Genomic DNA, 71031 nt, shown 5'->3' with positions numbered 1-71031 from the left:
TTATAGACATCAGCAGTGAGGCAAACTCAGCTATTATGTGCAGTTTTGATAATATATAATTAGCCAGTATTTTAACAATCAGTGAAAAAAATATGCCAGTAATCATGCCGGGGTGAGGTGAGGGGTGAAATGCCACATAAAGCAGCTGAATTAGCCAGTGCCTGGTAATTTTTTGCTCTCATTGAGTAGTTTGTTAGTCTGTAACAATAGATGTAATTTTACGAATAGGAGCAGTTCATAAAGTGACAATAGCATTCGCTGACATATATGATGTCAAGGAATTATGATGTGTTTAGAATAACAGAGACTTGGTGGGATAACTCAAGTACTGTCATAGATGGTTATAAACTGTTCAGGAAGGACAGGCAGGGCAGAAAAGGTGGGGGAGTAGCACTGTATGTAAGGGAGCAATATGACTGCTCAGAGCTCCGGTACGAAATTGCAGAAAAACCTGAGTGTCTCTGGATTAAGTTTAGAAGTGTGAGCAACAAGAGTGATGTAGTGGTGGGAGTCTGCTATAGACCACCGGACCAGGGGGATGAGGTGGATGAGGCTTTCTTCCGGCAACTCGCAGAAGCTACTAGATCGCATGCCCTGGTTCTCATGGGTGACTTTAATTTTCCTGATATCTGCTAGGAGAGCAATACAGCAGTGCATAGACAATCCAGGAAGTTTTTGGAAAATGTAGGGGACAATTTCCTGGTGCAAGTGCTAGACGAGCCAACTGGGGGGGGGGGAAGCTTTTCTTGACCTGCTGCTCACAAACTGGGAAGAATTAGTGGGGGAAGCAAAAGTGGATGGGAATCTGGGAGGCAGTGACCATGAGTTGGTTGAGTTCAGGATCCTGACACAGGGAAGAAAGGTAAGCAGCAGGATACGGACCTTGGACTTCAGGAAAACAGACTTTGACTCGCTCAGGGAACAGATGGGTAGGATCCCCTGGGGGACTAACATGAAGGGGAAAGGTGTCCAGAGAGCTGGCTGTATTTCAAGGAATCCCTGTTGAGGTTACAGGGACAAACCATCCCGATGTGTCGAAAGAATAGTAAATATGGCAGGCGACCAGCTTGGCTTAACGGTGAAATCCTAGCGGATCTTAAACATAAAAAAGAAGCTTACAAGAAGTGGAAGGTTGGACATATGACCAGGGAAGAGTATAAAAATATTACTCGGGCATGTAAGAATGAAATCAGGAGGGCCAAATCGCACCTGGAGCTGGAGCTAGCAAGAGATGTCAAGAGTAACAAGAAGGGTTTCTTCAGGTATGTTGTCAACAAGAAGAAAGCCAAGGAAAGTGTGGGCCCCTTACTGAATGAGGGAGGCAACCTAGTGACAGAGGATGTGGAAAAAGCTAATGTACTCAATGCTTTTTTTGCCTCTGTCTTCACTAACAAGGTCAGCTCCCAGACTGCTGCACTGGGCATCACAGCATGGTGAGTAGATGGCCAGCCCTCTGTGGAGAAAGAGGTGGTTAGGGACTATTTAGAAAAGCTGGACGTGCACAAGTCCATGGGGCTGGACGCGTTGCATCCGAGAGTGCTAAAGGAGTTGGCGGCTGTGATTGCAGAGCCATTGGCCATTATCTTTGAAAACTCGTGGCGAATGGGGGAAGTCCCGGATGACTGGAAAAAGGCTAATGTAGTGCCAATCTTTAATAAAGGGAAGAAGGAGGATCCTGGGAACTACAGGCCAGTCAGCCTCACCTCAGTCCCCAGAAAAATCATGGAGCAGGTCCTCAAGGAATCAATCCTGAAGCACTTACACGAGAGGAAAGTGATCAGGAACAGTCCGCATGGATTCACCAAGGGAAGATCATGCCTGACTAATCTAATCGCCTTCTATGATGAGATTACTGGTTCTGTGGATGAAGGGAAAGCAGTGGACGTATTGTTTCTTGACTTTAGCAAAGCTTTTGACACGGTCTCCCACAGCATTCTTGTCAGCAAGTTAAAGAAGTATGGGCTGGATGAATGCACTATAAGGTGGGTAGATAGTTGGCTAGATTGTCGGGCTCAACGGGTAGTGATCAATGGCTCCATGTCTAGTTGGCAGCCGGTGTCAAGTAGAGTGCCCCAGGGGTCGGTTCTGGGGCCGGTTTTGTTCAATATCTTCATAAATGATCTGGAGGATGGTGTGGATTGCACTCTCAGAAAATTTGCGGATGATACTAAACTAGGAGGAGTGGTAGATACGCTGGAGGGCAGGGATAGGATACAGAGGGACCTAGACAAGTTGGAGGATTGGGCCAAAAGAAATCTGATGAGGTTCAACAAGGACAAGTGCAGGGTCCTGCACTTAGGACAGAAGAACCCAATGCACCGCTACAGACTAGGGACCGAATGGCTAGGCAGCAGTTCTGCGGAAAAGGACCTAGGGGTGACAGTGGACGAGAAGCTGGACATGAGTCAGCAGTGTGCCCTTGTTGCCAAGAAGGCCAATGGCATTTTGGGATGTATAAGTAGGGGCATAGCCAGCAGATCGAAGGACGTGATCATCCCCCTCTATTCGACATTGGTGAGTCCTCATCTGGAGTACTGTGTCCAGTTTTGGGCCCCACACTAGAAGAAGGATGTGGATAAATTGGAGAGAGTCCAGCGAAGGGCAACAAAAATTATTAGGGGTCTGGAACACATGACTTATGAGAAGAGGCTGAGGGAACTGGGATTGTTTAGTCTGCAGAAGAATGAGGGGGGATTTGATAGCTGCTCTCAACTAACTGAGAGGTGGTTCCAGAGAGGATGGTTCTAGACTATTCTCAGTGGTAGAAGAGGACAGGACAAGGAGTAATGGTCTCAAGTTGCAGTGGGGGAGGTTTAGGTTGGATATTAGGAAAAATTTTTTCACTAGGAGGGTGGTGAAACACTGGAATGCGTTGCCTAGGGAGGTGGTAGAATCTCCTTCCTTAGAAGTTTTTAAGGTCAGGCTTAACAAAGCCCTGGCTGGGATGATTTAATTGGGGAATGGTCCTGCTTTGAGCAGGGGGTTGGACTAGATGACCTCCTGAGGTCCCTTCCAACCCTGATATTCTATGATTCTATGACCCAAACAAGAAGATGTTCATGAATTTGGTGTGTAAACTTTTCTTAAAGGGATATTGAGAAAAACTGTTGTGAGAATCTTTTGTCATTCTTTAAAATATGATCAGAAGGATCTGAGAACCATCTATATAGCATGGGATAAAATGAAGTATGAGATGACCAGACTTGCTTCACTTGTAATTCTGGGAAAGATTCAAAACAGTTTGATCAAAGGATGCTTGTCTTGAAATGCTCCTTAAACTGAATGGCGGAAGAAATATCTCAATAGTGAAAATCAAGGGCCCAGTCTTGCTCCTACAGAAGTCAATAGGACTTCTGCCATTCACTTCAATGCATCAGGCACTTGTATTGCAATAAACATCTGCAGAAATCTGGTGATTAAAATTATTGGAATTATTGTTTTGATGGAAAGAAAGCATTCTAAGTAGTCTTCACAGTCATAGGAGGCAGCTGCTATTGTGATTTAGCAGTTATTAAAACAGGTTACATAAATATAATTACAGAAAAAGAGTCTCAAATCAGTAGTAATTAGAAAATGAAAGCCTTACAAGATACCTTTTTGTTGTTGTTAGGTTTCAAAAAATGTTAAAACATATTTCTTTTCAATGTGTTGCCTTTTTTATTAATCAGCAACCCCTTTATGTCACTTTGGGAAAGAGTATTACACTAATAATAACTATACATTTCCCTGAAGGTGGACAGATGATCTGGTTAATTATTATATCTATCTCTCTGTCCATTGTAGGGTTTACACAGTTGCCCATCAGTGTAGTATCTGAGCATCTTCCATGTAAATTGGAAACATAAATAAAATCCTCCTGGAGTGCATGGAATTAGTGGCATGTCTACTTTTTTGAGTAAAAGTCTGCTTAAAGTAGAGAGGTTGGTTGTTAGTTACATCAAAAACAGAAAAGGAAAGTTAAATAAGCAAATACAGGAACATCTCACTTTTACAACTGAATAGTCACATTTATGGAAAAGGAAAGATATGGGTGGATATAGTAAGATGTTGATGTTATATGAACTTTGTCCTGTTTTGTGTGTACATATGATATAATATAGATGCATATAACCAGGGTTGATTCTACGCCACATACTTAACAGGAAAAGTATTTTAGAGAGTTGTTTAAAAAGAGAGGATTATTTTTTGTATCCCCCTGTCTAAAAAGCCAGATTGCTTTTGTATGACAAATCCAACTGTACAGTGATCAGCGGAAGAGCAGAAATGTACCTTAATAAAAAATTGTAATACAATTTCTAATACATTTTAGAAATCTCTGAAAATAACTTAAAGTAGCTATTTTATGCATTTAAATGATATACTTTGTAAGTCCAGGTATGTTCAGAGAAGTGGAAGAAAGTGTTATGTGTTCCTTTGGAAAAGCCATAATATCCTCTGTCTAAGGGCTGAACTCACATTTCTATCCAAGAAGGCATATAAGATATTGGACCTTAATCTATCACTGGAATGGGGCTGTTGTCAGGAATCTAGTCTCAAACCAAAGCCCTTTAGAAGCTCAGAAAACAGCCTTACCCATCACATCACAGCCATGCACCAAGCTATAGGGGACTTTACAGAGTTGAGTGGGTCAACATCCAGGGTTTTGCAGCCTGCTCCCTGATTGGCCACATGATCTTGACCTTGATTGGCTAGTGACCCTATATAAACTTCCTGCTTCCTTCCTGTCCTTGTCTGACCAACAAGCCATTGCCTGCTTGTTGCTACTTGGACCCTTCTGCTGCCTTGCTGAACTGTCCCCTTGGATTGGATCTCCAGGCTATCAGATCCTTACATGAACTCTGACCTCTGCACTGTGCTTTGATCTGCCTCATCCATGGGAATTACAGCTGTGTAAGGCCCATCCTTGATCATGGACCAGTGTAACTCTTGCAGATGAGGGGGTGAAGAATCCACACTTGAGGGAAAGAGTGATGCATTTTTCTGTAAGATCTTTTTTAATCTTTGAAAGTTCCACTGTTTAATCAAACATTGTGTGAAAAAGTATTTCCTTTTATCAGTTTTAAATTTCATGTCCTTTAATTGCAGTGAATGGCTCTGTGTTCCTGAGTAATGAGACTGGGAGAACAGAAGTTCCCAAATGTACCTTCTCTAAACCATTCATTGTATTATACTTTTCTCATATTTCCTTTCTAAATAAACCATCCCAATCTTTTCAATCTGTGGCTCCACAGATGAGGTTTTCCAGGTGCTTTATTATCATTTGTCACTCTTCTCTGAACTGCCTGTAATTCTGCAACAGGAGAAATATAATCAAGAAATGATGAGCTTAAGTCTCAAATTTAACTCCTTCCCCTCACTTATATTTAAGTATTGTCCCTTATAGAATTCTAGTTATTTTAAAATTTAATATGATACACAGCTGAAATTTCTTATACTTGCATACAGTAAATCACTGTGTAGTACTTATTACCTTCAGCCTTGCTTGTTTTTTCAATGATATCTACAAAACAAGCCAAATGTGAAGAAAATCAGTTCAGTACTTTTAAAGTAATGAAGTTTCAAATTGATGGCCTGGATTTTGAGCTGGTCCCAAATTTGAACTGGTCCATAGATTGTAATAATCTCAGAGGTTTTTTTATGTGTTCCAGTTTCAGGCGCTCTCCCACTGGAGAAGTTATTTAAATGATCCAGAATTTGAGGCAATCCTGAATTTGAGATGTGCTAGAGTTTGAAACTGTCCAATGTTCTACCCCACGCTAGTTCTGATTCAATCTTAAATGAAATTAAGCAAGTTGAAATATTTAATGTAAAATGTTCATATAATTAATGTTAGTTATATTATTTCCTTGAAGGTAGGCTTGCCTTTTAGAGGCTTGACCTTAACTGAGGCATTGTCATGTGAAAATGGTAAAGTACATCTTTTTTAACACTGAAAAGGGAACTTTATTAGACTGTTGTTCCCTGAAACTATTCTGTCTTTCTGGCTCACTGTAGAGCTTTTCCTACAAACTTCTACAGGGCCCTTTCCTTCTGGCTTCCTGCTACAGTTTTAAAGAAACATTACACATATCCTCACTAAGATAAATTTATCATCTAATATTTTTGAATTCATTACTTTGAATGTTGTACTTGTATAGCATCTTGAATCAGAGGATTTCAGAGGGATTTGCAAATATTAACAAAGTAAGCTTTAAAGTACGGCTGTGGATAAGTCAATATTGTTGTTGTTGTTATACAGCGAGAGGACACTGAGTCAAATATGCTAAATAACTTGCCCAACGTCAAACAGAAAGCTTGTGGCCAGAAGTATAACTATAAGCATGGTGTGGGTGGGTGTTACGTACTCCCAACGTTAGGTGTGTTGACACCTCAATCCATTGATACACAAAAATCATCCAGTCACAGAATAAAATAAATTTTAAAATTGTGTTGTACACCTTTGATAAAAAATTCCATCTATATTTGAAGTGGTGTGTAGAATTATTATTCTGCAAACAAGAATCAGGATTATTTTTGTTTTTTCCTGGTCCTCTGACAATGACTCTGACACATACAAACTTTCTGATCAAGGGGATAAAAAATAGAGTTCCTGAAACTACAAAATGGAAAAATCACAGGACTGGAATACAGTTGTGAGAAGAATAGCTTCATGGGTATAGTTACCTTAAATTTCATATAAAGGTATTTATGTTTTAGATGGGTTTCATCTTCAGAGGCTTTACAATAACTTTTATCCTTCAAGATGAAGATTGCAGAAGACAAGCTGTTTGACTTATAGCCCAGTTCTAAAATAGAAAGTCCAGTTCATCACTTGCCCAGCCAGTTCCAGACAAGAGAGATTACTGGGGCCACAGCATATATGTGTTTGGAGGAGGGATTTAAGAGAGAATAAGGGAGCAGCTTTACAAATATTGATGGGGCATTTTCTCCATGCACGGAAGGGGAGAAAACACTGAGGTGCTTGAGGGAGAAGCAGACAGGTGGGTGACCCAGCCTGCCAGGAGCAGCCCTTACCATTTTGCCCAAGAGGGCAAAAAATGTTTTCTATGCAATGGGAAGACAGTGTTGACAGCTCAGTAAAGCTGGTGGATTTGACAGACAGGGAAGGGCTGAATGGTGAAGGGACTAATGGCAAAGACTATTAGCTTGTGCTGGTGTGGTGCTGGGTGGGGCAGAGGGTCTTAGTGAAGGGACAATAAGACGGTGGGGGATGTGGTAGCAGAAACAACCCGGAAGGGAAGATGGGGCAGTAGATGGAGAGGTGTGGGGAAGAGAAGCAGGTTTGTGAGTAAAATTATACCTGGGCTTTTGCATGGTCAGGACCCTAGATTGTAAACTCTTTGGAGCAGGGACTGTGTCTTTTTATAGTCTGGAGTGTGTGTGTGTGTACAGAACCAAGTGCAGTGGGGGCCCAGCCCTGAGTGTATGTGTACAGGACCTAGTATGGTGGGCCCCAGCCCTGAGCGTGTGTGTACAGGACCTAGCGCAGTGGGGCCCAGCCCTGAGTGCGACCTCTAGATGCTACTGGAATGTAAATAATAATGTGCAGTGGGAGCAGCAGACCAGCATGGGATGTGGAGATATGGCCTGGGGTGGGGCTTAAAGGCATGTGTGTCTGTGCAGAGGATGGGGGATGAAGAGTGGCAGGTGGGGAGGAGGTTGCAGGGATCAGTGTGGGAGGGACGTGGAACGGTGACTTGGAGCCAGCAAGCCCTGCTCTCTGGTCCAGGTTTATGTGTGCAGTATCTGAGGTGTATAAGATAGTACATGTAACAGCTGGGACAGGACAGCTTGGGTCCCTGTCCCCATAAGAAGCTCTGCTCTGCGCTCTTCTCTGCTTAGCGTCCTATTGACAGATCTTTCAGAACATTCGTATCATCAGTGCGGGAGACGTCACTCTTAGTTCGACTATTGCCCATTAATTTTGGTGACTCAACATTAACTGAAGGTGTCTTTTACCTTCCAGCGGAATATGAGACAGTGAAAGGTACGTGCATTTTTACTAGTTTTGATTAAGCTCAAACTTGGAAAGTGAACACTCAGAGCTGTGTGTGCAAAAGAAATGTTAGTGTAAAAAACTGAAGCATGTTACTGTAACAGTTAATTTACAAGACAAAGGAAAATCCAGAGGAAGGAGTGATAAGAAACAAATATACAGATATTACCCAGAAATAATAAATAGAAAATCTGTGGCATTGAAATATGCATATTATCAGTTTTATTTTTCATATTAACCCTTGAAAATACTTGTAAAAACAAACTTCACTTACTGACCAGAGAGACAGTGTAACAAGAACAAGAATTGTTTTATACAAATAGGGCCCAGCCCTGTGAGCTCTCCGCAGATGTTGGTTTCCTTGGAGGAGGATTGGGCCTGCTGAGTCCTGTGTGGCTTCCATATACCACAGCTGTAGAATCAGGCACATGGGTCTGACCCACTGAAGCCGGCAGGAGTTGCAGGCACTCAGCACCCCTTGGAGTCAGGCCAGCATCATCCAGATTATGGAGACACTTATACAGGAAGAGTTCTTTGAACTGGAGGCCCAGATTCTCTGCGGTGCCAAGATCTGCTCAGGGAGGGGGATGAGGACAGTGAGGGAACTGGTGTTGGCTCCCTGATTATCAAGCTGTCCTAGGGGCTGCTCTAATGTACTCCAGTTGGCTGTGGTCCCTGAGAATTGATGATGTGCTCTGCTCTGGTCCAACACACATCCTCCCACAGGATTAAAAGAATCTCACAGGGAAATACATGGTGAGATGTGGCTCCTCTGTGCTTTATTATTAAGCCATTGAAAGTCCAAGCAATAATCTGGTGGCTGAACATGGTTAATTGCTGAAAAGGGGAATATCAGGGATGGGGCATGGCGCAGCTCCATTAGAGAATCATAGAATCATAGGACTGGAAGGGACCTCGAGAGGTCATCTAGTCCAGTCCCCTGCACTCATGACAGGACCAAGTATTATCTAGACCATCCCTGACAGGTGTTTGTCTAACCTGTTCTTAAAAATCTCCAGTGATGGAGATTCCACAACATCCCTAGGCAATCTATTCCAGTGCTTAACCACTCTGACAGTTAGAAAGTTTTTCCTAATGTCCAATCTAAACCTCCCTTGCTGCAATTTAAGCCCATTGCTTCTTATCCTATCCTCAGAGGTTGAGGAAAAACAATTTTCTCTCTCTTCCTTGTAACAACCTTTTACGTACATGAAAACTGTTATCATGTCCCCTCTCAGTCTTCTCTTTTCCAGACTAAACAAACCCAGTTTTTTCAGTCTTCCCTCATAGGTCATGTTTTCTAGATGTTTAATCATTTTTGCTGCTCTTCTCTGGACTCTCTCCAATTTGTCCAAAACTTTCCTGAAATGTCGCACCCAGAACTGGACACAATAACCCAGTTGAGGCCTAATCAGTACTGAGTAGAGAGAGAGAATTTCTTCTCATGTCTTGCTTACAATACTCCTGCTATACATCCCAGAATGATTGGGTTTTTTTGGCAACAGTTTTACACTGTTGACTCATATTTAGCTTATGGTCTACTATGACCTCCAGATCCCTTTCCACAGTACTCCTTCCTGGGCAGTCATTTCCCATTTTGTATGTGTGCAACTGTTTGTTTCTTCCTAAATGGAGTACTCTGCATTTGCCCTTATTGAATTTCATCCTATTTAGTTCAGAGCATTGCTCCAGTTTGTCCAGATCATTTTGAATTTTTATCCTATCCTCCAAAGCACTTGCTTGCTATCATCTGCAAACCTTATAAGTGTACTCTCAATGTCATTGTATAAATCATTGATAAAGATATTGAACAGAACTGGACCGAGAACTGATTCCTGCAGGACTCCACTTGATATGCCCCTCCAGCTTGACTGTGAACCACTGATAACTACTCTCTGGGAACGGTTTTCCAACCAGTTTTGCACCCACCTTAAAATAGCTCCATCTAGGTTGCATTTCCCCACTTTATTTATGAGCAGCTCAGGTGAGACAGTATCAAGAGCTTTATTACTAAAGTCAAGATATACCACGTTCTACCGCTTCCCCCCATCCACAAGGCTTGTTATCCTGTCAAAGAAAGCTATCAGGTTAGTTTGACATGATTTGTTCTTGACAAATCCATGCTGACTGTTACTTATCACCTTAGTGCTGCTTGGTTCACAGCCGGGTGAACTCCTGGGGGACTTGCAGAGCGGATCCAAAGTCAGACCTGTACTTATTAAGCCCTCTACCCTGCAAATACAGAAGTCAGACTGTGCCTCTGGGTTTACAGAAAGGATGTTGTGGAAAAGGAGGCTTAATTCAATAGATCAAGAGCCCCAGCCAAAGGGTGGGTTCGCACCATTTTATTTCCTTCACTGATTCTTTCAAAGTTAAAAGGGAAAGCAAACTGCTTAGCTTTTTGATAGCAGAAGAAGCTGAAATGTGTCTGATCTCACTACAGCAAAATACCCTGCAGAAAATACAGACACGATGAATTAAAACAACTTTACCAGATCAGTCACTGCAATGCTGGAATTCAGTTCTCAGTCTAGCAACAAACTGCACAGGGAAAATCAACCATTTCATGCCCGCCCTTCCCCTTAGCTTTATTTCTTTGAACTTTTATTTCTTTGAACCTGATTTCAGTAGCAGAGGCAGCCCCTCCATCCAGGCTCAGGAAGCAGCTCTGGGCTCTGGCTGCTGCTGCTGGCAGGTTGGAGCATTACGATAAGGACACAGCTGCTTTGCTCGCATTTACCCCACCCTATCCTCCTCATGATTCCAGTGTACCAGAAACATCTAGTCCCCTCCCCGCCCCCCATGATTCCAGTGCACCGGGAACATCTACCTCACCCCACCCTCCTCATGTTTCCAGTGTACCGGGAACATCTACCCCCTAACCCCTCATGATTCCAGTGCATTGCTGGACCTGGGGACTCCTTGCATCTGTGGATCAGCAAGGTTCTACAGAGCAGCGTGATTTTATTTTCTCTCCGAGACAATCCCCCTCCTGGTACCTTTTCCTTGTAAACCTCCTGGAGTTGAGTCTTATTTTCTTTGTTTTGTTTTTTTAATTTTTTAAAATATATATATATATACAGAGAAAAAACAAACATAATAAACTATATTAAATTCTCATGATATATTAACCATTTGCTACCTAATGTTAGCCATACTTGAAACATTTAATTATATATATATATATAATATGAATGGTCAAAATATACCTCAATTATTTGCATTAAACAATTTACAAACAAAATCTGCTTATGGAAAATCAACTAGTTAAAGAAAAATTATGAAGTTAAGTAAAGAATAGAAGCAAAGTTCAGAGGAGAGGGCTAGAGATGGGGAAGGAAGGAAGTGGGTAGAGAGGAAGGAGAAGGGGGGAAGAGGAATGCATGTAATAGGATCATTCAGATACTTCTATGAAAGCATCCCATGTCTCTGAGCTTTTTTTCTTGGATATTTCTGTTATGGTATACTAGTGAGGCAGAACTAGTAACTAGCAGCTGGAGTTAACCGTGGCAAATCTCCTGCTGATGTGAAGAGAAGTTCTGAATTTATCAAAGGAATAAAAGAAGCTCCAGGACTCTCACTGCAGTTGAATGTATTGTGACTTTTCTGGCTCATTGCCTGTACATTTCTCTGTCTCTGTTTCTCAGGCTCTCTTGCTGGAGCTGTTCCACTCTGTATTAAATTATATGTTCAGCAGTGCTGCAGTGGAGGAGAGAGGGTGGCTTGGTGATGAGAGCCCTCCTCTTGGCTGTAGAAGACTCAGGTTCAAGTTCCTGCTCTAATAAATATTTCATTATTTACTCAAAGTGGAACAGATCCACCAGGAAAGACTGAAAAAACTCCATCTCAGGCTACAGATAAATTGGTTGGTCACTAAGGTGCCACAAGTACTCCTTTTCTTTTTCCATCTCAGGCTAGTCAATAGCCTAGTGATTAGGGCTCTCCCCTGGAGAGGGGAAAATGGAGGGAGAGAGGAATCAGGGAACCAGAGTTGGGGAAAGCAGGCATCTGGAGAGGGGAAAGTGGAATTGAGGAAAAGCAGGAACCTTTGGGCAGGGAGGACCCAGAGGGGAGAAGCAGGATATAGAGGAGTGGGGGAAGCAGCGACCTCGAGGTGGGGAGCAGTGTGGATTGGGTGGGAATGGGACAAACTCGGACTCATAATAGAAACATGTTTTCAACTTTAATGGAATGGTTGCTCTAACTGCATAACACAATAAATTTACTTGGCAATGCATATATCCCATTTTATTTGTGTCCTCTGTGATCTTCTGTCCCTCAAAATCCAATAACCAGCATCTCATAATCACTGTTTTGTTTACTATGATGTTTGTTTGTTTTTCTCCATGTCCATCCTGTTATCTAGACCAAGTTCCCATGAGGATGCAGGTTCTCTCATTCTGCCATAGCACCACAGCCAGATGCTTTCTGCCTGATTTGATTATTTTCTTCATTACTTGTTCTCTTCACAGGTTGGAATCAGGTAGGAATCCCATCTCTTTCTGTAGTTTCTTATATGATTTATCTAGGCTTACAGTGACTTACAAATGGGCTTCACTTGAAGACAATGGAACTACTTACAGTGTGTAAACAGAACCACAAAGCAAGATTGGCAACTTCTTTATTCAATTTTGCTCTGCTTATCCTGTTGCTGGGTTGTTGCATTGTTCTTGGGATAGTTTTTAGATTTGCTTATTCATGCATGTGTTTTTAAAAGTTGTCAGCAATGGATAACACTCTATTATTGAAGGAGGATAAAAATCTAAGTAAATAAATAGCAGGGGTTTGAAAAGATGCCCAGTAAGATGTTTAGTTGTAAACAGAAGGCTAAACAAAAAACAACCCAAATTCCAAACAGAAACAACAGTGTTTTTTTAAAAAGTGTCTTCACTGCCTGTCCAAACCTTCAGGACTAATAACTGTCTAACTCATCTTAATGCACTGACGTCCTCTTCCACTCATTCCCTTCTCAAACACCTAGAGAGAGCGGGGACTATAAGTCAGTAGGTTGAACAAGAGGGTAAATGAGATACACAGCTGACGACCCTTTATTGAAAATGTCCCATTAGAACCCGTGGGGTTGTTAGCTCAGACACTCCATCTGCTCTCAGTCTCTGGGACATCACATTAGGAAAGAGGCACTAATCTGGTCCCAAACCACTTAATGCTTCATATGTCAAAAACCAGTGCTTTGAAGTGCACACAAAATATACTGGAAGTAAGAGCATATCACAGAGGTCAGGTACACAGTGTCCCATGTGCAGAGCACAGCTAACCAAGTAGGATGCTACACTTTGCACTATCTTAAATTGAAACTAGCCCTCTGGAGATTAAAGGCTTCCACAGCCTGTGAACCTGAGCAACAAAAGGAGAGCCCATTAGGGCTGATCCAAATCCCATTGAAGTAAATGAGAACTGTTCCATTGGTTCAATGGGATTGGGATCAGGTTTCCAGCCCTTTAAAATTTCCTCCAAATTTCGTTGCCTAGTTTATCAGATCTAATCCTATTTTATTTGCATAGCACACTACTGCATGAGGCTGACAGGACTGAGGAGGCAAAAGAAAAGTAATTTTTCTCTGAGTTAATTTTCTTTTATGTTGTGGCACATTTCAGAGCACAATGTAGAGTGACTGAACCTTATCACCCTGTCACTGTAACTGGGGTTGGGGACATTTTGTGATCCTCTCACTTGCTCCCCATGACAAGTGCTGGGAATGTATTTCAGTATTTTTTAAAATATAATCTTTCTGCCTGGTGGAGCCAGCAGCAGTCAGGGCCATGTTCAATATCTAGGGGTTCCTTCTGTTGATACAACACAGAACTGGCTCAATCCTCCACCCAGTATCCTAGGAAATCTACACACCACCCCTGGGTGTCTCTGAGAGGCAATACTTCCCCACTCACAAGCATAGAGTCTGAGTATAGAAAAGAAACTTTAATAAAAGGAGGGAAGCAACTGGGTGTTAATTTGGGAAAACACTGCAACTAGGGTCCATAAAAATAAACCATGGGTAAACGACCCAACCCCAAGTAGGTTGGGCAGTGTCCTTTCCCCTCAGGTTCTTAAGTCCAGCAACCCAAAAGCCCCCTTCACATGCCCAACCCTTCTCTGCACCCCACTCACAGTTGCTGTCCTTGGTTAGTGCAGACCCAGAGTTCAGAGGGGCATCTGCAGACTTCACCTCCCACCTTGTGTGGAGAGGGGGTAAAGAGGCTCCTTACTTGTAGCGCTGCTCGGGCACTCGCTCGCTGCCCCTCTCTGCCAGCCACCCTGCCAGATGTCTGCTCACCATGCTCACCGCGCCTCTCCACTGTCAGCCTGCTGGCTGCTTGGTCACCGCTGTTGGCACACCTCTCCACCAGCCGCCCTGTTGGCCACTCACCTTGCTTCTCCACCAGCCGCCCTGCTAGCCACTCATCACGCTTCTTTGCCACTGCCCTGCTGGCTGCTTGTTGCGCCTCTCTGCCTCAACAGCCACTCATTCACCAGCTGTCAGTCACCTTCTGCTGCCATCTGCCTCTCTGCTGTGTCCTCTGCACATCAGTTTCTTAGTAATTTTAGCTCTTAGCAGGCAGGGCAGAAACACAGTCGCACCACAAATGATTTCAGCTCTGATCGAACAATTAAATTAACAAAGAGGGTTCTAATGAAGCCTATTTAATGCTATTATTTGACCTGTGGGGAGGAACAGGTTGAACCAGTCTAGGTAGGACCCTTGGTGAGGGTGTGCTGCCTTCTCACTGGGATACTTGTCCCCACCCCTCTTACTTTCACAGGGCGCTGACATTTGAGCCCCTGGCTTAACAAGGTTCTTTCAACTGAGGATGGTCCCCCTTATTTGGGACAGGTTAAGCACAGTACTGCTTCTCTGTATTCCAACAATAATTACAACATTGGTAACAGCATTTCACTACTCCTGCATTCAGTACTAAAGTGATTTGTACCCAACACCAGTTAAAGTTGATCACTTTGACACCTCTGCATCTGTTGAATATGTAAGCAGAGCAGGAACAAATTGTATTTACATAAACACACGGGGAGTCTCTCCCACTCCCAGCTAGCTGTCAGGGAAGCATTCATTCAGACCCTGCTTACATAAACATAATGTTAACCCTTTAGACATGAGTGGGTAGCCAGTATTCAGGGTCTTATGGGTTCTTTCCATTAGAAAGAGAAATTGCTGATGGAGTCAGGTATTTATTTGATGAAATCCTTTTTATTTACATAGAATGTACACAAAGTCCCGCATCATTGAACACAGTAGGAATCAAACAGCAGGAGGCAATTTCTTTGCTCACAATTCCAAGCCGCTTTCAACCAAAACTTTGCCCAACAAGTTCTCTCTTAGCTTTCACATGCTTCAAGTGCTTTTCTGGCTGTCTCTGGCCCTTCTTTGCAGCCTTTTCTGTCTGCTTCTTTAGTGTTTTTTCTCTGCTTCTGCTCTCACACACAAGCACACAGCTCTACCAAAGCAATACCCATCCCTCTGTATTTGCACTATGCCCACATAGCTCAGCTCTTGACCAGACTTGCACATGGCATGTGATTTGAGTGGTGGCTCTGAAAGTTTCAGCTACTTTACTCCATAAAGGAGCTTCATTGCTTCTATCATTTATTCTGAATGAAGGGTGGCTATTACACCCACCAGATTCAATGAGGTTTCACCCTACATCTGGTATAACAATAATTTAACAGAGTAGCAGCCGTGTTAGTCTGTATTCGCAAAAAGAAAAGGAGTACTTGTGGCACCTTAGAGACTAACCAATTTATTTGAGCATAAGCTTTCGTGAACTACAGCTCACTTCCACTGAATGCATCCGATGAAGTGAGCTGTAGCTCACGAAAGCTTATGCTCAAATAAATGAGTTAGTCTCTAAGGTGCCACAAGTACTCCTTTTCTTTTTGTGAATAATTTACAGTTGTGGAAATGCATTATTTCTTGTAAACTCCATATATAATTTCATGCCCCATGGAATATAAAATACATGAAATAGATCTTGTTGTTTGTGTGTATTGTTAAAGAAATGTATATGAATTTCCCATGCTTTCTCTGAGTTTATCTTCCTTGTATCCTGGTACATTTCTTAGCTCGTTTTAAAGTGGTTGGACCTGACCAGCCTGTCATTGCCACTGTGGGAGAAGAGATTGTGTTACCCTGTCACCTGTCCCCCAAGATGAGCGCTGAGAACATGGAGGTGACGTGGTTCCGGTCCCAACTCTCTCCATTTGTTCATCGCTATAGTGATGGAAAGGACCAGTATGGGCAGCAGATGTCAGAATATCAGCGGAGGACAGAGCTCTTTAAAGATGGTCTCACCGATGGAAATGTTGCCTTGAGAATTTTCAATATCAGACCTTCTGATGAAGGACAGTATAGCTGTTTTGTTCAAGAGGGTATGGATTATGAAGAAGCCCAATTGGAACTAAAGGTGTCAGGTCAGTAGCGTGTGGGGAAGCAATAGATGTGATATATCTTAATTTTTAGTAAGGCTGTTGGCACAATCCCACATGACAATCTCATAAGCAAACCAGGGAAATGTGGTTTGGCTGAAATTGCTAGAAGGTGGGTGCACAACCTGATTAAAAAATTGAACCCAAAGAGTAGTTATCAGTTGTTTGCTGTTAAATTAGGAGGATGTATCAAATGGGATCCCACATGGGTCATTCCTCAGTCCGGTACTATTCAATATTTTCATTAATTACTTAGATGATGCAGTAGAGAGTACACTTATAAAATGTGCAGATGTCACCAAGCTGGGAAAGATGCAGTCCCTTTGGAGGGCAGGATTAGAATTCAAAATGATCTTGATAAACTGGAGTATTGGTCTGAAATCAACAACATGAAATTGAGTAAAAACATGCAAAGAGAAATACACGTAGGAAGGAAAAAATAAATGCACAAATACAATATGGGAATAACTGTCTGTGCAGCAATGCTGCAGAAAAGGATGTGGAGATTTTAGTGGACCACAAAGTGAATATGGAGCCAACAGTATGATGCTGCAGTGAAAAAAAAGGAGATTTAGGCTACATAGCAGGAAAATCTTTCTAACTATGAAGATAGTTAAGCACTGGAACAGGTAACCTAGGCAGGTCATGGAATTCTTGCAATTGTAGGTTTTTTAAGAAGGAGGTTTCTACAGTCCAATTGTGCCACAATCACTGTTTTTCTGCATTTAAAAGCCAGGGCCAGGATTAGGGGATAGCAAGCAGGTCAATTGCCCAGGGCCCCACACCACAGGGGGCCCTGCGAAGCTACCTTGCTCAGGCTTCGGCTTCAACCTCGTGTGACGGGTCTCAGGTTTCAGCCATGCACAGCAGGGCGGGGGCTTTGGCTTTCTGCCCTGGGCCCCAGCAAGTCTAATGCTGACCCTGTTTGGTGGACCCCTTGAAACCTGCTCATAGCCCCCTGTGGGGCCACAGACCCCTGGCTGAGAACCGCTGGACTAGATGACCTTTTGAGTTCCCTTCCAATCCTATAGTTCTATGTGCCTGTATTTCCTTTGGAGAGCGTTCTCAGTGATTCTTATTTGCATTTTACTATTCAAAATTTCCTGTTACCTTCAATTTATTTCCTATCAGTAACTCCAGTGTGTCACTTTTGTAAATCGGATTTAAGTTCCTATGTCATTTGGGTGGTTTTGAAAAATTTCCCCAAGTCCGTTGCGAGGAATGATTCTTCATCCAAACATGAAGTACATTGGATAAGGGGTACACTAGCTACTCCACGTCTGAAAATGAGTGGCTAGTGTTCTGCTGGCTCCTTGTCACTCTGGTGCTATCTCGTTTCATTCTGGTGAAGGCTGCTAAAACTTTAAGGAGGGAGAACAATTCCTCCTGTGAAAGCCCATTCCTCCTCCACTGCTTTTCACCAGTGAAGAGGGGCTTAGGAGCAGCCACACATACTGAGCTCTGGGTTAAACTTGACCAGACATGGACAGACTTTTCTCCTCTGTCTTTGACATGTACCCATAGGGCTAGCTAAAGCAGACTGTATATGATCAAAGAAGAGATATTTCACCTGAAGGTACATTTGAAATATAACTTTTATTTTTCTCAATCTTTTTCTTTATCCGTTAGTGTTAAGATCATTTACCAGCTAACGGATTCATGAAATCATGAAATACAATGTTTTGCCATGTGTAGATCCTGGAATGGAAAACTAGTGAAGGAAAAAGTTTTCCCTTCCCGCTCCATGAAATAATTATAATTTCTTGCTCATATTGTTTCCTGAGTCCATGAGTATAGGGAATAAAAGGAAAGTTTAAATGTTTATCCTCCAGGCTGAACATGTGCATAAATTAATACTGATTTATTAATTTTCTCTAGCTTCAGGCACTGCTCCTCACATCTCTGTTGAGGATTATCAGGATGGAGGGATCCGGGTGGTGTGTCGATTGGTTGGCTGGTACCCACAGCCTGAGGTGCTGTGGAGAGATGCCAGTGGACAGCATTTACCATCGCTCTCTGAAACAAATTCCAAAGAAGCCAATGAGCTGTTTGACATTGAAAATTCCATCGTTATTACAGAGAATTCACACCAGAACTTGTCTTGCGTAGTCAAGAGCACCCACACCAACCGAAAAAAGGAATCAACATTATTTTATATATCAGGTCAGTTACCACCAAAGCAACACACTGTGATCAGCAACAGAAAAAATACAACAGCAGATTGGTTAACTACATTAAAATGTATCAATAGCAATGAAGGCTAGAGTATGATATTTAGACAAAAAACCCTACAAAAGAAACAAACCAATGGTGGAATTTTCAAAAAGTATCCTGAAAGTCAACAAGACTCATGCTCCTAAATAATTCAGACACTTTTGAAGATCCCACCTATACTGTATAGCAGAGGTGGCCAAATTTACTGACTCTCCAAGCCACATATGACAATCTTCAGAAGTTTGAGAGCTGGGGCATGACTGCAGGAGTTTGGGGCTTCAAATCTGTGGGGAGGGGGGTCTCAGGGCTTCAGCCCCATGGGAAGCACCTGCTGGGGCTTGGGGCTTCAGGAGTGGGGCTGAAACCCGAGACCTTCCTCCCTGCAGTGGTGACACGGCGGGACACATGGGGTCACATGCTCCCCCAGACTTTTGCCAGGATTTGCTGGCCCTGCTTGGTCACATGGTGTCGCCCTGTGTGACAGCTGCCGGAGCCGGCAAGCTGGGAGCTGTGACTATGAGGAGAGGCAGCTGGGAACTGCAGGGGGAGCTTCTGCTTTTGCTTCTGCCTGAGAGCTCTTTTGGGACCATGGAGAGGAGGGGCTCAGAGCATAGCCCCAGCTGGGGCTGAGCTCTCACCCATGGCCGGGACTGCAGCAGAGCAATTGGCCCTGGCCAGAGCGCCAAGCCCAGAGCCCATCCCCCGTTCCACCATTCCTCCCAAGGCCCTACCCGTGGCCCCACCCCATTCCACCCCTTCCCCTGTGAGCCTGCCCCTGTTCCAACCACGAACCTGCCCCCATTCCACCCCCACTCCACCTCTTCTCCCGAGGCCCACACCCCGCTTGTTCCTTTCCACCCTGTCTGCTGCCACCCCGAGTCCAGAAAGGCTCTGTGTCCCCACTGTGGCCCTGGAGTAAGAGCTCCTCCACCCCCAAGGCTGTAGCAGTGGGGATTTTTCCGGGGGCCCCAAATTGGCCAGGACCCCTGGGCATAGGCCCTGTGGGTCTGTGCGGTAATCCGCCACTGCACTCCCGCTTCTGGCCTCTCCCCAAGCCTCCATTACGCACCGCCCATGATTGCAGCCCCAGTGTGCTGAGCACTGTACAAATAAACTATGATAGTTCTAAACTAAATGAACAAGACAAGCAAAAGACTGGACAGGAAATAGAGCAACAGAGGGGAAATGACATAGTAAAGCTCATACAGCAGGGCACCAGAAGTGTGGGGAACATAATTCAGTCTCCTGAGTCTGAAGCCAGTGCTTTAGGCATTGGACAAGGTTGTCTCTTTGTGCAACAACAGCAGTGAATTAAACCAGGCTGATTCATACGCTGATCTGTGAATTGATGCCTGTGTTGGTTGGAGTCCTTGTAATATAGGTTTCTGGTGCTCTGTGCACTGCAGACAGGGCTGTATTTCCACCTTTGTTTTAGACTACTCCTGCTGGAGGTAGCTTTATATGATGTGGAATCCTTTGATTTTTGCCCTTACTTACAGAGTGATGTGAGTCCCTCTGGGGTTTTCTTTTACAGCTGCCTTTTTCCCAAAGGCGAATCCATGGATGGTGGCTCTGTCGGTGATCCTGATGATTTTCGCATGTTTCATTGGTATCACTATTTATTTATTTAAAATAAAAGGTAAACATTATAAAGGAAAATATAATGCAAGATTTTCTTCTAATAAAAGCAGTAAGGCTACATCTGAAAAACTAAAAAGTAACATGAAAAATGTAGAAGCAACAAAAAATAATGGTTTTGTATGGAAATGTCCTTGCAAAGGAACTTCACTGAGTTACACCAGCTGAGCCTTCACATTTATATATAACGGGACACATAAAATTAGAGAAAAGTGAAAAGAGAAGACATCCCAGGCTGTGAGATGAGTTAGGGCAGTGGCTCTCAACCTTTCCAGACCACTGCACCCCTTTCAGGAGTCTGATTTGTCTTGCATACCACAAGTTTCTCCTGACTTAAAAATCACTTGCTTAGGGTATGTCTACACTACAAAATTAGGTCGAATTTATAGAAGTCGTTTTTTTAGAAATCGTTTTTATATATTCGAGTGTGTGTGTCCCCACAGAAAATGCTCTAAGTGCATTAACTCGGTGGAGTGCTTCCACAGTACCAAGGCAAACGTCGACTTCCGGAGTGTTGCACTGTGGGTAGTTATCCCACAGTTCCCGCAGTCTCTGCTGCCCATTGGAATTCTGGGTTGAGATCCCAATGCCTGATGGGGCTAAAACATTGTCGCGGGTGGTTCTGGGTACATATCATCAGGCCTCCGTTCCCTCCCTCCCTCCATGAAAGCAAGGGCAGACAATCATTTTGTGCCTTTTTTCTTGAGTTACCTGTGCAGACGCCATACCACGGCAAGCATGGAGCCCGCTCAGGTAACCGTCACCGTATGTCTACTGGGTGCTGGCAGACGTGGTACTGCATTGCTACTCAGCAGCAGCAACCCCTTGCCTTGTGGCAGCAGACTGTACAATAGGACTGGTAGCCGTCATCGTCATGTCCGAGGTGCTCCTGGCCATGTCGGCCAGGAGCACCTGGGCAGACATGGGTGCAGGGACTACATTAGAAGTGACTTGACCAGGTCATTCTCTTTAGTCCTGCAGTCAGTCCTATTGAACCATCTTATGGTGAGCAGGAGGCGATATGGATAGCTAGCAGTCCTATTGTACCATCTCCTGCCGAGCAGCCATGAGATGTGGATGGCTTGCAGTCCTTCTGCACCGTCTGCTGCCAGCCAAAGATGTAAAAGATAGATGGAGTGGATCAAAACAAGAAAAAGACTAGATTTGTTTTGTACTCATTCACTTCCCCCCCTCCCGCCCCGTCTAGGGGACTCATTCCTCTAGGTCACACTGCAGTCACTCACAGAGAAGGTGCAGCAAGGTAAATCTAGCTATGTATCAATCAGAGGCCAGACCAACCTGCTTGTTCCAATAAGAACAATTACTTAGGTGCACCATTTCTTATTGGAACCCTCCGTGAAGTCCTGCCTGAAATACTCCTTGATGTAAAGCCACCCCCTTTGTTGATTTTAATTCCCTGTAAGCCAACCCTGTAAGCCATGTCGTCAGTCGCCCCTCCCTCCGTCAGAGCAACGACAGACAATCGTTCCGTGACTTTTTTCTGTGTGGATGCCATACCAAGGCAAGCATGGAGGCCGCTCAGCTCACTTTGGCAATTAGGAGCACATTAAACACCACACACATTATCCAGCAGTATATGCAGCACCAGAACCTGGCAGAGCGATACTGGGCGAGGAGGCGATGTCAGTGTGGTCACGTGAGTGATCAGGACATGGACACAGATTTCTCTGAAAGCATGGGCCCTGCCAGTGCATGCATCATGGTGCTAATGGGGCAGGTTCATGCGGTGGAACACCGATTCTGGGCTTGGGAAACAAGCACAGACTGGTGGGACCGCATCGTGTTGCAGGTCTGGGACGATTCCCAGTGGCTGCGAAACTTTCGCATGCGTAAGGGCACTTTCATGGAACTTTGTGACTTGCTTTCCCCTGCCCTGAAACGCATGAATACCAAGATGAGAGCAGCCCTCACAGTTGAGAAGCAAGTGGCGATAGCCCTGTGGAAGCTTGCAACACCAGACAGCTACCAGTCAGTTGGGAATCAATTTGGATTGGGCAAATCTACTGTGGGGGCTGCTGTGATGCAAGTAGCCCACGCAATCAAAGATCTGCTGATATCAAGGGCAGTGACCCTGGGAAATGTGCAGGTCATAGTGGATGGCTTTGCTGCAATGGGATTCCCTAACTGTGGTGGGCCATAGATGGAACCCATATCCCTATCTTGGCACCGGAGCACCAAGCCAGCGACTACATAAACTGCAAGGGGTACTTTTAAATAGTGCTGCAAGCTCTGGTGGATCACAAGGGACGTTTCACCAACATCAGTGTGGGATGGCCGGGAAAGGTACATGACGCTCGCATCTTCAGGAACTCTGGTCTGTTTCAAAAGCTGCAGGAAGGGACTTTATTCCCAGACCAGAAGATAACTGTTGGGGATGTTGAAATGCCTATATGTATCCTTGGGGACCCAGCCTACCCCTTAATGCCATGGCTCATGAAGCCATACACAGGCAGCCTGGACAGTAGTCAAGAGCTGTTCAACTACAGGCTGAGCAAGTGCAGAATGGTGGTAGAATGTGCATTTGGACGTTTAAAGGCGCGCTGGCGCAGTTTACTGACTCGCTTAGACCTCAGCGAAACCAATATTCCCACTGTTATTACTGCTTGCTGTGCACTCCATAATATCTGTGAGAGTAAGAGGGAGACATTTATGGAGGGGTGGGAGGTTGAGGCAAATCGTCTGGCTGCTGGTTACGTGCAGCCAGACACCAGGGTGGTTAGAAGAGCACAGGAGGGCGCGGTGCGCATCAGAGAAGCTTTGAAAACCAGTTTCATGACTGGCCAGGCTACGGTGTGAAAGTTCTGTTTGTTTCTCCTCAATGAAACCCCCCGCCCCTTGGTTCACTCTACTTCCCTGTAAGCTAACCACCCTCCCCTCCTCCCTTCGATCACTGCTTGCAGAGTCAATAAAATCATTGTTGCTTCACATTCATGCATTCTTTATTTATTCATCACACAAATAGGGGGATGACTACCAAGGTAGCCCAGGAGGGGTGGTGGAGGAGGGAATGAAAATGCCACCCAGCACTTTAAAAGTTTACAACTTTAAAATTTATTGAATGCCAGCCTTCTGTTTTTTGGGCAATCCTCTGTGGTGGAGTGGCTGGTTGGCCGGAGACCCCCCCACCGCGTTCTTGGGCGTCTGGGTGTGGAGGCTATGGAACTTGGGGAGGAGGGTGGTTAGTTACACAGGGGCTGTAGTGGCAGTCTGTGCTCCAGCTGCCTTTGCTGCAGCTCAACCATACTCTGGAGCATATTAGTTTGATCCTCCAGCAGCCTCAGCATTGAATCCTGCCTCCTCTCATCACGCTGCCATCACCTTTCAGCTTCAGCCCTCTCTTCAGCCCACCACTTACTCTCTTCAGCCCGCCACCTCTCCTCCCGGTCATTTTGTGCTTTCCTGCACTCTGACATTATTTGCCTCCATGCATTCCTCTGTGCTCTGTCAGTGTGGGAGGACAACGTGAGCTCAGAGAACATTTCATCATAAGTGCGTTTTTTTTTTCTTTCTAATCTTCACTAGCCTCTGGGAAGGAGAAGATCCTGTGATCATTGAAACACATGCAGCTGGCAGAGAAAAAAAAGGGACAGCAGTATTTAAAAAGACACATTTTATAAAACAGTGGCTACAGTCTTTCAGGGTAAACCTTGCTGTTAACATTACATACATAGCACATGTGCTTTCGTTACAAGGTCGCATTTTGCCTCCCCCCACCGCGTGGCTACCCCCTCAACCCTCCCTCCTCCCCGTGGCTCACAGTGGGGAACATTTCTGTTCAGCCACAGGCAAACAACCCAGCAGGAACGGGCACCTCTGAGTGTCCCCTGAAGAAAAGCATCCTATTTCAACCAGGTGACCATGAATGATATCACTCTCCTGAGGATAACACAGAGAGATAAAGAACGGATGTTGTTTGAATGCCAGCAAACATACACTGCAATGCTTTGTTGTACAATGATTCCCGAGTACATGCTACTGGCCTGGAGTGGTAAAGTGTCCTACCATGGAGGACGCAATAAGGCTGCCCTCCCCAGAAACCTTTTGCAAAGGTTTTGGGAGTACATCCAGGAGAGCCGTGAATGCCTGGGCAAATTAATCCTTTCACATGCTTGCTTTTAAACCATGTATAGTATTTTAAAAGGTACACTCACTGGAGGTCCCTTCTCCTCCTGCCGGGTCCAGGAGGCAGCCTTGGGTGGGTCCGGGGGGTACTGGCTCCAGGTCCAGGGTGAGAAACCGTTCCTGGCTGTTGGGAAAACTGGTTTGTCCGCTTGCTTGCTGTGAGCTATCTACAACCTCCTCCTCCTCATCATCTTCTTCGTCCCCAAAACCTGCTTCCGTATTGCCTCCATCTCCATTGAAGGAGTCAAACAACACGGCTGGGGTAGTGGTGGCTGAACCCCCTAAACTGGCATGCAGCTCATCATAGAAGCGGCATGTTTGGGGCTCTGATCCGGAGCGGCCATTCGCCTCTCTGGTTTTCTGGTAGGCTTGCCTCAGCGCCTTAAGTTTCACGCGGCACTGCTTTGGGTCCCTATTATGGACTCTGTCCTTCATGCCCTGGGAGATTTTGACAAAGGTTTTGGCATTTCGAAAACTGGAACGGAGTTCTGATAGCACGGATTCCTCTCCCCATACAGCGATCAGATCCCGTACCTCCCGTTCAGTCCATGCTGGAGCTCTTTTGCCATTCTGGGACTCCATCATGGTCACCTCTGCTGATGAGCTCTGCATGGTCACCTGCAGCTTGCCACGCTGGCCAAACAGGAAATGAGATTCAAAAGTTTGCGATTCTTTTCCTGTCTACCTGGCCAGTGCATCTGAGTTGAGAGTGCTGTCCAGAGCAGTCACAATGGAGCACTCTGGGATAGCTCCTGGAGGCCAATACCGTCGAATTGTGTTCACAGTACCCCAAATTCGAGCTGGCAAGGTCGATTTAAGCGCTAATCCACTTGTCAGGGATGGAGTAAGGAAATCGATTTTAAGAGCCCTTTAAGTCAAAATAAAGGGCTTCATCGTGTGGACGGGTGCAGGTTTACATCGATTTAATGCTGCTAAATTCGACCTAAAGTCCTAGTGTAGACCAGGGCTTGGAGTCATTATGGATAGTTTTCTGAAAACATCCACTTAATGTGAAGCATCAGTCAAAAAAGCAAACAGAATGTTGTGAATCATTAAGAAAGGGATAGATACCTCTGTGTAAATCCATGGTACACCCACATCTTGAATACTGCATGCAGATGTAGTCACCCCATCTCAAAAAATATATGTTGGGATTGGAAAAGGTTCAGAAAAGGGCAACAAAATTTATTAGGGATATGGAACAGCTTCCGTATGAGGAGACATTAATAAAACTGGGACTTTTCAGCTTGGAAAAGAAACAACTGAGGGGAGGTATGATTGAGGTCTATAAAATCATCACTGGTGTGGAGAAAATAAATAAGGAAGTGTTATTTACTCCTTCTCATAACACAAGAACTAGGGGGTCATAAAATGAAATTAATAGGCAGCAGGTTTAAAAGAAACAAAAGGAAGTATTTCTTCACACAACGCAGAGTCAACCTGTGGAATTCTTTGCCAGAGGATGTTGTGAAGGCCAAGCCTATAACAAGGTTCAAAAAAGAACTAGATAAGTTCATGGATGATAGGTCCATCAATGGCTATTAGCCAGGATGGGCAGGGATGGTGTCCCTAGCCTCTGTTTGCCAGAAGATGGGAATGGGCTATGGGATGATCACTTGATGATTACCTGTTTTGTTCATTCCCTCTGGGGGCACCTGGCATTGGCCACTGTCGGAAGACAGGATACTGGGCTAGATGGACCTTTGGTCTGACCCAGTATGGCCATTCATATTTTCTAGTAATAATTTTTATTTATCGCTGTTTATTTTATTTATTTATTTGTTTGGGAAATGTGATACCGACATTGGTGTCATTATCTTTCCTCCAACAAGTAAAATTTTCCACAAATTTGTCTCCTCATTATTATTATTATTTATTATTTATTATTTATTATGGGAGAGATTTTAGAACCAGAAACACCACTATCCTCAATAAGAGCTTTGTCATTGACTTCAGGGAGTGAAGGATCAAGCACTAAATGCACAAGTCCTAGAACAATACAGTTGATAATATTAGGGCCTGAAATTACACTCCTTGCACCCCTAAAGCTCCCAACAAAGTTGCTGGATATGTAGGATATGCCAGGAAGCAGGACTGGGCTCTAATTCTGCTGGGAATTCAGAACTTTCACAACTTGGAAATACTCACTCTTTGATATTGAACTCCAATGTAGTCACATGATTAGTAAAACAAAAATTTAATGTTTATCGAGGTGCTAAGGATTCATATAATGTAAACATTTCTTTCAATCTACATTAACTGTAAATATTCTTAAACAACTTGCTTTTCAAATGTTTTCTCCTAATAGAAACTGTTCTATGAAGTTGTTTGCTGTTAATTTTTGTTGTTGTGATTATTGGTAATAAAGGAACACCAACTTGAAACTCACATGAAATATCACAATAATGTATTGATGATAATTCAATAGGTAGGAGATGAGAACATAGAGAACATGATTTAAGATGTATCTTCACTGAGGGTGAAATTCCCCTCCTGCGGGAGGTGACATTAAGTGGGAGACAAGGGGGACTCTGTGCCCTCCTGCACAGCGGGGAAGGTCTTCATGCCAGCTTGGTATCAGTTTTTCCCCTTTGTGCAGAGTTGTTTCTGATAGATACAAGTTAGGTCTATTCTTGGTGTCATCTTGTTATTTACAGAATATGTAGAGGAAAGTCTTTTATCCTAGAACACAGTAGAAACCAACAACAGCAGACAGTTTCCTTGCTCAGAAAATCCCCAATCTTCCACTGTAGTGAGCTCTGTGCCCAAGGAGCCCTATCTGCTTCCGTTCACACCCATAACTCCTTTGCCAGGTTTCTTTTGGTTTTCTACCTCCAACAAACACACATGCACGCACGTGCGCGCACACACACACACACACACACACACACACACGGTCTTTTAGCCCCTGAGTTCACTATCAGTGATAGCCCTGTTAATCTACCTGGGTTGGCTTTGTGCCCAGTGCACTGGGCAGTAGTTTTCATTATTTCTAGCTGGATCACAACACAAAAGGCCATAATGATTCTTTCTACTGAACCTGAAGGCAGATGCTTGGCTGCTTGGGTTTAACAAAGTCTGTGATCCTCTTTGGATCAAAATCCTATTAACACCTGCCAAAATAACGTCAACAACTGCTGAGAAAGAGGTGTGTGTGTGTGTGGCTATATGTACTATAAATCTATGCAGGAAGCCAGAAGCTGGGGCTGGACAGTGAAGTACAGGGAGAAATGAAGATAGAGACTGAGGAGTTTTAGGGATAGCTCTGTTTCCTTATTATAACAACATGATCTGGTCAGTGATATAGAAAATGACTCTGTTGAGCTTTACCATTGTCACATGACAAGTATCAGGTCGGCAGAGAAATGGGAGTGAAGCCACCAGGCCAGGATTTTGTAGATTCCAGATAGGGGATGTGCAGGAGCTGCAGCTGAGATCAAAGTGAGTACACTGGCCATTGCGAGGCTTCAGAGGTGCTCTGTGTCCTGCCTGTGGTATCTTTACTGAAATCTCTTTTTGCTAACAAAGTGCAGTGCACCTGAGCTCTATAGTGCTGGGCCCTACAGAAACACCCCATGCCAGGGAAGTAAATAAATGCATCTATTCCAGGGAGGAAAAAGTTCCTAGCAACTTTCAGGTTTAAAACCAAGCCCTTTTTGAATCATCACAGCTAAGTATTGTCAATTGTAACATCTCTCTGCCCAACACTCCCATAACTCAGACACTGCCCTCTTTAGCGATAGTGTGAATTTCATACATAGAGAATACAGCCTTTCAACTGTGTATCCAGGGGGATAGAAGCTCTGGATGATAAAACTGGATATAATAATGAATATTTATTTCTCTACATTTTTAGGGAAACTTACTGCAGAGCTTGGTAAGTCTTCTTTTGCTTCTTTCTATTTTTTGCACGCAGTTGTATACTGATCAGAGAGTTTTGTTGTCATTGTGGTGTTGACGTTTATTTAGTTTTTTTGTTAGGTTGATTGATTTTGGGGGGGCAGGGTTGTTTTTCTGATTATTTATTTCTTGGGGGAGGTTGTTTTTCTTTTTTCAATTTCGATTTTAAAAAATGTGGAATAGAGGTAAGGCTGATCAATGTCACACAGAATAAACAAAATAAGATAAGGGATTTGAAAAGAAAGGAGCTGTCAGATTTAACTTTGATCCTGACAGTACTGAGAAATAGTGCAGAAAAGAAGTGGAAAATGGATCTTTGTCATAAAATTGAAATTAAATTGGCAATGTTTTGAAGAAAAATGTTTGTTTCTGAAAAAGGCAATTTGTCAAGAAAAACACTTTTAATTCAAAAATTAGGATTAGCTTTCAGATTTGACTTGCTGTATCTGAGTAGAACTCATGGGACTCAGCGGAGTGACTCCGATCTGTAAAGTTAAGCACGTGCAGCCATCTTTTCACGATTGCTGCACATATATGTTCTATTCTGCTCCCTCTGAAATAGATGGGAGATTTTTCACTGACCTCGGTGGGACCAGGTTCAGGCTTTTCTGACCAGGTATTTTGCATCCTAATTCTAATGTGTCCGTTGAAAAATCAGATCGTAAGTTTTTTGACAGTTGCATAGTTAATGGAACCTGACATAATACAAAAGAGTGTGTTAAAGGTGTAGCCTCTGTGAGAGAAGCACTTACACAATCTAGGTGTGTTTCTGATTCTTTATTTTATCATAAACATCTGATAGACATTATAAATCTATTTTTCCCTCAGTGTACCATTCTGTACCCTATTGAATCCTAGAGAATTTGTTCTGGGGAATTCTCATCTCTGATTATGTGGTTGGTTTCAGGCTGGAGAAAGCTTGCTGCCCCTCTGGAGAAAGGTAATTGAAGATCATACTGTATCAATGTCCATCACCTTTCATAAGAAAATGTTGCACCTTCTCCTTGATTGCAGCAGTGAGTAGTTCAGGGCAGACCTCACAAGCATCCTGTATGTTGGTGCGCATCAGGATGTGAGGCAGGTTTTATGCCTATGTCCTGCCACAGCACAATGCATCCAGATCATACACAGCTCCTCCCACTCCTCTGTCTGCATGTGCCCTGCCCCCTGAAGGGCTTTCTGAGAGCACCTCCCAGTCATTGTACAATGGAACATGACCCTGCCCAGCTGCTACCCCAGGGCCAAGGCCTGCCCTGTCTTCCCATCAATTGCCTTCCTGCTCCTGCTCATGTCTCCTCCTCACTCTTCTTCAGCCCTCACTGCCTGGGAGAGGGACAGAGCTATGCTCTGCAGACAAGGAGCAACTGAATTCTGTGTCTGGTGTTTAGATACCATGATGATGGAGATGGGGAAAGTGTTGACTAGAATTACAGCTAGAGGGGCTGGGGTAAGTGAGGAAATAAAATGTAGGGGAGGAAGATCCTGCTTCCTGCACATGAGCCAGAGCGAGCAGTGGAGGAGAGATGGGTGGGGGAGTGAAGGTGGTGGTGGGAAGGAGAGGAAGGGAAGGGAAGGGAAGGGAAGGGAAGGGAAGGGAAGGGAAGGGAAGGGAAGGGAAGGGAAGGGAAGGGAAGGGTGGGATGATGAGCAGTTTTGAAGATGATAGCAATTAACAGGAGGGTGAGTGCAGTTCCCCAGAGCAGCCGCCCTTGGGAGAAACGGGACCTGCTGCTGAGCAGTGAAATCTGAGGCATGTCAAGTCCTTGCCCCATGTGGCCTGTTGCTGTCTGAGGAAGGAGCATGTCAGAGATCCAGCATTTGGAGAGGGGAGGAGAGTGAGGAGGCCCATATCACATTGAAAGGAGGAAGCAGCTGGGAAACAAAAGGACTCATGCTGGAAATAAAGCACTTTGGGGGGGGGGAAGCTGTGTCAATATTCTTGACTTCATATAATCTGCTGTGTCCCCCCAGGGATACTAGTCCCCTCCATGGGGAGAGGTGGGGCCAGGAGGGGATAGACCCTGATTCTGAGGCCTGGCCCAGCTGATCCCTTCACTCTGTTACTGACACATCTCTGTCAGGGGAGTGACTCTCCCCTGCACTGTGCTGAGATCTCAGAGCTGCTCCCCATTCCAACCTGGTAAATTCTGGAGGAAGGCGATTCCCTAAGTCACACTCCATCTGGGGCAGATTCTGTCACTGACATGATCAAACTCTCCCGCAGGGCTGAGCTCTGCCCTTAATGCTCTGATTTTTTCTTTCCCAGAGAATGTGACTTGGATCCAGACACAGTTCATCCCCATCTTCTCCTGTCTGTGGATTGCAAAAGTGTTAAACGGCTATTCACACGGCTGGATTGCCTCGACAATCCTAAGAGATTTGAATATGAACGTTGTGTGCTGGGCTACGAGGGGTTCAACTCAGGGAGACATTACTGGGAGGTGGAGGTGGGACATGGGGGATACTGGGCTGTGGGGATCGCTAGAGAGTCTGTGAGGAGGAAAGGAGAGATCATATTTAGCACTGAGGAGGGGATCTGGGCTGTGGGCCATTGGGGGAATCAGTACCTCGCTGTCACTTCTCCTCGCTCCCCATTGGCCCTGAAGCAGGTGCCCAAGAGGATCCGGGTTTCTCTGGACAATGAAGTGGGGAAGGTGGCATTTTTTGATGCTGATAAAGGGGTACTGATATTCACTTTCCCACCGGCTTCCTTTGCTGGGGAGAAAATCCACCCTTGGCTCTGGGTCTGGGATTTGCAATCACAGCTCAGACTGTGTCCCTGAGACACAGGAAGAAATACCCCTCTGGGACACTTGTCATCAGCCAGTCTAGCCTCACACATCCTCATCCTAAGATGCTGGAGGTCTCCAATGTTTCTGCAGAGCCTGTAATGCACAGTTTCTATAAACCTGGGAGAGGGGTGGTGTCCCTGGATTTAAGAGCCATTGAGAGCAGAGATGGAGGAAGACAAGCCAATTTCCTTGGTCCTAAGATTGTGCAGCCTGTCTGTCACTAGCCTCTGCAATCCAAGAGAACTCTAGCCACTGGTCAGGTTAGTAGCTAAGGGTGTGTCTACACTGCAGCGTGTGCTCCATCCTGCCTTGCAGGCATGTGCACACATTAGTCAAGTCCACTTGTAAAAGTCCACACTGCCGAGCTGCACATGATCCGTACTCCATACACGTGTGTTGACATGAATGCTGTAGTTTCGTGTTTGGCACTAGGATTTCTAGGGACATGGAGTGCACATTTGGCAGGCTGAAGGCAATATGGTGCCACCTACAGACCATTTGGACACCAACATAGCCAGTGCCATCCATATGGCTGTGGTCTGCTGTGCTCTGCCTAGCATCTGCAAGGAGAAAGACACTGCTGGTTGCAGTCCCATACAGACATCCAGAATGTGCACCTGTCATCCAGGGGTGCTGGAATGGGGAGTCAGGGGTCCATGGCCCCATCACTTTTAAAAATGGGGGACTATGCCCTCCAACTTTTAACAAGCCGTAAGAGCAAGCGATGCGGGGGCAGAGAGGAGTGAGCAGGGGTAGGGCCTTACGGGGCAGAGGTGGTGTGAGGGTGGGGGCTCAGGAGGAAGGGGTGATGTGGGAGCAGGGCATTGGGAAAAGGGGTAGTGGGGGAGGGCAGGGCCAGAGTTTAGGTGCCGGTGGCTCCCCACACTTTTATGGAGCTTCCATCGCTCCTGCTGTCATCACAGAGGTTGGGTCCAGGTGAACAAGGGAAACAAGGGATGGCTTACACACCTACATCCTTGCAGCACTGGGTGATGTGGAGATGTGATGAGGGACTGTAATGCTGTACATTGGCATTGTGTCTATTTCCTATGTGCTGATTTGCTCTTGGTTATTTGCTGTTGCTTTTAAAAGAATCTGATATTTTATTTAAAATCTTTGGATACAACTTCCTGACTCTTCCTTTATTTCCTGACACTCATATGCCAATGTATTGTCCAAGCCAGCCAATTCATTAACAAAACAAAATGCTGAAATAACCCAAAGACCATTGCAGGCACCATAACTTCCTGTCCACAAATAATTCTTCAGAAGTGTGCAGTGTGAAATAAAGTGCAACCCTGTGCAAAAGGACAGGTTTCAGAGTAGCAGCCGTGTTAGTCTGTATTTGCAAAAAGAAAAGGAGGACTTGTGGCACCTTAGAGACTAACCAATTTATTGGAGCATGAGCATCTGATGAAGTGAGCTGTAGCTCACGAAAGCTTATGCTCAAGTAAATTGGTTAGTCTCTAAGGTGCCACAAGTCCTCCTTTTCTTCCTGTGCAAAAGGGGACCAATAGCTAAAGTCCAAGCTCCATGGGCTCACGAATAGTGGAACTGGAAGTCAGAAGGGCACCTCCAGTTCTCCTTCCCCCTAGTCAAAATGTTGATCTTATTGAATGCTGTTTTATGGGGGTGGAATGCACATGGTACATCTGCCCATTTCACTCCATGCATTGCTCAGAGCCCATCCAACCCCAGAGTTTTCCAGTGGCTGCTGGACGTGGTAGCATGGAAGTCGGTCTGCAGGCAGTGGGGATGGTGCTGAAGGTGGTGCTGGAGCTGGTATTGAGGGCTGCAGCTATCAGGGGGTAGCCTTTAATTTTATTTAAAGTGAATTTTGCAATGTGGTATTACACCACCGTGGGTTCGGCTCTGGCAGCTACAGTTTTAAGCTTAACACAGTGAAAGTTACCTTTGCTACTTGCTTTAGATTTAGAGTTTTTAGGAACACAAAGACCAAAGGTAGTGACCACACATACATTTACCAATGCAAGGTTTATTTTATTTTATAAGTTTTATTAAAGTTATAATTACCCAAGCATACAGAAACTTTATACAGACCTCTGCACAAGTTACAAATATAGTTATACTTTCTTAAGAGTGTTAGGGATTGAATGGGTCTTTTATGGCTTGATTATTAGTAGAGGGATGGTTTCTGCTGGAGTCTTCCATAGGGAGCTCAATTTTTACATGTTGGGCATTTTTTTAAATAATGTGATTTTGTTGATACCTACATTTTGTGCATGTTTATGAAAGTGTTAACCTTTTTTTATGGGTTTGCGTTTCCTGGAAACTAAAGGGATCCCAATTTTTTTATATGTGTAAGTTTTTTTAATTTTTATGAGCATTGACACACAACCTGTATTTTGTGGTTAAGAAACATGTTGGAGACAGATGTGCCTTTACAGTATTTTTATAATTTACTATTAATTTTTTGTGTGGAGGGGGTAATTTTGTGCAATATTACCACTTGGTACCTTTTTTCATAATTTTATGGCATTGCCATAAACATTTAAACATTGCCCCCCATGCAGGGAAGAAATAATCACCCCATATTACATTCTGTGTCAAGACAAGGCCAACATGTTTGAACTTTGTCATCAATCTGGTATGTTTTTATTCCATCTTCATATTACTGAGAAGCTCCTTCTAGCAACAAACCCAGACCAAAGATACAGCATGGTGAGAATTTCAGGGTTAATTCATTAAAAAATAAGTAAGTAGGCAGGTAGGTAGGTTCTGGTTGGGGGTTTTGGGTAATCAGATCAGGGGCCTGTTACCTGATCAAGTTTCAAGTTTCAAGAAGGAAACCTTGAAGCCCTGAGGAAGCCTTGTAGGACATTACACAATGGCATAGAAAGCAATGGAGAGAGCTAGTAAGCTACCAGGGTGGGCATTGGAAATGTGCTCATCATAGGACTCTCACTCCCTGCCTGGAGTTTCTCTGTATGAAACATTGTCAAGAATCAAATGCTCGATTTGGGGGAAATTCAGGTGAACATTAACTAGATACAGAGCTAGGATAGTCTTTGTTTCCCTCAAACAGGGTTTGGCTTCTGCCCCTGCCTTAGGGCTGCCTGACTATTCTAAGCCTTTTACCCTTTTCTGCCACGTACAATCTAGGTGTGCACTTGGAGTTCTCACTCAGATGCACGGAGAAAAGAAACGCCCAGTGGCTTATTTCTCTGCCACTTTTGACCCTGTTGCCCAAGGCTTACCCCCCTGCCAGCATCCTAGTGGACTATCCTAGTGGCAGGGCTGGACCCTGGAACGGGGGAGGGGCAGGGCTGGGAGCGTCCCGGGCAGGGGCTCCTATCGTGTGCCAGGAACTAGCTGCAAGTTCGGGCTGGGCTGGGGAGGAACAGGACCTCGTCCCCTGCATGGGCTGCTCCCAGGGCCAGATCAGAGCCACCTCCAGGAACCTCCCCCAGCAGCAGAAAGCTCCGTGGCCGCCGGCCGGGAGCCCAGCTCTGAAGGTAGCACCACTGCCAGGAGCAGTGCCGAAGTCAGGGTCGCAATACCGTGACACCCCTCCCCCAATAGCCTTGAGACCCCCCATGACTCTCTTCTGGGATGGGATCCACACAGTTACAACAGGGTGACATTTCAGATTGAAATAGCTAAAACTGTGAAATTTAAAAGACTTTTAAAAATCTCATGATCGTGAAATTTACCAAACTGGATGGGTGAATTTGGTAGGGCCCTACCCAGGAGTCTTCACAGGGAGGTAATTCACATTACAGATACACAAATGTGGATCCTCAGTTGCGCTGTTTATATCATGGCCGCTTCTTTCTGGTAGATCCATTTGAGCTCCGCGGCACACGTCTCAGACAGAACCTGGCTGCCTTTTATCCACCCGTAGCTGTTCCCATCTGCAGAGCCTGAGAAGCTGCAGAGTGAGAGAGAGTCCGTGTCACTGTGGGTCCCTGTAACAAGGAAAGGCTGGGGTGAGTTTTTCCTCCCCCTCCCTGTACTGGGAAGCTGGGCTCTGGTGTTGTCTTTCATCTCTAGCTTTCCTGCGGAGCGTCAGTCGAGAAGACGTCCCAGGCTGTGAGATGAGTTAGGGCAGTGGCTCTCAACCTTTCCAGACCACTGCACCCCTTTCAGGAGTCTGATTTCTCTTGCGTACCCCAAGTTTTACGTGGCTTAAAAATGACTTGCTTTGAAAATCCGACATGAAAATACAAATGTTGCCACAGCCACTATTGCTGAAAAATGGCTGACTCTCATTTTTACCATTCAATTATAAAATAAATCCATTGGAAATAAGTATTGTACTTACATGTCAGTGTATTGCATATAGAACAGTGTAAACAAGTCAGTGTCTGTCTGAAATTTTAGTTTGCACTGACTTCGCTAGTGCTTTTTATGTAGCCCGTTGTAAAACTAGGCCAATATCTAGATGAGTTGTCCTACTCCTCGGAAGAGCTCTGTGTACCCCAGGGATACGTGTACCCCTGCTTGAGACCCACAGAGTTGGGGGTCTGGAGCAAGGACCATACGAGGCTGAATCCCATGGGGAGGGTGACCTGGTACTTGTTCATTGGAAGCGCCACCTTGATCTCCTGCATCTCAGCTTTCCTTTAAAAACGAAGTCTGATGGGTGAGAGGAAACCTGCACCGTGCGACCTGGGTAACGGGACAGCTTCAGGGAGCTGAGGACTTGTCCCAATGAACGGTAGGGCTGGATTCACAAGGGGACTTAAGAGGCTAATTCACCACTCCTGGCAGCGCAAGCCCGACCTTCCAGCCCCCTGCAGGCCTCGCTCTCTGTGTACAGGTTAGCGATAGACACCCCCAAAGCTACTGAGTGTCCCTCTGGAGTGTTCAGCCCGTTCCACGGAGCACATGCAGAACTGTGACTCTAACCCCAGAGGCGCGGTCCACAGCAGCTTGTAAGATTCAATTCAGGCCAACCACTCTATTGAGAACACAGCACTTAGATATACAGAAAACAGGAATGAGTTTATTATCAAAGAACAGAGATGCAAGCGAGAGTGAATAAATACTGGAAAGTAATGGTTACATAGAAAACAAAATCCTCACACTTTCTAGAGCCGGGGTTCTCACAAATTTTTGGCAGCCGCAGCATGCGGCTCTGACAATACTTAACTAACTGTAGGAAAAACAAACCAATAAATTACATGTGCATATTTACGTAGGGATTTTTTGCAGACTCAATAATAAATATAAGGTACAGTTGTGTCTTATCTTTACTGGACCTAAACACAGAACAAACCAGTGCTTTGCGCAGTCTTGTCTTTTTTGTTGTTCTTTTGCTTTTTTGGTCAAAGGTGGACTGCATTACAACAATTCTGAACTAAATTTAAAAATCCTTTACATAATAGAAGTCCAAATAATAATGAAAGAAGGTATCTGCCAATATGTCCAAAATTTCTTTCACAGACAAAAAAACCCAATCAACCTAGCCCAGTAATAATAATGATAACAGTAACAACAAAATCTGAGCCGTTACTGTTGTCTTTTCAGCTTGGTTTTTGCATCATTTAACAGCTTGCGCCTCTGAAACTCACCGTGATAATTTTGTTCAACTTCCCTTGCACAAGTGCAGTATGGATGTTGCACGACATACATTTCAATTTGATGAATTTCTCTCTCACACTGCAACTTGCTCAGAAATGGAATCAGATGGCTTCAGAAACACAGTAAACTGCCTTTCCCCCTGGTGCTGAAGTGTTCATTTTTCTTTCTCTGTTTTGCTTTTCTTAGCAGAAGGTCCCAGAGGAGCCACCTGCTGTCACATTCAAGGTCATTTTCTGGCACTAGATTATTTGAAATACTTTCTGATACCCAGTCACATTTATAACTCTTTCACCTCTCCCCCCCACCCCCATGAACAATCGCAACCTACCCAAACACCACGCAGTGAGATGGCCCATAGCCACTTACAGAGCTACAATAACATGAGATGTAAACACAGTGGTTAGAGGTCTATAAAATCATGAGTGGTGCGGAGAAAGTGACTAAGGAAAAGCTATTTACTTGTTCCCATAACACAAGAACTAGGGGCCACCAAATGAAATTAATGGGCACCAGGTTTAAAACAAATAAAAGGAAGTTCTTCTTCACACAGCGCACAGTCAACCTCTGGAACTCCTTGCCTGGGGAGGTTGTGAAGGCGAGGTTGTGAAGGCTAGGGTTTAAAAGAGAACTGGATAAATTCATGGAAGTTAAGTCCATTAATGGCTATTAGCCAGAATGGGTAAGGAATGGTGTGCCTAGCCTCTGTTTGTCAGAGGGTGGAGATGGATGGCGGGAGAGAGATCACTTGATCATTGCCTGTTAGGTTCACTCCCTCTGGGGCGCCTGGCATTGGCCGCTGTCGGCAGACAGGATACTGGGCTGGATGGACCTTTGCTCTGACCCAGTAAGGCCGTTCTTACGTTCTTAGCGAAAGAATACACTTTGCGACTTCAAAGAAAACCACACCGATGTAGCTCAGCTCTGCCGGCATGGTACTATTTAAAAGGAACAGGCACTCTAAGTCGGGAAGACTTAGGAAACGTGGCAGCGGTGATCAGAAAATGAGCATGTGTTCACTCACGCACAAGGCATGTCTGACCCTGTAGATTTAACTGTCCAGTGCACGGTAGCCCACACCCCTGCCCTACTGAACTGAGCAGAGAAGTCAGTGACTAACAGTTGATGGCACAGGCTGTCTCCACCATCCATCTCCAGCTCAGATGCCACATGTTCTGCAGAGCTCCCTGCACCTGCAGGTGTGTAACCAACCCTAAGCTCACAGATTCCCACCTTACACAGTGAGAGCCAATGCTGCCCATTTCAACAGCCTGCCATTACAGCAGGGAGCTGGGATTCAGGGCCCATCTATATCAGAGCAATCTGCACCAGTATAATCACAGTGTTGCAGTGACATCCGGGCAAGCACCTCCTGGAGATGCGCTGGAGCAGTGCGGCTCGCTCTGGTAACTTCCTGCAGCAAACTGCACCAAGGCAAGCTCCTTTGTGCACCAGTGCAGTGCGTCTGCTTTAGCGGTTTGCACCAATTCAACTGCACGGATGTCATGACATCGGCACAGAGGATTCCTAATGCAGACAGACCTGGATTCAATCCCCTCTGCCAGCTGCTAAACCCTCCTGGGGCCCAGTGATCAGATCCCAGGGCAGTAGAGAAATCCCATCCCCGACAGTCTCCAGCACGCCCTGCGCCAGACGACGGGGGGATACAGCAGGGTTCATGTTCACCGCAAACAGACGCCCTCTGCACAAGCACACGCTGTCTGTGCAGCCCCGGGGAGTGAATGGTGCTAAGGGACCCTTCATGGCCAAGCTCAGCGATTGGGGGGTTTCCACACTGCGCTGGTGGAGGGGTCTCGACTGACTTCTACGGCTCATTTCAATAACACGGCAGCACCTGCCGCCCGGCCACAGGCGTGACCTGAAGATCCAGGAAGGCCAAGCTGGTAACCTCAGAGCAACACAGGGAAGGCAAGGGGCTCAGGGATGCGCTGCACCCTGTCCCATTGGACACCCCGGTCAGGGACTGTTTCATGGCGCATGGCAAAGGCGACTTGGGTCCAAAGTGCTCAGAGATGGGCTGGGGGGGCTAATGTCAGTCAAATCGTCCCGACACAGAGAGTGCCCAGGTGCAGGAGTCTGGGAGGGAGCAGGAGGAGGGTCGGGGAGGAACATCCCCCAGGAATCGTCTGTCCAAGGGGCAGAAGCCGGACAGGCCGGGAGGAGAGAGGGACCGTGGTAGGTCACGGGGGAATGGGATGCACGGAGATCGTAGATGGAGGGGAAGGGAGCGGGGCGGAAGCCGGGAACTCACCTGCCAGAGCAATGATGGCAGCGATCAAAGGAGAAGATACAACTGTCAGTGCAACCACAACTCTAGGGGTTGGACTTTTCTGGCAGTTACAAGGAGGGTCTGAAACAGACAGACCCGTCAGGCAGGGCTGGGAGGACACGTCTCACTGACAGCACCGGGGCTGGAGCTGCCCTGGAACATGCACCGTTCTGTCGATTTCTCCTTCCGTCAGACACTCTGGGAGGGGAGCCCAGAGGGTCAGGCAGACCCCCCCACCAAGGGCAGATGGAGGGTCCATGGCTCCCTAGAGCTACCCTGGGGCTGTTACCAAGATCCGGCTCTGGCTGGGTAGCAGGGCCTCAGAGCAGCAGCAGGGCCATGGTAAGAGCAGCAGCTGTGGGGAAGTACAGACACTCCCCCTGCTCTGGGCAGGGAGCCTGCGGGGAGGGATACGGACCAGGGCTGCTCTCGGCCCCCCACCCCAGGCAAGTGGAGGGTCATCCACAGCTCCCTGCAACTGTCTGCACTGCAGCTGCCAGCCAGAGGTGGGGTGGGGGGACCTCAGGGGGAAGAGGAGGGGGAGGGGCGGGGCCAGTGACAAAAAGTGGGAGGGCCACGCCCCCTTCCAGCACTCCAGGCAGTCTCAGTGTCTCTCTCCAGCCTGCCCCCAGGCAGAGATGCCCCATTACCTGGGTTCCCTCCAGGCTCCAGGTGTCCATTGCCATTAACACACAACTCCTACAGCGGCTCTTCGCTCTCAGCAACCCAGCTGCTGGCCCCATTGTCCCTCTCAGCGACACTCAGGCCACAGACGCTGCTGCAGGTGCTGGGCTGGGGTCAGCTCCTCTCGGTCTGAGTGGGTCCGATTTGGCAGCAGCAAAGCCGAGGCAGAGGTCCTGGCCCTGGCTCCCCGTCCCTGCTCCAGACTCTCCAGCCGATCTGAACCCGAGACAGACCAAGCAGGACAGGTCAGGGGTGGGGGAGGCCATTTGTGGTTTCTCGTTGCCTGCCCAGTATGCAGTATGCCAGAGGTGGTGCCATGATGATTAAAACCCCTTAACTCCTATCGGCCCCTCCGCCCCCAGGGCCGCAGAGACCTGATCTCCTACAGGCCCCTCCCACCCGTGACAGGCACCCAGCTGCGGGGTGGGGGAGAAGACCCTCCTCACACACACAATCCTCCTAGAAGTAAGTGTGAGTAGGGATATCATAAGGGGACGGGGCTGGGGCTCGAAACAGCCCTGTCCCTGGCCCAGCCCCCTCCTGGCAGGGCGGGACTTGAACCAGTGTCCTGCGCTCCTCTGCCCGACCCTTCCTTTCCCTTCCCGGGGGGGCTCTCAAACCCCCCCCGCCCTTCGGCCCGGGGCCCGCCCTCCGAATCGCCCCCTTTTGGCCCAGAATCCACCTCCCTTCGGCCAAGAACTGACCCTGCCACAGCGCTGCCCTCCCCATGCGGTCCCCAGCCACCGCCCGAACCCCCCATTTGGAGCCCCACCCCCATGCGGTTCCTAGACACCCGCCCGAGCTCCGCCCCCATTCCAGCCTCACTCTCCCTATTTGGAGCCCCGACCCCCATTCAGTCCCCAGCCCCGAGCCCTTCCCCTCCCGGCCACCGCCCCATTCGGGCCCACTGTGCCCCCTCGCCCCAGCCCGGCTGTGACTGTAACCAGCCCGCAAACCCCGCCGCGCAGAGAGCGAGCCACCGCGGAGCAGCCAGCAGCACCCACCCTCCCTCCCAAGCCCTGGGTGGCTCTTTCAGGGACCCCTGGGACCGGGAGCGTCTCACCCACAGGAATAGCGCCCAGCGGCGCAGCCGTGGGGAAGGAGGTGAGGTCCCGCGCACCAGCCAGGCCGGCTTGCAGCCGCATCCCACCGGGTGAGTTCACAGCCACAGCACGACCTCAGCCACAGCTGAAACGCCAGTGCCCGATTTCCTCACGACAGCGGCCGATGCACATGCCCCCTGCCCTCAGCCCCGCCTCCATTTAACCCGGCTCCCCCTTCTCTATTGCATCAAACAAGGTGCACAAGTACTCCTTTTCTTTTTGCAAATACAGACTAACACGGCTGCTACTCTGAAACCTGTCATGGTGCAAGGCACTGAATTTAGCCGTATGGAGTGGAAATCTATCAACTTCATGAAAAAACTCATACAGATACAGACAGACATCATCTTCCTTTCCAAATGCAAACAGATGGACATCATACCAAAAGGACTGAAGGTAAAAACTCCATTACAATCTACATACCACACAGACTATGCTGACAGCCTGTGCCACACGCTCTCAAAGAAACTGCGGAACCACCTGATCAACATCCTCTACAGCAAACAGGGAAAGATTAAGAATGAGCTCTCAAAGCTGGATACTCTCATAAAAAACCAACCTTCCACACAAACTTCCTCATGGCTGGACTTTACAAAAACTAGACAAGCCATTTACAACACACACTTTGCTTCTCTACAAAAGAAAAAGGACACTAAACTCTCTAAACTACTACATGCCACAAGGGGCCACAACAGTGGTTCCCTTTACTCCACCCAGCAATATTGTTAATCTATCCAACTATAGTCTTAGCCCAGCAGAAGAATCTGTCCTATCTCGGGGCCTCTCCTTCTGCCCCTCCACCCCCACGAACATGATACAATTCTGTGGTGACCTAGAATCCTATTTTCAACGTCTCCCACTCAAGGAATATTTCCAAAACACCTCTGAACAACATACTAACCCACAGAGACCTTGCTACCAACACTACAAAAAGAAGGATTCTAGGTGAACTCCTCCTGAAGGTTGAAACAACAGACTGGACTTCTACAGACGTGCATGGGCTGAAATAGTGGAAAAGCAGCATCCCTTGCCCCATAACCTCATCCGTGCAGAACACAACGCCATCCACAGCCTCAGAAACAGCTCAGACATCATAATCAAAAAGGCTGACAAAGGAGGTGCTGTTGTCATCATGAATAGGTCGGAATATGAACAAGAGGCTGCTTGGCAGCTCTCCAACACCACTTTCTACAAGCCATTACCCTCTGATCCCACTGAGGGTTACCAAAAGAAACTACAGCATTTGCTCAAGAAGCTCCCTGAAAAAGCACAAGAACAAATCAGCACAGACACACCCCTGGAACCCCGACCTGGGGTATTCTATCTGCTACCCAAGATCCTTAAACCTGGAAATCCTGGGCGCCCCATCATCTCAAGCATTGGCACCCTGACAGCGAGATTGTCTGGCTATGTAGACTCCCTCCTCAGGCCCTATGCTACCAGCACTCCCAGCTATCTTCCAGACACCACTGACTTCCTGAGGAAACTACAATCCATCGGTGATCTTCCTGAAAACACCATCCTGGCCACTATGGATGTAGAAGCTCTCAACACCAACATTCCACACAAAGATGGACTACAAGCCATCAGGAACAGTATCCCCGATAATATCACGGCAAACATGCTGGCTGAACTTTGTGACTTTGTCCTCACCCATAACTCTTTCACATTTGGGACAATGTATACCTTCAAATCAGCAGCACTGCTATGGGTACCCGCATGGCCCCACAGTATGCCAACATTTTTATGGCTGACTTAGAACAACGCTTCCTCAGCTCTCATCCCCTAATGCCCCTACTCTACTTACGCTATATTGTTGACATCTTCATCATCTGGACCCATGGAAAAGAAGCTCCCTGGTGGCAGACAGCTGGGTGCGTTTCCCTTCCGTGTTGCTGACCTGCCCAGCTGAGCGGGGCTGCAGCCGCGGGACCCTCTCCCCGAGCCTGGCGGCTCCCAGCGGGGCAGCCCGTCCCCTCGCTGCTCCCTCTGCCTGCCCACCGGGGTCACTCTGAGCCCGCTCCCCGGGTGGGGGGGGGGGCCTCTGGCTCCAGGGGACATTGGCCTGGGCGAGCTGCGAGCCGGGCTCCAGGCGCCGGCTGCCCACGGAGCGATTGGGGGCTGGGGGTCTCCTCCAGCAGGTGAGGAGGGGCTGGTGTTGTGCACGGATCGGGGAGAGGGCGAGCAGGGAGGTGCCGGGTTCGGGGGGGAGAAGAGTTGGGTGGGTGCATCGATCACACTGGGGAACGCGGGGTCTATTGGGGAGGGGGCTGTGTGCTGACCAGATGGGGGAGGAGGTTTGGGTGGGGTTATTGGGGAGTGGGCTGTGCACTGACCAGATGGGAGCGGGGGCAGGTGGGGTCTATTGGGGAGGGCGCTGTGCGCTGATCAGGTGGGGGTATTGGGGAGGGGATGGGGCGGGGTCTATTGGGGTGGGGGCTGTCTGCTGACCAGATGGGGGAGGGAGTCGCGCGGGGTCTATTGGGGAGGGGGCTGTGCGCGGACCAGATGGAAGGAGGGTTAAGGGGGGCAAAATAGGCGGGTAACCTGCAGGAGCTGAAGTTGCCTCCCGAGACAAGAGCTCTGCTGCTGGGCAGCAAATCACGAGCGCGGATCGTTTTGGGGTGGAAGGGGAAGTGATTTTTCTCTGCAGTGAGAGAAGACGTCTCCGTTGGTCCCCAGGGCAGACTTCGTTTCTTTGTCTTTTAACTGATGGGCCAAAGTGTCCTAACGCCCCCTCTGAACTGCCGTCCCAGCAGCGCCGTGTGTCTCAGCCCGCCGTGTGGGGGGGGTCTGGGGCTGACCCTCACTTGGGGTCCCAAGCAAGCACTGGGGACGAGGCGCTGAAGGACGGGATCTTACTGGAGGGCAGCTGAAGAGATTTTATTCTAGCAAAGCGCCAGCTCTCTGCCTAAAGCACCGATCTCCTGCCTGCTCTGAAATCCACCCGCTGACTTGGAGCCTTGACAGTTTGTGTGCCTCGGGGGGGGGGGGGGGGGGCACAGGGCCATTTGGACAAGGGATTTCTGAGATCCCCTCCTCCCCCTAACAAAACCCCCAACCAGCTAAAGTTGATCTGCTTTCCATACAGCCAAGGCTGCTCAGATCACTGCAGCAGGGTTTTAAATGCATCCGATGAAGTGAGCTGTAGCTCAGGAAAGCTTATGCTCAGATAAATTTATTAGTCTCTGAGGTGCCACAAGTCCTCCTGTTCTTTTTTTAGATGGCTGAGAGTTCTCCAGCAGAGTGCAGGGCGACCCCCAGCCCTTTGGGGGAGATCAAATGACCACGTTATGAACCACTTTGATTCTAGGTTTGCCTGCTGCTCAGCCGGTGTGAGACTCAGACGCCAAGCAGATCACACTGTGCCCGTGCAGGGAGAGAGGGGAAGGAGCTTGAAAGCTAGTTATGGGTGCCTGTCACGGGTAGGCGGGGCATGTAGCAGATCAGGTCTCTGAGGCCCTGTTTGTCAACCATTCAGTTTTCTTCAAGTTGCAAGGAGAGAGGCTTGTAGACGGCCTGGAGAAGAAATCGCTTTGCATGAGGATTCTGTCGATGTTGAAGCCGAGGGGTGTTTTCTGCAAAGGGAGGAGGTGGGAAGGAACCTGCTTTACGGCTCAGGCTCTGTCTGCACTTAAAACACGATAGAATCATAGAATCATAGAATATCAGGGTTGGAAGGGACCCCGAAGGTCATCTAGTCCAACCCCCTGCTCAAAGCAGGACCAATTTCCAGTTAAATCATCCCAGCCAGGGCTTTGTCAAGCCTGACCTTAAAAACCTCTAAGGAAGGAGATTCTACCACCTCCCTAGGTAACGCATTCCAGTGTTTCACCACCCTCTTAGTGAAAAAGTTTTTCCTAATATCCAATCTAAACCTCCCCCACTGCAACTTGAGACCATTACTCCTCGTTCTGTCATCTGCTACCATTGAGAACAGTCTAGAGCCATCCTCTTTGGAACCCCCTTTCAGGTAGTTGAAAGCAGCTATCAAATCCCCCCTCATTCTTCTCTTCTGCAGGCTAAACAATCCCAGCTCCCTCAGCCTCTCCTCATAACTCATGTGTTCCAGTCCCCTAATCATTTTTGTTGCCCTTCGCTGGACTCTCTCCAATTTATCCATATCCTTCTTGAAGTGTGGGGCCCAAAACTGGACACAGTACTCCAGATGAGGCCTCACCAATGTCGAATAGAGGGGAACGATCACGTCCCTCGATCTGCTGGCTATGCCCCTACTTATACATCCCAAAATGCCATTGGCCTTCTTGGCAACAAGGGCACACTGCTGACTCATATCCAGCTTCTCGTCCACTGTCACCCCTAGGTCCTTTTCCGCAGAACTGCTGCCTAGCCATTCGGTCCCTAGTCTGTAGCTGTGCATTGGGTTCTTCCGTCCTAAGTGCAGGACCCTGCACTTATCCTTATTGAACCTCATCAGATTTCTTTTGGCCCAATCCTCCAATTTGTCTAGATAGCTGCTGCAGCCCTTTAGTACAGACACTTCCCACAGCAACGGGACTCCGAGTCCAGCGCTCTAGGCCTCGCTGCCTCCATTAGTACAGAAAAGGGTGAGAAAAATGATGAGGGACGTGGAGCAGCTTCTGTGTGAGGAGAGATTAATAAGACTGGGACTTTTCACCTTGGAAAAGAGATGACTAATGGGGGATAAGATAGAGGTGTAAAAAATCATGACTGATGTGGAGAAAGTAAATCAGGAAGTGTTGTTTACTCTTTCTCATAACACAAGAACCAGGGGTCACCCAATGAAATTAAGAGGCAGCGGGTTTAAAAGAAACAAAAGGAAGTATTTCTTCACACAATGGAGAGTCAACCTGTGGAACTCCTTGCCAGAGGATGTTGTGAAGGCCAAGACTATAACAGGGTTCAAAAAAGAACTAGATAATTTCATGGAGGACAGGTCCCTCAACTGCTATTAGCTAGCATGGGCAGGGATGGTTTCCCTAGTCTATATTTTCAAGAAGCTGGGAATGGGTGACAGGGGATGGATCACTTGATTACCAGAGCTCCTGTGATTCTGGGTTGTTTTTTTTTTAAATCTCTCCACAATTTTGGTTGCAATTGAAACTTCTAGTTAAAGCGATCAGTGTGGGGGGAGGGCGGGGGCTGGACTCTCTGTTGCCTTGCACTTTGTTTGTGTCACCTTTACACTGATGCAAAGTGAGCATGAAATACCAAAAGAACTGCAGACACTAGTGTAAATGACACACACCAGGATCAGGGTATGGCTGAATTGGGGCCCAGAACTCTTCCCTCACCCACCCATCACGGCACAAGGAGTTTGATCCTGGGCCTCATGCCAACTGCCCATAAGGGGCAGCTTAGAAATTCTTCGGTTGCACAAAGCTGGTGTGTCTCCCTATGTCACCTGCCTCCTCCCAATCTTTAGTCTGGGGACTTGGTGTGGTAGCAAAGAGAGTGTGGTGCATAATGCTGGCTCAGAACTGCTGCCACGACAGCCAGTGTAACTTAGAGCAGCCTCAACGGTGCTCTACGTTTTATGTCAGGTGCTATTTCAGGCACCAGCCAGCCAAATCTTGGGGGAACAAAAGGGTGACTTCAAGCCCCCTTTTCTCATCCCTCTCTGCTGAGCCAAGTGAAAACTTGGCACTGCTGAGAATTCAGACCCAGGCATAAGGCAATGGAGAACGCCAATCTTTCTTCTGCTGTGAAGAGTTGGTAAAACTCAAAGCCCAGATGGCACCGTTATTAAGCCCATTATTTTTTTCTCTTTGCTATTTAAAAATAATGAGATGCAAAACCAATATGAGTGCAGCAGTAATGTTGTGCGGTTCGGACACACAAGTTAAGTTTCCTATGACAACACGAACTTGATCAACTTGCATGTCTGGAGCATATTTTTCCTCTTCCTGTTGTTCTTGTTGTATTTCAAAATTTACCACCCAGGGTTCTTTGTGGCATGTAATGCGGCTTGTATTAAAAACGCCACAAACGCAAACTTACAGGAATGGGCCAGAACTTGACAGCTTACAGGAGTGGCCGCTACAGGGATCGGGGCTGAGTTTAGAGGGCACAATTTTCAAAAGCACCAAAGTGACTTAAGTGGACTTGGGAATTTTACCTCTAGTCTTCCTTATGAATTAATTTTTTATTTTTATTTTTTTTTAAAGGGAGCTGTAGCCTGTTTTCCACAGGGTCAGTCTGAGTTCAAGCCAATGCCGTAGGGCATTTCAGGCTGCTGTCCTGTCTGGTCCAGCCCAGGGGACAATATCTGATGCTTCCAGGAAAAGCAAGAACCGCTGTAACATACATGGCTAGTTTTACCATGCTGTAAATGCAGGTGGGGAATTCATTACTGACCTCCGTGGCATTCAGACTATGTCCTGAAGCATGGGATTGGGCCAGAGGGACAGCTAGCGCTGGACACAGTGTCTAGGGTCTCAGAGTGGGAAGTTCCTTGGAGAATTCCACTGGGTGGGAGACTCAGCTGTGAAGGGAGGGGGCGAGCAGGAGCATCTCATAAACCCAAGATTGGAATAACTGAAGTAATGTTCCTTTTACATGGAGCCTCAGCTCTCTGGAACCTCTGCAAATGCTTTAGCCACGTGTTTAACTCCATCCATAGGAGTAGCCTTGGATCGCAGTGGGAGGGCTCAGGTGCGTAAGTGTTTGCAGGATGGGCGCTCAGGGCAGTCCCTGATGCCAGGGCAAAGTGGATGTGAAGTGCCACTGTCTGGATTTGGGAGCCTGCCTGCACACCAAATTCACTAGGTGGTGGGTGCATGACTGCAAGGCGCTGGGCTGGGGAAAATCAGCCCCGGGTGGTTATTTTGAGTAGAAAACCAGAGCCATTTCTGGGGTCTTTCAGCTTCTAATGCCCTTTCCCTTCTGCAACTGGATTTAAGCCTATGATAAAATCCTTCTCAATGCCAAGTCAGTGTCATAAATCACTGGAGTGGGTGCAGGAATCAGTAGGCGACATTCTCTGGCCTGGGTTATGCCAGGGCTCAGACTAAATTATTCTTCCCAAAACTTTTAAAAGCTGAGACCCCTCCTCAAGGCAAAGAAACCAATCGTGCCCCTCACCTGTCAGCAATGTGCTAGCGACCCCACCCCCCATTTTCATGGATACATCTTCAAACCCCACCCTTCCCACCACGGCTAGCCTTTCCCCAGGCTTCAGAAGACGCTGGAGGAGATGATCCTAACCGTTCCCTCTAACCTTAAGAGCTGAGGGACCCCATCCTGGAGCATCTTAAAAATCACGGTTCCCAGACTCTGTAACGGGGCTGCTTTGCCGGGCTCACCTTTCTCCCTCCGTCAGGTTGGCCGATGGGGATAATGAGCCTGGAGATCTCATTCCCGCTGTTCTGAGTGGTGCCCATGTGCACACGACCCAACTCAGCTCTTCCTGTATCCCAGGAATGTCTTCATCTTCTGGGATCCTCATGGCAGCAGTGGGATGATTTAACGAAGTCCCTTAGTCATGGGGCCTTTCTCTCTCTTTTGTTTCAGAGCCAGTGTCCTGGAATCGTCTCCTGGTGCATGGAGTGGTGGCAGCGGTGGGGGTGCTAGTCTTACTGTACCGATGTGGGTTTTGGAAAGGTAGAGGGAAAGTGTTTGCCTACTCGCGACTCGTCTTCAGGAAGCTGCTGACTCATCCCTCCCCGCAGCCTGGAAGTCGGCAGGATTCCCAGGAATCTGAGCTCCCCGCAGTGTGTGACAGGGACGGGGACCAGGCCCAGGGAACCAGAAACAGGAATCGAAACTCAGTCCTGGATAATGGGGAAGGAGACCTGTTTGCGAATTCGTATCCGGTCTGCTGAATTGTTCACGTCCAGACCCTCCCCACAGTTCTTAAAAAGTCGAAGCATTTCGTTTAGACGCTTTCCAAACAAACCATTTAGATTTTTCAGTTTGAAACATTTTTTTGTTTAAAAATGTCCTTCAATTTTATTTTAAAGATTCAAAAAGTTACAACCCTTGAAATGTTCCTGGGTCTTTTTGTTTTGTTTTGTTTTTTTTTAAAGCTTTTTGGTTCATCAAAAATTTGGAAAAATGTTAGTTTTGTTCAACCTGAAACCGGTTTTTTTCCAACTCTTTTTTGGAATTGCCAGCTACCAAAAAATTCTGTTTGCCCAGCTCGAGGGGCAGGTGAGGATTTTGGCAGTTATATTGTGCGTCTCTAAGTCTCCTTGTTGCTCAAAGTTTTCTTACTGCAACAAATTAATTTGGGATGAGGGCAGGATGGGCAAAAGCTTCCTAAAAGTGTGTGTGGGGGGGCTGCTGGCACCCAAACTGTGGCCCAGCCCCTGTGCCACCCCTTCTCCTCGAGGTCCTGCCCCCTCAAACCGCTCCTTTCCCTGAGGCCCCCCCTCACACCGCCTTTTTCCCTGAGCTCCCACTTCATGCCGCCCCTTTGCCCCCAAAACACTGCCCCCGCTCACTCCCTTCTCTCCCCCATCATCCAGTCACTCACACTTATGGCCAGTAAAAAGTGGTGGGCCCTGGTCTCCCCTGTTCCGGGACCCCTAGATGAGAGTGGGAGAGGATGAAGAACTCATTTCAAATATAACTCCCCCCGCACCTTAAAACAGCACAATTTGCCAGCAACAGCAAAACATGCACGGAACCAACCCGGGCCAGTCACACTGTGTTGTGTGTGACATTCCCGTCTTGGGGCGGTTTATGTCTTGGAGAATGTGAACCCTGCAGGCCTGGGTGTTTCTCTGCGTAATGTGACCTCAGTGCTCCTGATGAGAGCCGTTGTTTGTAAAAGTTTCAGTAGCGGACATATTTATCATTCATGTACATACAGACAGACATAGCGAGGGTGGAGAGGTTCATGAAAGTTGAAGAAGAAACCACTCTCCCCCCCCATATTCTTCAAACTTATTTGGAAATGTTTTTAATGATCAAATTTTTGTTTCATTTTGGTGGGAAAAACTCCACATTCTCTCTCAAGTGGGCAGAGAAATCCAAAATGTTTTTTTTAAAGAGGTAACTTTTTTCAAATGATCAATGTAATCCAAAGTGGCATTTTTAGTTCAAAGGTTGCATTGTCAGTGTAAAACCTTTTTGAACCAGCTCTGTTACTGTATAAAAAGATGAGTTTATTTTTCATGATGCATTGTTTGGGCCAGGTTCCAAGTGGCATTTCAGTTTTTGCACAGCTCTTCTCTTCTTGCATCTGCACCTCTCATAACCTGTGGCCTTAATCTTGGGCCTGGAAACACTTACGTTCATGTTTAACTTTAATTACTGCTGTGAATAATTCCATTTCAATGGGACAACTCTGAGGTCGGGTTTACGCTACAGCCCTATATCGGTGTAAGTATGTCGTTTATTTAATTTTCTTTCTTTTATATGTGAAAGTTCTTGAGAGGTTAAAGCAGGTAAAATACATGAACAGGTTCGGACAGTCCGAGTTTGTCAGTGCAAAGTGACAGCAGAGATGTGGTATCTGCTAGTTTTCCATAAGTCTCTCAGGGTTACCCAGGATAACTTTGGGGATCTCAGTCTTGCATCGGGAATGTTCCCTGAAAGTGTCCAAACAGTTTAGAGCTACAGAACCATTTCCTGGATCCATTCTTATAGCTGTCTTCCCCGGAAAGCAGTCTGGCAAGAGTTCCTGTCAGCTCATTGCTAAGTTATCTGTCAAAACAGTAGAGTTTTCACGTGCCTAAGTAGCCCCTGGAATCAGGGTGAAATTATCCTCCCTGCCACCACCAAAATTGGAAATCGTGCCCCGGAGTGCACGGTACCCTACCGTGCTTCCCCCATAGGAACTGCATGAACAGGCAACTCTGCAAGTTCTCTGCATGCCTCTGCAAGTGACCCCCATGCCTCTCCATTGCCTTGGCCACATGTATCCTGTCCCCATGCCGGCGGTAAAACCAGAAAAAGAGGGAAAGAGCTCACCACTGCGACCACCTGAGGGAGCTGTTGGGTTGAGATCAGCTGGTCAAAGCAGGCAGTAGGGACAGAATCTGAGACTTGAAGCTCCTTGAGTGACCTCTGCCCTTTCTAGACCTGCCCTTCAATCAGACACAGTGATTGTAAAGTTGAATGTGATAGTAACTAGACCCATTTGAAACCCTTCACCACACAAGACAAAGCCCGTAGGATTCATCATGAACTATTTATTTCTCCTCCCCTGGCTCCCTGCAGCCACCAGCCACCTTGGAGCTTTCTCTATCTCTCCCAGGCTGGGCTCACTTGATTGCAGGAGATCAGCGGAGGGTCCAGCTTTGCTCTTTCGCTTCCATTCTTCACGTCTTTGGGTGGCTGCATTGGCAACTGAGCAGCCTAATGGAAACACTGAGTCCTCTGTCTCGGCAGGCAGGCCCAGCCGCCAAAGCCAAAGACTCCCTGAGAACAGGGGGATGTTCGCCTGAACTCTCAGGAGTGGAGGCTGGGCCCATAGGGTAGGGTTACCATATTTGAACTTTCAAAAAAGAGGACACTCTGAGGGTGGGGGGGGAGTGGTAGCCCTGCCACCTATCTACTCCCTCCCACTTCCTGCCCCCTGACTGCCCCCCACAGAACCGCCAACCCATCCAACCCCCCCTGCTCCTTGTCCCCTGATCGCCCCCTCCCAGGACCCTGCCCTCTATCTAAGCCTTCCTTCTCCCTGTCTCCAACTGCCCCCTCCTTAGACCCCTCCACCCTAACTGCCCCCCTAGAACTCCAGCCCCTACCTGTCCCCTGAGTGCCCTTCCCCCTATCCGCACTCCCACCCCCTGACAGACCCCTGGCTCTCCCACACCCATCCAACCACTCCCTGTCCCCTTACTGCCCCCGCAGAACCCCCAACCCATCCAATCCCCCTGCTCCCTGACCCTGACTCCCCCCCGAACCTCTGCCCCGTCCAACCCCTCCCGCTCCCTGTCCCTTGACTCCCCCGACACCCTTTTCATATGCCCACCCCCTGACAGGCTCCCCCCAGAACCCCTCATCCATCCAACCCCTCCTGCTCCCTGTCTCCTGACTGTCCCTTGGGACCCCATGCCCCTTCTCCAGCCCCCCCGGCCCCCGTACCCTGCTGCTCAGAGCAGTGTGTCTGGGGTGCGGAGCCAGACACAGTGCCGTGCTCCCCCACAGAGCGCGCAGCTCCCCCTCCGCCCCCAGAGTGCTGCATTGGGAGGGAAATCCCGGCCCTTTGGAGAGTTTTACCAATTCCTCCCTGAGGGCAATTTAAAACACAAAAAGCCGGACATGTCCGGGAAACTCCGGACGCATGGTAACCCGACCACAGGGACTTCAGGATCTGCAGCTGCTGCCACCTGTATGGTGAATCCTCGGACTCGTCACCAAACAGCTCTTCCCCATTCTGCAACCTGGCCCCATGGTCTGACCGTGCAGGAGAACAGAAACCCTTTGGGACAGCAGGAGAGTCTCCTCAATGCCGCACTCTTCGCATGGCTTCCCGCGGTCATCGTGAAACACGACTACCCTGCCCCCAGGAGTCTCTCAAGGAGCTGCCGGCACAGTCACTGGGCACCCACTCGTAATGGTCTCGGGCAGTGGCATTGCAGAGAGAGCTGAGCAGACCATCCTTCTGTGACTTCCTGAATTGCTGCCAGGACGGATTCTCCTCTGCGCTAGGGAGAGTCCCCGAGGACAAGCAGCTGTGGTGGGGGAGGGGGCAAGACAAACACTCCCCATGAGCCCTTGACTAGCAGGTAAGCAGGACTCTGGGAGCCAAGGCATCGGTGTGTCTTGCTGGGAGAGCAGAGCTGGAGAGCAGAAAAGGGCATTGGAGGAATTGTAGAAAAGTCATTGTCATGGCCGGGTCATGGGCAGCCAGACCTAGTGGTCAGAGGCAGAGTCCACACTCACAAGACAGGAGTCGAGAGTCAGCTGGGTCAGGACACTGGAAGAGCAGAAGCAAAAGAACAAATTGTGTTCAGAACCTCAAGTCAGGTGAGTCACCCTGAGTCCAGATACCAGGAAATCAAGCCTGGGGAGTGGGAGCAGGAACAGCCAACACACGGTCCAGAGCCGGGGAGGTTCTCGGCTGTTCAGACAGCTTCTTGTTCCTGCTGCTGGTTTAAGGAGGTCCCGGGGGCCGATTAGCTGCTCTGGGACTCTGCCAATAGGAGCTTCAAACTGGGTCTGGACTTCGTCAGTCCTAGGTAAGCAGTTTTTCGTAGGCTTCCAGGTGGCGTGCTGGAGGGTGGCTGCTCCCAGGAACCCTGCAGACCCGGGTTAATGACCCAGGGGTCAGGACAGTGAGTGATCTCTCCCTGCTCAAACCTCCTGCACGAAACAGTCTCCAGGGTCCCGGGCGCATCCTCTGAGAAGAAAAAAACACAGTCATGAGGACAAATAGGCTATGGAACAGGAGCCCCCTCTTTGTTGCAACAGCCCCAAGTGCCCAGAAGAGTGGACGGTTCTTACCTCCAGGAGATGCCTGGGATCTTCCATCTAAGCCTCAATGGGACCCCTGTTGCTTGGTCTGACAGGAGGAGATCATCTGTCCCCACTGCTCCCTGCGCTGGGCTGGCTGCAGCACACATCTTTTTAAGAGGCTGGGCCAGAGAGATGTTACAATCAGGGTCCAGGCACCCCAGAAGGATAACAGAGGGTCTGAAACCAGAAGACGAAGCAATCAAATCAGCGGATTCGACAGAGAAGTTTTCTACCCTACAGGGACATCAAAGAAGGTCTGTTAGGAAAGCTGAGATGTTAGTCTGGAAACTGCTAAGGCAAAGAGTGTGACTTGTTAAGATTCAGTTTTAGTCACTACAAAGTGTGTTGTGTTTTGTTTCTCTCTTTGAAATTTGTCTCTTTCTCTTGCTTAGTATCACTTAAATCTCTTCTTTGTTACTATACTTCCCAAACCACCTCAGTGTTGTGTGTTCGAGTGAAGTGTGATTCTCCAGCCTACCCAACAGGCTGAGCTGTGCCCTGTCTCTCTGAAGGTAGCGAATAATTTCTGAGCGGTGCTGGGCCCAGAGTCCAAGGGCAGTTCACCAGACATCTTGTGGGAAGCACAAGAAACCAAAGGAGCAGGAGAGATTCCGGCCCCACTGACCCATGGGAAATTCCCACAGAAGAGCCTACCCAGGGCTCTAAACACGGCCACTTTGGGTGTGTACCAGAGTTCACTCACTGCTAGATGCTGGCCAGGCCTTGTGTCATTGCTTTCTCGCTGGGCTAGCAACCCCGCTCATACTCACTCTTGCAGTTTGTTGGCTGGGAACTCAGCCCTCCAACCAGGTGACTGTCCTTTACTCCACTCCTTCCTGGGTCGTGCTCTTTGCAAACAAAGTCCCAAAATGTCTTGAACAGAAACAAGGCCTTCCACCCTCGTGGGGAGTTCTTCCTCAGCCTGATTTCGGTTCGGCCTGCCCTTCTTGGGTTTCTATGGTCTTCTATGTCCCCTTCCTTAGGGACAGTGAGAGAAGCCAGTCCTACCCTGGACTCCAGGGTTTGGCCCAAGGCCATCTCCTGAACAGCTCGCTCTGCTTCTGGACTTTTGCTGCTGTTTTCCCTTGTTTCCCCTCAGGTGGGGCTCACTTGGTCATCAATTTGGCCTAGCCCCAGGCTAGGCAGCCATAGGCCAAGCCACCCTGTTAGATACCCTCCTCCTTTAAATCCGGTCCAGCCCGGCTGACAGGTTTGCTGAGGGGATGGTGAAACCCCATTGCTGATCAGAAGGAGGTCAGAGTCTGTTCCCTACGAGCTGAAGGTCCGTTTGTCCTGCTGCGGCAAGTGGAGCTGGAGAGCGGAGATGTTAGGTGAAAGAGACTGCATGATGGAGTTGGAGACTGAGGGACGGGAGCCTCCTCCCAGAAACGCTCCCAGGAGAACAGGTTTGAGGAGGAGTTCTCTGGGGAGCCTCCTGCTTGGAAAAAAAAAGGGTGGCACACTGATGAAGATGTCTCTGTCCCAGGGATGGGGGAAGCTCCCACCCAGGCTATGCAGCAGGGATCCCATTTCTCCCCCAAGAAACCCATTTTGCCCAAAGAAGTCAATGGCTCTTACCTCCAAGAGGGAGTGGGCTCTTCCCTCTAGGCCTCTTTGAGAACTACTACTGCTTGCACCCATCTGGGAGGCTGTCACACACCCCAGGACCTAGAAGACACGGGGGGAGGAGGCTCCTCTTCATGTCAGACTCTGAGAGCCCAGAGAAGGGCCAAAGGAAGAATAAAGGGCAGGAGATGAAGCTAGCCCGGAGCCTCTGTCCCATCCTCACCTCCTCAAAGGTGGAGCTTCCTGAGCTTCAGTTGGGCAGACAGTCTGTAGCCCTGACGCAAAGGTCCTTCTGCGCCATATGGGGCAGGAAGATCTCTGCCTGGGAGCATGGGAAATGGGATGGGGGTGAGATCAAGGAAAGAGGGGAGGGATATGGGTGTGAGGGAAAGAGCTCCTGCCCCAGATGAAGGTATCTGGGGGGCCGTGGGAAGGACACAGCTCCACAGAGAGGGGAGAGAGTTCCTGTGAGTGCCAGGGGCCTCCATTTCTGCTTCCACTAGTCCCCCATTTATAGTGAGACACAGCAGTACCTGCAGCAGGGAGCGGGACTTGCTGAACAGGGAGGGGAACCTTGAAGAGCATCAGATGAGCCACAGCCCTTGCAGCGCCTCGGGCATCTGGTGCAAGTGCCGAATCATGTGAAGCTGGCCCATGACCTTGGCTGTGACATCCTCATGCTGCAGGGGAACGAGAACATGTCAGAGACTGAGACACTCCCCAGGAATCAGGGAGGATGAAGGGCACCTGGAACCAGCACCATCATTTCCACGCAGCAGCTGCTCATGTCTGAGTGGTAGATTCACCCTCCTGACCCCCAGGATGGAGGCTTGCTGTCCTCTCTAGTGACCTTCAGTGCCAAACCCCCTCCTTGTAGGGTGAGCTCCTGCCACTTCCCCATCAGTGCCCCTGACAGCTGTTCCACCTCCAACCCACCTGGGGACACCGCTCAAGTTCGGAGGACCCTCTCTTCCACCCCTACCTCCATCCCCACCCAGGTAGGGCAGGGAGGGGGCTCTAGAAGGGTGGCGGGGGGTGGGAGGGATTCTGGCAGCAGTGAAGTGGAATGGGGAGAGCTTGAGACCTTTCCCCAAGACACCCCAGTGACAAAACCTGAAACCACAGGATGGCAGCCCTGGTGAATGGAGCAGGTCAGCAGCCCCTGACGACTGAATCCTCCCAATCTCTCGAGAGCGGGTCCAGCCCTACCAGCAGCAAGACCAGCTTTCCACGCCCATGTGCCTCAGTCAGTCACCATCACCAGTCAGTCCTTGGCCTCCCAGGATGCCAGGGATGGGAGCAACTCTCGATGGTGGCTGGGGTGACATGGACACTAGGCCATGGGGAAATGGGTGCAGCTCTGTGGGGCAGGAAAGTTTCCCAGAGGGCACTTAGGGGACTCTCCTGTCCTTCCCAGGAGTGATAGCAGAGCACCACATCCTAAGAACAGAAGTCCATGAAGTCCAGAAGTCCCCACTAGGCTCCTTGCTACCAGGCCAGCAAATGGCGAGAGGATGGGAATCATAGAATCATAGAATCATAGAATATCAGGGTTGGAAGGGACCCCAGAAGGTCATCTAGTCCAACCCCCTGCTCAAAGCAGGACCAATTCCCAGTTAAATCATCCCAGCCAGGGCTTTGTCAAGCCTGACCTTAAAAACCTCTAAGGAAGGAGATTCTACCACCTCCCTAGGTAACGCATTCCAGTGTTTCACCACCCTCTTAGTGAAAAAGTTTTTCCTAATATCCAATCTAAACCTCCCCCACTGCAACTTGAGACCATTACTCCTCGTTCTGTCATCTGCTACCATTGAGAACAGTCTAGAGCCATCCTCTTTGGAACCCCCTTTCAGGTAGTTGAAAGCAGCTATCAAATCCCCCCTCATTCTTCTCTTCTGCAGGCTAAACAATCCCAGCTCCCTCAGCCTCTCCTCATAACTCAATGAGGAATGAGGCCCTGGGTCCCACCCCAAGCTTCTGAGTCGATTGCAGCTGCTTACCGTGTCCCCCATCAGTTGCTGGGCTTCCCCCAGGAGGGAGTAGACCAGCACCAGCCCAGCCTGGCTGACACGCAGCAGGGGGTCGTGGATGGCCAGCAATGCTGTCTGTACGAAGGATCTTCTCTGCCCGACAGAGAAGAATTTTTCAAAGACCTAAAACCAAGAGGACATGAGGCTCGAGTAGATTGCCCAGAGCCAGCCTCCAAGTCCTGGTGGTACAATGGCGTCTAGTGCCCCAAAGGGCGGGGAAGAGAGCTGCTGTGGCCAAGGCAGTTCATTCCCCAGGAGGCTTTCATAGAATCATAGAATCGAATCATAGAATCATAGAATATCAGGGTTGGAAGGGACCCCAGAAGGTCATCTAGTCCAACCCCCTGCTCAAAGCAGGACCAATTCCCAGTTAAATCATCCCAGCCAGGGCTTTGTCAAGCCTGACCTTAAAAACCTCTAAGGAAGGAGATTCTACCACCTCCCTAGGTAACGCATTCCAGTGTTTCACCACCCTCTTAGTGAAAAAGTTTTTCCTAATATCCAAATTTCAGGGTCCCAGGGTTCAGGGAAGCCCCTTTATTAAAAGGTCGCAGATGCTGAGGGACCAAAGCCTCCAGTGGCTCTTTCGGGAAGGCAATTTATGGCAGGGGCCAGGATGGGCTGGAAATGGATCTCTAATGTGTGTGAGCAGGCCCACTCTGCTGTTCAGGGCACAGAGACGACAGGGGACTCTGTCTTGCTTCCAGCAGAGAGATCTCCTGCACCTCAGCGGCTAGAGGAGTGTGCGTGTGTTGTTGAGGGGAGGAGGGGGTTGGAGCTGACAGACCAAAGGTCTCTTCCCCGCAGCTTAGTGATTTCTCTCCTCGCTGGGAATGGCCTCTGCAGCTCCTTGGTTTCTTCAAGGGGAATCCAACCTGCAGCCTGACAAGAACAAGGAGACTCCTGGCCCAGTCCGAGTGTGGGACCTTTGGCACCAGCGTGTCCCACTGGTTGCTGGATGAGGAACTGTGAGCTGGAAATAAGGAGCAGGCTCTTTTCCTGTCTTCAGGAGGCCTCCACTGCAGGGAACCCAGCCAGCTACACTCCCTGAGCTGTGTCATGCCCTGGCACAGTGCCCTTACCTCCCCTACTCTGGCTGTATTCTTGTAGCCTAAGAGCCTTCTGTCCTGGTGCCAGTCATAGCACCAGAGATCCTCCACGTCATGTATGGTCAGACCTGGAAGAGAGAGAGAGAGAGAGAGCGACTTTTCTCCTCATTCTGGTTGCAGTTTCTGTGTCCTTCCAATCCCATTGGTGGCTCCACAGTGGAGTGGAGAAGAACAGAGGCAGAGAGAGACTTGTCCTCCGGCTGGGGTCAGTCTGAGAGAAATGGTCTAGGGTCCCATTATCAACATATGGTCACTCTCAGTCCCCTATTGGGTTCCGTGTCCCAGCTGGGTTCCTTACCCTTCTGTTGGAGCAGCAGTTGGTAGAGCCGGTAAGTCCCCTCCCTGGCCTGCCGGCTGATGTCCTTGTCTGGATCGCTGACAAATAGAGCCAGCTGGGCCACATGGCGACCCATCTGAGGGAACTCGGCTGAGATCTAATGGAAGGGAGAGCAGAGGGGACTCCATCAGCATTTTCCTCTCAGCTCCCTGTCTGCCCTGGGCCAGAGGGCTCCTTCCCCTTAGCCCCTCTACAGGAGATGCTGGGGGAGAGGAGCTTGAGATCGAACCTTCATTTGCTCTGCTGCCAAGGGAGCCCGGGATGCCAAGCAGGGGCTGGAGCATGGTCCCCTTAAAGGCCCAGGGTCAACACTGAACCAGGACAAGAAGAACTTGACTCAAGCTAGCTCAGTCCTGCTCTGACTCTGCCTCCCCATGAAGAACCCTCCGAAGCCACAGCCCCGGCAGCAGCAGCAGATCCTGCAGCCCGCTGGAGCCAGCCCGCCTCCGCCTGGAGCCAGCAAGCTGGGCTCGGAGCTCACTTACGTCAAACTCAGGGAGAGTGACTGTGTATCTCAGCAGGGCTGTGCTGCTCCTGATGGCCCTGGCTCGCTCCTGCGACACCCTGGACACGACCCAGAGGTTGACATGCTGTGGGGAAAGGAGGCAGGTCAGACTCAGTGGCCAGCTGCTCCTGCTTTACAAATGAGCCCCCCACGCCTCCAGCCCCAGGGGCCTGAGACATTCTGCGCAGGGGGAAATAGCTGAGTCCTTGATGGCAGAGCTTTAGAAGGGGATTCTTTCCCCCAGGATGCAGCTTGTACCCTTCAGGTCACAACTTCTCCGCATCTCTCTAGATTGGGACAATCTAGGGGCTGGTCCCATCCTCCCAGAATTCCTGATTCCTGAACAGTTCACCAGAAAGAAGACTGAACCCTCGGCCCTTCCCTGCTATGCAAATCCTTGGGGGGAAGTAGGGAGTGACTGAGAGCACAATCCCCCCAGGAATTTCAGAGCAGATCAGAGGGAAGGGCTGATTCCCTGGGGCCCTCCTGTTTCTCTAGGAAGGAGCATGTGCCTCTTCTCTGAGAAGTAGCTCCCTAATCTCATGGGCTCTGTGTGTTGGAGGGGAGGGGGAAGGGTGGATTTTCAGACTCTCTCTCCCCAAGACAGCCAGGAGCCCTGTGCTTAGTGCTCAGCAGAACCAGGCAGAGCTCTGGCTTGGAGTCCCAGCTCCTTCCTCTGTTCCTCAAGAAGGAAGGACCTGACACTACATTGCACTCACCCACCAACCAAGGACGGCCCACTGGGGACCCAGCTAGGAGGACAGAGTAGAAAATGGATCTTCCAGTCTCTCCTTACCAGTCCCCCAAAGAGTTACGGTGAAATGGGGCTCACCTCCAAGATGAAGTGGAGCCTGTCTGTGTCTGGGGACTCTGCCAGCAGGTTCCCCAGCATGGCATCCAGGACCTCTGGGATGACTTTGTGCAGAGTCTGCAAAGCATGGGTCAGAGTTAGGGAACCTGGGCCTACACCTGCCACAGGATGGGAAGAGGGGTCTCTGGGAAGCACTGGGGAGACTCCCAAACACATCTCCTGGCCTCTCTCCTTCACATCCCACTGCAGGCAATTTGCAAGAATTGATGACCCCTGGACCTTTAATCCATGAGCTTAGCAGGTCTCTGCAGAGGGCCTTGTAGGCAGAAGAGTAGGAAACAGCCAAGTTGCTATGGATGGAACCTGGGCTTCTGGGCCAAACACGGCTTAGGAAAGAAAGAAAGAAAGAAAGAAAGAAAGAAAGAAAGAAAGAAAGAAAGAAAGAAAGAAAGAAAGAAAGAAAAATCCCCCAGGGAGGGGTAATCTCTTCCCTGCTGGAGGGAAGGATCCAAGCCTGCAGCTTGTTCCATCTCCACTACCCCACCCTTAAATCTGGAGCTCCAGCGAATCAAGGGAGTAGGGACCAAGGACTACTCTGGAAGAGGAGGAGGATGGAGGAGGAGGTACCTGGATGGCGGTGGAGTCCTTCTCCGTGCCCAGGGTGAAGACGGAGTGAAGGGCAGCTCGCAAGAGGTGGGTCTCTAGGGCTGGCTCCAGGGCAGGTTTCATGGTGCTGGCAAGAGAGAGGAGCTGTATTAGACTGTGCAGTACTGGGTGGGACTGTCGCCAACACAGACACCAAGCCACAGGGATAGAGGCACAGGCTGGCGAGAATGGAAACCGAGGCACTTCGCTAGGGAATGACAAGGCCAAGGTGTCCCAGACAGACAGTGGCAGGACAGGAATAGCTGCTGTTCCCTGGAGCCTGCTGCCCCTCCTGTATCGGAGCCCGGGAGTGAGCCCCTTCCCAAGGCCCCTGTCATGTTATGGGAGTGAAAAGAAGAGCCCCGCCAGGAGAGAGTGACCCTCCCCACCCCACCATCTCTGCCAGAGGCGCCACTCTTGGGAGGTGACTTGGGAGGGACAGTGACGGTGACTCCCAGCCTTGGGCCTGAGCAGCACTGGGGTGAGGGGAGCCGGCAGGGTGGGGGGGTGGGGCTGTCTCAGTACCAGAGGTAGCCCACTGCAGCCAGGGAGTGGGCGAGGACGGCGCTGGGTGACGAGTCATCGGGAAGCTCCTCGATGAGCTCCTGTGAGACGTGAAAGAGACAAAGGAGCGTGTGAGATTCAGGCCCGACTGACGCCTCCCAGTGAGGAGATGACACAGCCAGTGCCCCACATGGCCAGCAGGATCCCCCACCACCTCCCGCTCCTCCAATTCCTTCCTGCCCATCCGACTTGTCCCCCTTCTCGGATTCCTGCCCAGCTCACTCCCAATCCCCTTCTCTCCTCCTCCCTGTCAAAACTGCCCCCATTCAGCCCCATCCCGACGACTGAGCTGGGACCATGAGATTCCTTGTCCCCCACTCTCAGCTGCCCCCCAGCCCCACAATTCTCCCCCTCCCTCCAGCTGCCGTATGGCGTGTCTCACTCACCACGATCCTCTTCACCACAGCCGCCTTGCAGCAGCGCGGCTCCAGCGTGTCCTCCCCTCTCTCCCGTGCAGCCAGACATGCGGGGTAGATGGCCTGAAGGAACAGGAGCTGCTGCCCCTCATCCTGTACCCACCGGGAGTGGGGTATAGCGAGAGACAACCTGTTAATGAGGGACCTTCCTGCCCCACCCACACCAGCTCCAGGGCTCAGGCCTCAATGGGGGATTGTGGGGACCCGCCTATTGTCCAAATCCCCCACCACTCCTACACAAGCAGGATCAGGAACTGGGACAGTGCCTGTGGGGGGAGATGACTTTGGCTGTTGTGGGACACCCCCATCTTGGGGGTCCCACATCATGGATGTAAAAGGGTCCCATTGGGGGTGGTGGATCAGGAGGCACAAGACCCTCGGCAGGGGGTGGGGATGCTGGGAAGGGGCAGGGCAATCTTGGTTCCAGCCCAGTGGGGAACATTTGTACCTTATCTCTGCACTGGAGCTGCTCTCGGATGACCTTGAGAGCAGCTTCATCTTTGGCCACGTCCACCCCTTCCTCCTGCTCCGAATCCAGGGGGGTCCCTGCACCAGGGAGGGAAGGACAGGGGCGTGGTGGGCAGAGCAGGATTCAAGACCCCCCTTCCCACCTCAGGCACCCAGGGCAGATGGGGCCCCAAACCTCCCTCTCAGGGATGCCTTCAGCCCCCAACAGCTGCAGAAGCCCAGAGAAGAAACCCCCCTCCACTGGCCAGGACTCCAGGGGAGGTGCCGATTCCCCCGGCCCTGGAGCAGCAAGGACCAAAGTGGCAGCAGCTCTTCATGCCCCCACCCCCAGGTCCCCGTGCGGAAGGGGCAGCTGTGTGATGGCTGCTGCTGTCCGTGGGGTTCGCGGGGCTCAGGCCAGACACCTGGGCTGAGACCCGCCCCCCGTATCCCTGGGAGAGCATCTGGGCCCAGGGTGTTCACATCCCGTCCTCAGCCCTCCCGGAGCCCAGCCCGGCTCCTCACCTGGAACAAAGCAGTGGCCTCCATCGGCCTGGCTGCTGCCAGATGCCCAGGTGCTGCCACTGTCCCATGCTGAGCTGCCGGTGCTGGGACAGGGACCTTCCCCCTCCTGGCCTGCAGGGGCTGGAAGGTCCTCAGAGACCGGGCAGGGCGATGCCTCCTGATGGGAACGAGGTCTGGGCTCCTGGGGCCGCTGCTGCCCACACAACAAGCCCCAGAGCCACCCTGCCCGGCGCCCCTCCTGGGCTGGGTCCTGTCTGCCAAACCGCAGCCTGGGCCAGCTCCATTGGGGCCTGGTCGGGGCCTCTCCCAGCTCGGCGCCTGCGCCGGGAGCCGGGGTCCTTTTCCAGAAGGCCGGGCACTTCCGCCGTCTGGCCTGGATGGGACCTGCTTCCCCGCCAGCAGGGATGCAGGGGTTGCTCTGCCCCTTGGGAAGACGGCAGCTGCTTCCCTCAGGCTCTGGGGCCACCTGCAGAGCCTTCCTCCGCAACATCCGCAGGAGCCTGGCCATCCTGGAACCGAGCGGGGAGCAGGGGTGAGACTGGGCTCAAGGCAGCCTTTCACTCCTGGGCCTTTTCCGTCCCTCCTCCTCCCTGCTCCAGCCACAGCCGCCCCCTCTGCCCGCACAGGAGTGCAGGGAGTGCCATCTACACACACGGGCAGGAGTTCATTGCATGATCCGCTCCCAACGTTCCCCCTCGTAATCCCTGCTGCTGCAATAGCCAGGAAGTCTCATCCTTTTCCAGCAATGAGGTCAGTCCCAAAGACCATCGGTTACTCTGGAGAAGCAGTCCCCTCCTGTCGTCCCAGGCCACTCTCCCACCCAGGCTAGAGAAGGAACAGAAGCCAGGAGTCCGGACTTCTCCTGGGAAATCATTCCTCACATCAAAGTCACAAAGGCCCTCGGCACAGGAAGCACAGAGCCCTCCTCATTCCCCATTGATTTCCAGGCTCAGCAGCTCACAGGGTCTGGTTCACCTCAGAGACTCTCAGCCTGGGGAAGGGTTGGGAGGGAAGGGCTGGGAGGGGAAGGGCTGGGAAGCCCCATTGCTGGAACCTTTCCAAACACACTGGAGACGGCTCTGGAGAAGCCCCTGCCTGGCCTAAGAGTGAGGGGCTCTTGGGGGCTGTTTGCAAATGAAATCCCCCTTTGGAGATAGTCTCTCCCCCAGACAGAGAGGGGAACACACCGAGGAACCCGAATGCCACTCACGTGCTCTCAGTGATGGTACAATGGATGGCGGATGTTCAGGGTCAGCAGACGTCCCTCACCCTCCTCCTCACTCTCCAAGCCCAAGGCAGGCTGGAGAGGGTGGTGACCTCAGGAGTTACCCTGCCCAGCCAGCAGGCAGGGTGATGACACGAGGGCGATCGACTGGCTGTGAAAACAAGAGTCTGTCTGATTGCCAAGGGACGGAGAAACTCAGCCAGCAGCAGGGGGTGCAGAACACGGCCCTAGGGCGGAGGTGACAGCGCCTCCGGGATCCTGACATCCCAGCACTTTACTCACCTTCCTGGAGCCTCCCAAACCCACTGGGCTGTAGCCATGGGACCCCAACCCTACTGACGGCAAACGGGCCTCAGCTGCGACCACAGGGTCACACCGAGTGTCAGAGCCATGGATGGACCCCTTCACTGACCACTGCCGCACACTCCCTCCCACAGCTGGCAATTGCAACCAGGCCCTAATGTCTGGTCCCCCTGCCTTTGAGAGAGAGTGTCACTCCTGCTTCCATTGCTGCCTCTTGATCTGTGGGACTTTGGGCAAGTTGCTCCCCCTCTCTATGGCTCTCTGGGACTCACATTCCTGAATGGGCTTTATAAAAGACAATGGTTAAAGTTTGGCCCCAACTAGTTCTTGTTTCTCGAGACTATCCATTTTAGCAAAGTTTAGAGTTCTTGACATTCAACACCTGGAAACATCCCTTTCTCCTTCGCAGATGGCCTTAACATCCCTTATCTCACCCAGGCTTCCTGCTGCCTGGAGTTAGAGAATTGACCCTGTTCCCATTGGACCTACCCAAGGTGTCACACAGCGAAGCGGTGACGGAGCCAGAAAGAGAAGACAACTGTCCTGATTCCTGTTCTAACTAACAGACAACAACCCCCCAGAGGCAGGGATAAGGCCCAGGAAATAAGGGGTGAACATTTTCATGGAAACCTTTTTCTGTCAGAAAATCCATTCAAAGGAAACCACTTTGTTTCTTGAAATCATAACAAGTAGGATGAAAATTCTTTGCAAAAATATCTATTTGCAAAACAAGAGCATCTCCTGTCCGTCACAGTGCATTCAACTGCCTCATCATACACAAAGGGGAGACACTATGCTCTAGAAAATTGGATGAGATGCTTCACTCTGAGCTAAGTAGTTGCTGCTTTTCACAATTCCAAAACAATAAAATACAAATCAAATTGAATATTAGGTTATAATCTGATATGGCTCAGTGTGATAGGACACCCCCCAGTCTGCACTGCTCCGAGTGACACTGTTCAGTGGATCCCCAGCATCCACCCATGGTGAGGTAAGTGGGAGAGGATTGTTATTCATTCTTGACAGAAGGAGAAACGAAGGCTGAGAAAGGAGCAGGGACTTGTCTTAGCTGATGCAGCCAGTCAGTAGCAGAATTGCTCTCAAATGAGCTACAGACCAACAATTGTTCATAGTAATTATTCAGCAATTATTTCAGAAGAACTGGAATGTTCGAGAGGATCATGAACTGCTCCGAGACAATGAATGGAGAGCAGCATCCACATTGGTCAAACGTATAACTGATTGTGACTTATTTGCTTGGTCATAAAAGAGAACAACAAAGACCAGAGTTTCCTCCCTGTCAATAGCCCCCTCCTCAGCCAATCAAGGTTGAGACTTTGAGGGGTGGGAGGCTAAGGGTTCTCATTAAATAGCCCAAAGAATGTCCCCGGTCACCACCGAGGGGATCACTCTCGGAGCACTAGTCCAGTCTCACCTCTCTGTGAGGGCCTCCCACAACCCCCCCGGACCCCGCTCCACACACAGAGCTCCTGGTGGTGGGAGGAGAGCAGAGGAAAAGGACAAAGGAAGCAAGAAGAGAAAGGTAGGAGGGACAGAGGAAAAGGGAAAACAAAAAGGAGAAACCCTAATGTCCCCAGTAATTCTAAGGGACAAAATCCTAGGTCGGAAATAAAATACTGCCCCCACAATCTAATGTTTTCCTTTCCTAAAAATCAGCCAGCACCTGATGGATCAGACTGAACAGGTTCCAAACCTCTCCGAGGCTCTTACCTTCTATACAGGGACGTCTGTTTTCGAGCAAATCCACTAAAAGAAAAGGAGAAAACTCCAAAGAGGGTCCTCCTTGCGCTCACGTACGTGCAAGTGAATGCTCTCTCAGTCCTCCAGGAGAGACCTCGAGAAGGAGACGTGCTGAAGCAAAGCCACAGGGATCTCCGAGCTTGCCCCTGTCCTGCACCCCTGTCCTGCCTGGCTGATGTCAAGTTCTCTCTGTGAGGTCATCGCCTCCCCACCACCTTTGTCCAATAGGCTGAGGTCCTGCCAAAGGCTCTTGTGATGTCACTGCCACACCCACCACTCCCCTGCAGTGCTGATGTCCTGCCCCTGTCCAGCTACATTGGATGTTTCAGCCGCTTCCCCTGGATCACCCCACTCAATGTCACTTCCTTGTGGGGTGACACCGACTACATAGTAGAACACAGAAGTTCTTCCCCAGGCCGCAATTAGGTTTTCACAAGTTAGTTGACTTTATGGCCAGAAGGAACCATTCGAGCATTTAATCTGATCCCCTGCGTATCCTAAGGCCTCCTGTATGTCAGAAGAGCTGGGCTTTTCTTTTACTCAAACATTTTCCAGAAAGGCATCTAGTCTTTATTCGAAGAGATCAAGAGATGGAGAAGCCATCATTTCTCTTGGTACTTTGTGCCAATGACAAACCACCTGTTAGGATATAGATATTCAGGCCTGTCTGCAAAGGCCTATACTCTAAGAATTTAGGTGTATTCTTATCACTTGGCTAGTGATAGAGGTATAAAAGAAAGAATCAAAATCACTGTCTGCTGGTGTAAGGGCCTTCTCTTACTGTGACAGTCTGAGGCCCTGTTCTTAGGCTAAGGCCTTTGGCTAAGCAGCAGAGGCAGCCATAAACTGGGAAGCGAACGGTCACATCCTCACATTCCAAACTAGTCACATTGAAATAAGGTGCTATTGGGCTGTTAGGCAGTATCAGGACAGGATTGTATTCCTATCACCTCCAGAGAAAGGGAAGTGCCTAGAAAATGTGAAAGGAAACTTAGTTTGATAGCATCCTGTCTGGCAAGAACTCACTTATCAATAGCTGGGATGTGAAATCCTCACTTCTGTATTGTTTTGTCATTATAGTTCCCACTTTGCTGTTGTTTGTCTGTATAATCTCTGTCTGGTTCTGTGATTGTTCCTGTCTGCTGTATAATTAATTTTGCTAGGTGTAAACTAATTGAGGTGGTGGGATATAATTGGTTACATAATCATGTTACAATATGTTAGGATTGGTTAGTTAAATTTCAGGAAAATGATTGGTTAAGGTATAGCTAAGCAGAACTCAAGTTTTACTATATAATCTGTAGTCAATGGGGGGTGGGTGGGGGTGGGCATGTGGGTGTGTGAGATGGGAACAGGGAATGGGGGTAAGAAAATTGGAATCATGTTTTGCTAAAGGGGGAGATGGGAACAGGGAATGGGGGTAAGAAAATTGGAATCATGTTTTGCTAAAGGGGGAAATGGGAACAGGGAATGGGAGTAAGGAAGTTGGAATCATGCTTGGCTAAGGGCAGGAATCGGAACAGGGACATAGGTGTAAGGCTCTGTGGTGTCAGAGCTGGGAAGGAGGATACTAAGGAAGGAAACTGGAATCATGCTTGCTGGAAGTTCACCCCAATAAACATCGAATTGTTTGCACCTTTGGACTTCGGGTATTGTTGCTCTCTGTTCATGTGAGAAGGACCAGGGAAGTAAGTGGGTGAAGGAATAAGCCCCCTAACACCACCCTCTTACAAATCTGGGTCTTATTGTCATTATCCTTTTTCTGATTTCTGCTTCCATCCATGGGGTTTTGTCATGCCTTTCTCTGAGACATAAAAGAGCCCTTTTATACTCAACATTTTCTCTCCATGAAGTCAAGCAACTCACTTCTCATTCTTCTCTTGTATATACTAAGCAGATTGAGCTTTTTCAATGTCTCATAATAGGGCATCATCCCCATCACTCAGTTATGAATCTTTTCTGCACCCTCTCCAATTGTTTTAACATAATATTCAAAATGTGGACACAAGAACTGGATTCAACATTCCAACATCAGTCTCACCAATGCTCTTTCACTTCCCTTTCCATCCTCACTACTCTATCCAGCCAAGAATGGCTTTAACCTTTTTTAACACAGTTTCACATTGACAGCTCATGTTGAACAGCTTGTCCACTATGACCCCAAAATCCTTTTCAGGGTCACTGCTTTCCAGCGGATTGTCCCCAATTCTGTAGGGTGCCGCCTGACTCCTTTGTTACTGGAGGTATGGGGTTGCATTTGGCTTTATTAAAACCTAATTCTTTAGTAAGTATTTTAGAAGAACTAGCCCATTAGAGAGAGAATCGTGAATTACTCCAAGACAATGAATGGAGAAAAGCGGCAAGTGCAATCAAATACATGTTTGGTTACGCCCTATTTCCTTGGTCTTAAAAGAGGGTCACAAGGACCTGAGCCTCCTCCCTCACAATAGCCCCAAACTCCCCCAATCAGCATTGAGACTCTGAGAAGCAGAAAGCTGAGAGTTCTCACCAGATGTCCCGGGTCACCACCGGAGGGAGTCACTCTTAGAGCACTATTCCAGCCACATGTCTTTGGGAGGGCCTCCCGCAATGAGAGTTGGAGTGCAACCCGCCCTCCCTCCCTCCGTCCCCAACTCCACACGCACAGACAGGTCCTGGTGGTGAAAGGAAAGCAGGGGAAAAGGACAAAGATGCAAGAGAAGACGAGAAAGGAGGGAGAGACAGGAAAAGGGAAAACAAAAAGGAGAAACCCCAATGTCCCCAGTAATTCTAAGGGACAAAGTCTTAGGTCGGAAATAAAATGCTGCCCCCGCAATCTAGTGTTTTCCATTCCTAAAAATCAGCCGACACCTGATGGATCAGACTGAACAGGTTCCAAACCTCTCCGAGGCTCTTACCTTCTATACAGGGACGTCTGTTTTCGAGCAAAACCACTAAAAGAAAAGGAGAAAACTCCGAAGAGGGTCCTCCTTGCGCTCACGAATGTGAAAGTGAATGCTCTCTCAGTCCTCTAGGAGAGACCTCGAGAAGGAGACGTGCTGAAGCAAAGCCACAGGGATCTCCGAGGTGGCCCCTGTCCTGCACCCCTGTCCTGCCTGGCTGATGTCAAGATCTCTCTGTGAGGTCATCGCCTCCCTACCACCTTTGTCCAATAGGCTGAGGTCCTGCCAAAGGCCCTTGTGATGTCACTGCCACACCCACCCCTCCCCTGCAGTGCTGATGTCCTGCCCCTGTCCAGCCACATTGGATGTTTGAGCTGCTTCCCCTAGATCACCCCTCTCAATGAGCGTTCATTGTGGGCTCAAGCCGAACACAGTAAAACATCAGAGGCTTCTCCCCATGCTAGGCTCATTTTTCATCAATTAGCAGACTTTATGGACAGAAGAGACCATTAGAGCGTGTCATCTGACCCCCTGCATATCACATGCTTTCTGTAGAGCATAGGAGCTAATTTTTGACTACACACGTTCCAGAAAGGCATCTAGTCTTCATTAGAAGACATCAAGAGGTGGGGAATTCCCACCACTTCCCTTTCTAGTTTCTTCCTTTGGTGATTCGTCCTCACTGTTGAATATGTGTGCCCTCTTTCTAATACGAATTGGTCTCTTTTGAGTTTCCAGCCACTGGGTCTTGTTATGCTTTTCTCTGATAGATTAATGAGCCCTTTAATACCCAATATTTTCTCTCCATGAAGTCACTTCAACACTTCAATGATGTCACCACCCAATCTTTTTTATAATCTAAACAGGCTGAGCTCTTTCAATAGCTCACTAGCATCTGCCAGGAAGGGAGTCCCCACAGAGGGACACCATAATCTCCCAGGGAGGGAAAAGGCTCTCACTGCCATTTCTTAACCTCATGGGGTGTTCTCCTGTTCTGCCAACCCCACCCCTTTTTCAGTATCTCCAGGTGCCTGAGGGAGCAGGAACCAGAGGCCATCCTGCAGCTGGGACAGAGATGGAGGTTGATGACCTACCTGCCCGTAGTGACCATGGTGCAGGACAGCCCTCAGGACATGCGAATGCAGCTCCAGATCTGGGAGCAGCTTCCCTTTGCTGGCACGAGACCTTGCAGGTTGCGGTGGGTGAGACAGGCACTAACTTTTGGAAACCCTCAGTGGGATCAGAGGGTAATGGTTTGTAGAAAGTGGTGTTGGAGAGCTTTACAAAAACTAGACAAGAACGGTGCATGTTGCAGGGCAGCTCCAGCCCCGGTGCTGTCAGTGAGACGTGTCCTCCCAGCCCTGCCTGACGGGTCTTTCTGTTTCAGACCCTCCTTGGAACTGCAAGAAAAGTCCAACCTGTAGAGTTGTGGTTGCAGTGATAGTTGTATGGTCTGCGTTGATTGCTGCCATCATTGCTCTGGCAGGTGAGTTCCCAGCTTCCGCCCCGCTCCCTTCCCCTCCATCTATGATCTCCGCCCATCCCATTCCCCCGTGACCTGCCACACTCACTCTCTCCTCCCGGCCTGTCCGGCTTCTGCCCCTGGGGCAGAGGATTCCTGGGGGATCTTCCTCCCAGACCCCTGCACCTGGGCACTCTCTGTGTCAGGACGATCTGACTGACATTAGCCCCCCCAGCCCATCTCTGAGCACTTTGGACCCAAGTCACCTTTGCCACGCGCCATGAAGCAGTCCCTGACCAGGGTGTCCAGTGGGACAGGATGCAGTGCAACCCTGAGCCCTTTGCCTTCCCTGTGTTACTCTGAGGTTACCAGCTTGGCCTTCCTGGATCTTCAGGTCACGCCTGTGGCCGGGCGGCAGGTGCTGCCGTGTTATTGAAATGAGCCATAGAATTAAGTCAAGACCCCTCCACCAGCGCAGTGTGGAAACCCCCCAATCGCTGAGCTTGGCCATGAAGTGTCCCTTAGCACCATTCACTCCCCCGGGCTGCACAGACAGCGTGTGCTCATGCAGAGGGCGTCTGTTTCCGGTGAACATGAACCCTGTTGTATCCCCCCGTTGTCAGGGGCAGGGCGTGCTGGGGAATGTCGGGGGTGGGATTTCTCTATTGTCCTGGGATCCGATCACTGGGCCCCAGGAGGGTTTAGCAGCTGGCAGAGGGGATTGAATCCAGGTCCGTCTGCATTAGGAATCCTCTGTGCCGATGTCATGACGTCCGTGTAGTTGAATTGGTGCAAACCGCTAAAGCAGACGCACTGCACTGGTGCACAAAGGAGCTTGCCTTGGTGCAGTTTGCTGCAGGAAGTTACCAGAGCGAGCCGCACTGCTCCAGCGCATCTCCAGGAGGTGTTTGCCCTGATGTCACTGCGTCACTGTGATTATACTGGTGCAGATTGCTCGGATACAGATGCGCCCTGAATCCCAGCTCCCTGCTGTAATGGCAGGCTGTTGCAATGGGCAGCATTGGTTCTCGCTGTGTAAGGTGGGAATCTGTGAGCTTAAGGTTGGTTACACACCTGCAGGTGCAGGGAGCTCTGCAGAACATGTGGCATCTGAGCTGGAGATGGATGGTGGAGACAGCCTGTGCCATCAACTGTTAGTCACTGACTTCTCTGCTCAGTTCAGTAGGGCAGGGGTGTGGGCTACCGTGCACTGGACAGTGAAATCTACAGGGTCAGACATGCCTTGTGAGTGAGGTGAACACATGCTCGCTTTCTGATCACCGCTGCCACGT

The 71031-nt window shown here is 48.9% G+C and overlaps 1 protein-coding gene and 1 non-coding gene across 3 annotated transcripts in view; both read left to right on the top strand.

Annotated features, from left to right (window-relative positions):
* Positions 1–11078: 11078 nt before the first annotated feature.
* On the top strand, positions 11079–48719 carry LOC144929449 (butyrophilin subfamily 1 member A1-like). 2 transcript variants are annotated; one of them, XM_078848876.1, is made up of 7 exons: positions 11079–12479; positions 16088–16435; positions 18329–18613; positions 20199–20303; positions 28302–28322; positions 29253–29285; positions 30614–32475. In XM_078848876.1, exons 1-7 carry the CDS (start codon positions 12320–12322, stop codon positions 31126–31128), a joined length of 1467 nt encoding a protein of 488 aa, XP_078705002.1. In that variant the 5' UTR covers positions 11079–12319; the 3' UTR covers positions 31129–32475. The 2 variants fall into 2 exon arrangements, with proteins under 2 accessions (XP_078705002.1, XP_078705001.1); XM_078848875.1 differs by lacking the exons at positions 28302–28322; positions 29253–29285; positions 30614–32475 and adding an exon at positions 48253–48719.
* An 11379-nt stretch (positions 48720–60098) lies between these two features.
* Positions 60099–71031, top strand: part of LOC140898097 (uncharacterized) — a 12132-nt gene continuing 1199 nt past the window's right edge. Inside the window, exons 1-2 of the transcript XR_013634705.1 lie at positions 60099–60202; positions 69665–69763. This is a non-coding gene — a transcript (uncharacterized LOC140898097). The remainder of the gene's footprint in view (positions 60203–69664; positions 69764–71031) is intronic.

Source organism: Lepidochelys kempii, chromosome 14 (assembly GCF_965140285.1).
Source record: "Lepidochelys kempii isolate rLepKem1 chromosome 14, rLepKem1.hap1, whole genome shotgun sequence".
Classification (NCBI taxonomy): Eukaryota; Metazoa; Chordata; order Testudines; family Cheloniidae; genus Lepidochelys; species Lepidochelys kempii.
This window is presented reverse-complemented; position numbering and strand designations above follow the sequence as displayed.

Coding starts and splice junctions, on each gene's coding strand:
- LOC144929449 (XM_078848876.1), top strand. CDS start 12,320: ATGATGTTTGTTTGTTTTTCTCCATGTCCATCCTGTTATCTAGACCAA. Junction 16,436..18,328: donor ATTGGAACTAAAGGTGTCAG/GTCAGTAGCGTG, acceptor AATTTTCTCTAG/CTTCAGGCACTGCTCCTCAC. Junction 20,304..28,301: donor TTATTTATTTAAAATAAAAG/GTAAACATTATA, acceptor CTACATTTTTAG/GGAAACTTACTGCAGAGCTT.